At 32.2% G+C, this 72089-nt stretch overlaps 2 protein-coding genes across 2 annotated transcripts; one reads left to right on the top strand and one right to left on the bottom strand.

Moving 5' to 3' along the window:
• The first annotated feature begins 17296 nt into the window (after positions 1-17296).
• On the top strand, positions 17297-47349 carry LOC129232359 (charged multivesicular body protein 4c-like). Its single transcript, XM_054866505.1, has 6 exons — positions 17297-17708; positions 19812-19986; positions 24109-24223; positions 35594-35714; positions 40146-40220; positions 46741-47349. Exons 1-5 carry the CDS (start codon positions 17525-17527, stop codon positions 40211-40213), a joined length of 663 nt encoding a protein of 220 aa, XP_054722480.1. The 5' UTR covers positions 17297-17524; the 3' UTR covers positions 40214-40220; positions 46741-47349.
• Positions 47350-62414: 15065 nt separating this feature from the next.
• On the bottom strand, positions 62415-65938 carry LOC129232453 (MOG interacting and ectopic P-granules protein 1-like). Its single transcript, XM_054866597.1, has one exon. The coding sequence runs from the start codon at positions 65936-65938 to the stop codon at positions 62717-62719; it is 3222 nt and encodes a 1073-aa protein (XP_054722572.1). The 3' UTR covers positions 62415-62716.
• Positions 65939-72089: the final 6151 nt, after the last annotated feature.

Genomic DNA, 72089 nt, shown 5'->3' with positions numbered 1-72089 from the left:
ACATACTAGTTTTTTTCATACTGCCAGCAGAAGATAATCAAAGATTTTAGTTGTATTTATGGAGGGTTATGTTTAATTTATTCGGGAATTTTTGATTTGCCGTTTTCTTTCTTTTAAGAATGATTATTTTGACGCGAAATTTCACAGTATTTTTTAAAAATCTAATTGAAGCCTGATTGTTGAACATGCATCACTTAACATACCCTTTTTTTAGAGATAGACCATGCAAAGCCAGGCAACGCAGCTAGTTCTTAATAAAAATCGAGAGTAAAAAGTTTCTAACCCCACCCCCTGAAAAAGCATGGGTTATTCATCAAAAACCCAGGTGTGTTGGGCTTTTTCAAATCCTGAAAGAATTGTATTATGGGTTTCTTTGTTGCAAAAAACTTGCAAAGAAAACTGTTCCATATTTGTTCAGAAAAGTATTTTACGTAAATTTAATTGTTTTAGACTGCATAAAACTATACATTCTTTACTATCATAAAGATTTTCCTTGAACTTGGATACAGCAATCACATTTAATTTGTTAATGTATGAAACCAGAAAAAAAAAAGATAATAAAACAACAATACCTTGTAAATAAATCAGGAATTTAACATTCAGGTTTGTCCATGTATGCTCCAATCACACATTTCCATTTTCGGCAGCACAGAAATCGACAAAAACAGGTGTCTCAACACAATTCCTGAAGAAGAGGAATAATTTTAAGAACTAAAATTAAATACCATATAAAATAGTTTTTTTTTTAAAGAATAAGTGATTTTTTATTTGAAAGCTATCATACTAAAGAGGGTTTTTCCATTAAAAATACATCTTAAAAGAATGCATGCTCGTAACATGCTTTTTATTATTGTACTAGCTGCATTGCCCGGCTTTGCACTGTCTACCTCGAAAATAAAAGTTATGTCAAGTGACGCATGTTTAACAAACCCGGCTTCAATTAGAGGAAAAAAAAATGTAAAATTTCCCGTCCAAACAATCATTCTTAAAGAAAGAAAACGTGAAATCAAAAATTCCCGAACAAATTAAAATTTTCCTGATTATCTTCTGCAGGAAGTACAAAAACAGAAAAAAAAAAGAAAGATAAATCACCAAATAATAATCACTGAGAAATTTTTACCTCAAAAAAAAAAAAAAAAAAAAAAAAAAAAAATTTATTTCCTTGCAGACGAGAAAAAAAAGTGGCAACCTTCTGAAACTTTATTCACGATAATTTAAAATGAGATCGCGCCAACGATAACTTTCCGATTTAAAATTTCTGTTCCATTAGGCTTAGCAGTGCTTTTTAGTTTTTTTCCAGGTGATTTTACAGCCTTTTTTTTTTCCTCTTGGAATTCGAAGTAAATGAGTGAACTCTATGGGTGTTTTTTGCACGCTTTCGAATGGGGCGCCAAAATCAAACTGATGGGATAATTATTTTGGGTAGAAAGAGCCATTTAGCGCCCTTTTCGGGTTCTAAAATTAAAATTCGAACGGCTCGGTTCTTTTTTGACGTTCGAAAACCCCCTTACGTTCTTTCTCGGGTGCCAAAGAACATCCCTGCCAAATTTGATCCAGATACGACGTAAACTGGATTAGCATAGGGAACATACACACATACATATATATTCTGTTTTATTTATATGGATTTTAATTTCTCAATTAAATGGCTAGTTGAGCCAAACTAAAGTTGCAAATTAGTACAATTTAACAATTTATACATTGTACAGGACTTAAAAAAATAGCATCAAAAAGGCATTGCAAATAGCGTCAACTTAAAATCTATTCCCTCCTTCTTTATAACCATGACAAGTCTCTCTCTCTCTATATATATATTGAAAAAGAGACTAAGATTTTAAATTCAAATTTTTGGGTCTGGATGGGGTATGGCCTTCCTGTTTTATCATTATTATTTTGTAACAATTATTAACATATTACTCAGTGGAAACAATCAATACTCAAAAAAAAAAAAAAAAAAGAGTGACAATGCCAGAAATTTCTTAATTTTTTTAAAGAAATAAAAACCAATAAGTGCGTTTTTTCTCTTCTTAATCCTTTTCTGCAAGCAAAGCAATTACTTTTCTTTCTAGTTTGCTACAAAAAATAGGGAATCAATACACAAGTTGGCTTAGATACATACGGTAATTTATCAAACACACATTAAACGAATGCTTAAAAATCTTACCTAAGGTCTAGCTTGAAATTATATTGAAAAGCATCGAATCACTTCCATCTCTTCAACTATGTAGAGGCATTTCATTTGCAATGCTCTAAAATAAAAATAAAAATAAATGAACATTAAATGAAGTATTTTATGCATAACAAAGTTTCTCTCTCACCTTGCAGGTTCGGCATTTAACTATTCAGGAGCTTTATTACCCAACACAGCACTCAAGTACACTGTACAGTAAAAAGCAACACATGTTCAGTGGGTTGATAAAAGACTAGATGACAAGACTGAAGGGAATCTGGACTTTAAGACCGGTGTTAGAAATAAGAGGTGGTTAGTTGCCTCTTGCGATCAAAATTTTTGATTGGATCCCTAGAAGCTAAATATGACTAAACTTTTTGATCTCATTGGAGCATTTCTTTCTTGATTCATAATAATTGAGAAGGATAAATTTGTAGCAGTAATTTTGAAATGCAATCAATTTTATTTTTAAAACATAATTTTACTTACAAACAAACATGCTATCAGCAGTATGCTCAGTAGCAAACGTTCTAGCCAGTCTGCGACACTATTTTGGGCAGTTGAAAATAATCTGCATCATTACTATTAGTTTTAATTAGTTAGCCAGTTTTCCAACTGGCCAGTGGCCACTAGACCCGAAAAACTTAGTGGCCACCACTGTCCCAGAGTTTTAAAGTATTAAAGGGAGCACAGCAGCTTTCACTACTTTCATAAAAATAAATCGAACTCTACACACTATGAAAAACAATTATTCAATACATATTAATTTGAATATGGAAAATTTGAGTTGAAATAGGTTTTTAAATTATTTAAATTAGTAAATGAGAAGTTGTCAGGAAACTGCATTTTAGATGAAATATTTAGCTTATAGCAAAGCCTTCAAATCAATGAGGATCAAATACAACTGTGCAGATAATAAATTGCATTTTTCAAGGAAATAATTTAAAAAAAAAACATGGTTTATTGAACACTTTATTTTATCTTCAATAGTTTCTGTTGAGTTAAACATCCAATTCTGTTTTTGGAAGCTTAGGCAAGTAATATTCTCGTTTAGTTCCATCTTGCGAATGACCAAACATAGCGTCTATGCGAAAAATGATTATAAATAGATTTTTGAATTTGTTACATTCAAAGTTCTTAAAAAAATTGCAATTTAGATGAAATAGTCAGTTTTTAGCACATTAGTCTCTAAAGCAATGAAGATAAGATAATATCCTAAAGATAAAATTTTGCATTTTTAAAGACAATTAAGAATTATCCGAAAAAATGGCACATTTTGCATTATTTACAACAGTTTGCATTGGAATAAACATCCAATTCCGTTTTTGAAAACATTAGTCTTGCATACATTAGATCTTGGGAATGACCTAACATGGCGACACAGAAAATAAACAGTGTTTTGAGGATGCATTTACTATTTTGAAGACTTTAGTTTGTGCTAATTGAAAATATCCGATACATATCAAAACATCCGACATATATCAAAATATCAGATATTTTTGAAAATATTATGTTATTTTCGAACCGATGCAAACTGAATAGCACTTGCATTTAGATGTTTGAATGATGTATGACTATTCTAAGTAATGATTAAAAAAAAAAAAAACACTAAAGCAATGTATTGTTACTGCCAAAGTTAAACTTGGTAAAAGTAAAAATAGTTGCATTGCTCCGAAAATAAATAATTTCTTTTTTTTTACCGCTTTGGCAAAAAGTGGCAAAAAGGTATTTTTGCCGCGACATTTTTTTTCACCTATGGTAAAAACCTTCTGACCCTATTCTAAAATCAGCAATATGTTTCTTTTTGCAGTGATATCAGCAAGCTCAAAGAAAAATATAGGATTTTTCAAAGAAAAATATAAGACAAGTTAAAAAATAATTTTTTAATTTTTGATCTTCTCAAAATTTACACGTTGGTTTCTAATCCTTGACATTAATTTATTCAAGTCTTTTTCTGAAGAGAACTACAGGGTTCATACTCTATTTGGATGAAAAAATTCCACAACTTTTCCAAGACTTTTTCATGACTTCAATGAAAATTTTCATGACCTCATTACACGAAGAGAATAGCACTGTGCTAATTTTTGGAACTTGCTAATTTTTGGAAATGAGCTTTAGCTAAACATCACTTACCCGCAATAGAAAAAATATAAGTGTACACTTAAAAAACAGAACTATTCTTATTTTTCTTCATCATTTAAATTTAAGTAAAATAAAAATGCTGTGAAACAAAAATTATGATGCTTAAATGTCTAATATTTTTTTTTATAAACAGGCAGAATGATAATGAATAGGACAAAGGTTGAATGAGTCATCACTAAATTTCAATAAATGTGCTTTAAAAGTTGCTTTTCAGTGTCAAAAACCCAAGTTGTAGTTTTCAATCATCCACATAACTTGACAGTATTTTGCAGGGTTGGCCAAATTGGACCCAATGGGTTTTTTTTGAAAAAAACCATTTAAAAAAACCCATTATTTAGGCCACTTTTGGGTTTTTTAAAATTTTCCGAGAAGTTTTTTAAAAAATTAATTAATTTAAATACTTTTACAATTTCAACTTCTTTTTTATTTGTTCTTCACCACAGACAATGAACATGAAAAATGGATTTTGAGCTTTAATAGTATTTCTTAACTCTTAACGGCATTAAAAATATACTTCAAAGATTTTAAATAAATGTATTTAACTTTTTCTTTAACTGGTCAATAAATAACTCAAATTATCTTGACCAAGTCCTGTCACGTCTGATTTTCTCAATATTTGTAGATTGTACAGAAGAAACTAATCTAGTTAAAAGGCTTTCATGTAAATTATTTTCTGCTAACCAACACGTCACAAATCTCGAATAAACACAAAGTATATTTTTTAGAAATAAACAGATTTTTCAAACGGTCGACAGAAAACAGAACAGGTACAGTATTTTCATTATCTTATGAAAAAGTTTAATATCTCTTACTCTGTACACAGAAATAGAACAACGGGCAACATAAAATTCAAAGAAATGTCTTGATTAAGCTGGAATTCAGTAAAAAGGGATTTAAACTACTTGAGGTTCTACAGTAGTTTTGCATAACAAAATGAAATACAATAAAGTAAAATGCAAAAAAAAAAAAAAAATTTAGTAATTAAAAACGAAGAATAGATTTTAACACTCGAGAAGTAACTTTGCCTTAACTGTTGGTAATAATGAAAATTAAAAAAATCTAAAACTTCACCATTCTTGGGTTTTTTTGTCTTTTATACTTTTCTTCAGAAAACGCTGAATTTTAACTAGTTTTCCAGCTTTTTTTTTTTTACCCGAAGACAATTTTTGCACTTTGTCCATATACTTATGCTACAATATGCTACAAGTACCCCACATTTTCAATAAAAAAAGACAAAAAAACCCACATTTCTTTTAAAAAACCCAACTTTAGTTGGGTTTTTTTGGGTTTTATTTAAAAAAACCCTGGGTCCATGGGCTTTTTTAAAAAAACCCGGGGTTTTGCCAACCCTGGTATTTTGGTTCTTTAAAGTAAAGCCATAGTTTAGTTCTTTATGTTTCTAAACTAGAATTTTTTTGAAAAAACCATTCACTAATGAATCAATCTTCTGGTTCAAAAGTACTTCGTTTTGTTTACTTATTTGCACATTTTCAAATGCATATAAAGTAATAGATTCGGAAATTCCAGAACATGTTTGATTCCTGACATTGAATGTAGCAGTGGGTCGCATGGATAAGTTTTGTAGGCCGTATGTTGAGCACTACTGTTTCAGAGTATTAGAATTCCCCTTTTTTATGCATTCTATTGCCTGACTAAAGATCTTTACTTTCTAAAACCTTCTCAACAAATTAAGATAAACTCTGATAAATTTAAAATAATAAAATTCCTACGAGTGATGGAATGGAACTCGGATGCAATTGAATTGCTTTTTTTGAGTGGGCGGGGCATAACTAAGAATTTAAATTCGCTACGACAGAATATGAAACATAAGTGTTGAAAATAACAATAAATTCAAAATAAGTGATGCCCAAGCAGTAAAATCACATTGCAAAAAAAGGCAAGCAACCAAGGGCCCCATACAGGGGGGCAAGGGGGGGTTCGAGCCCCCCTAGAAATTAGAGCTTTCTTGCTTTTAGTACTTTTTTCTTTGCAAAAATGTAAAAATATTTCTTCTCCAGCCATTAATGAATAAGTTATTAAAAATGTCCAATTTTAACGACTCTAATCTGTCCTGAAATTGGTTTTCATGGGGAAAATATCCTTCTAAACCATGGTTGAAATATCTGAGCCTCCCCTTACAATTTTACATATGGGCGCCCATGCAAGCGACTGCAACAGAAGTGGATGCAATGAGATTTCAAAATTCAGATTTGATTTTGGGATCGTTCAATTTTCCACTTTTAATAGCTTTTATGTGCTATACTGTTAAATCACTCAAAATTTCTAATGCTCCCTCAGTTACTGTTACTTTCTCTTTGTCCAGGACATTTTTCCATAACTTGAAATAAATTTCCATGACTTTCAATGAAAATTTCAATTTTCCATGACTTTTCCAGGTTTGAAAAATTCCCTTATTTTTTCCCCATGACTTTCCAGGATTTCCATGACTCCTACGAACGCTGGAACTAATTTCTCGAGAATTTTGCATCAAAAATTTATTTAAAAAAAAGATTTAGAACAAATTTAATTTTTTTAAATTTGTTTGACTGGAAAAAAGAAAATATAGGACAAATATCACTTTAAAATATTATAGGACAAATATGACTTTTTCAATTTTTCAAAAATATAGGAATTATAGACGGCTGCGACCACTGCTTTTGTGCTTTTTTTGAAGCTAATCCTTGAAAGTTGAAAGTTAATCTAGGAAAACAGAAATGCTACTGCTCCATCTGTAGCCACCCTTTGAACTTTTCATCCCCAATGAAGATGAACAAGAAGCGCAAGCACAGCCCGCCCCTTCCTTTAATATTACCGTAAAATCCCGAAAGTAACCCCCCCTATTTTCAAAACAAAACTTGTTAATTTCAGAAGGGGGGGTTATAATCGAGATTTTTTTGAAAAATGAGCCAAAATAATTGTTTTTAGTAGAATTAATTTTAGAGTCAGAAAAGAAATAAGTAAATAAGAGTTAATATTAATGAAGAGTGAGAAATTAATTAATAAAAACCTGTCCTAATTTTCAAGTAGTAAAAAATTGCATGTGGGCGCCATCTTTTTCAAAAGAAAGGATTTTGTACCTTAGTTGGCGAAATCCCTATAATTTATCGCTTGAAAATTCATCATGTACTGAATGTAATAAGGTTACAGTAAAAGAAGCAAAATCTTAACGTTCTTGTTTCAGAATAAAAGCAAAAATCGCAATCACGGTCGCCAATTCGTTACGAAGATCGTAATTTCGAAAACTGAGCTTTGCAAAGTTCGCGAACGCAAACAGAGACAAATCTCTTATTTGATTTTGTGAAATATACATTTCTGATGATCATTAACTCGTTCAATTATTTTATTCTGCCTTTAAAAAAGGTTATTTTTAAGTTTCGCGCTACTTTTTAAGCAACGCATTTCCAAAATGGCGCCACGTTTTCAAAATGGCGTCGTGTTGAAGATTGTTCATTTTCACAAGTCAGAACAAAAACGCTCCTTCTAAAATAAATAAAAAGCAGTACAGTCAAATAAATTTCTGCTGTAATACTGTCAACAAAAAAAAAAAAAAAAAAAAAACAGGCGCCCTTGCATCAAAAGGAGTCTAAACATTTTGGAAGGAATAAACCGTGGAGACCATTTTTTTCTTTTTTGTTCAAATCATTCTGTTTTCTTTCTTTCTTTTTTTTTAGAAAAGAAAACCTGCACATGGGGGCGAAGGGGGGGGGGGGGAGAACTAAACCTCTGTAATTGCTTTTCAAGTAAAGCAGAAAATGTTATCCTTTTTTTAGAGGGAGTGGAAAATGAAGATGATCAGATTTTTTTTCAGGTGAAAAAGGGGGGGGGGGTATATTCAGGATTTTAAAATAATTTCACTTTCCACAAAAAAAGGGGGGGGGGGCTATAATCGATAGGGGGGTTACTTTCGGGATTTTACGGTATATGAAAGAGCTTACAAATAGTGAAAGACTATTCCTTTCTCATAAAGGTCAGGAAAAATTGGAAGATGCTGCAAACTCAATGATTAAAATACAATCCCCTATTACGGACTATTTTCAACCTAAACACCTGGATTCGCAACTAAATGTGTTAAAATGATCTAAAATGGTATGTATAATTGGTATTCTTTTCATAAAATATAGTTATTATACCTTTTAAAAGAGCCATCAAAACGATTTTTAGTTCCTTTTTATTTGATTTTTGATTTCTACGTCTTTCCTGCATTTTAAATTGTTTTTAACTCAGTCCTTTGCAGGGTTGTTTGGTTTAAACCACGTTGATTTAAACCAAATGGTTTTTTAAAAAAAAGTTTTTTTTTTGAAAATGTTTTTTTTTTTAATGAAAAACTAAATCATTATCCCCAAATTTAAAGATGAATTACATATTAATAAATTTGAAAATTCTTTTTTAGTTTTTCTTTTCTTTCTTAAACTAATGTAACTTTTCTTATTAGGTACATAAATATAAAGCGGACCTACTATGTGTTTCTAAAATTAGATACAGAAAAAATCCAAGTAGTTATAGTCTTTATCTATTCATTTATTTTTCTTTCATTTTCCTTGCATTTCAAAATAGCTCAAAAAGCATATATTAGCCATTACTTCATTTTACTACCTAATTTGCTTCATTACTAAGGATTTATAGAGATAAATCATGCATCATTTATGCAATCTGTTGTGTTATATAAATTTAAACTCTGTAGAATATTTAAATGACAAGAAAAAAAATCACACTTTTTGACATCCACTATAGACGATGCACACAGTCAGAACAAGAAATAAATAAATGTATAAAATTTTGAAAACAGAAAATATACGTCTAACTCTGTGCACTAATAACAAATTTCGCCTCAAATTTTTAACATTTTAAAGAACTTTTTTAATCCTAGCAATATAATAAAAGGATGATGTAAGAATGTTAGAAGAAGGAATTAACATTCTTTTGTAATAGTAAAATGTCTTTATTATTGAGGAGTGTCAAAAGAATATGTGGAACTGATGTGATATACCCCACCCTTGGCGACTTTTTCCTGTTGGCGCCAAGAAAGCGTCGCCAAGAAAACGATGTATGACGACATATGTCATACATCGTTCTTAGCGATGCTTTTTTAGCGCCAACAGGAAAAAATCAGATAAAAAAACATGATCAAAGCACTTCAGAACACAATATATATAAAAACAACATAAAAGCACAACAAAAAACATCATGAATATATGCTTCAAAAATGTACAGGTTTTTTGTAAACATATTAAAATACAATGGAATAAATTATTGTATTAATTACAAGTGGATATGAATGCATTAATTTTTTTTTCATCATTTCTCCGGAATACGAGCCCTCGGTCTCATAGTACTTTCGTAATGAGACCGAGGTCTCATTACGAAAGTACTATGAGACCTCTGGCTCGCCAGTTATCCCTCCGACTGTTAATATACATTACAGTCGGAGTATGGTCACAGTTTATTTTAGAGTATTCAACTTAAAAATACTTCAAATTAAAATCCCCCTAAGAGCGGAACATATGTGCACCTACCTCCACGGACACACGTGCGAAAAGAATTAGTTCACATCTGTACTTCCCAGGTATATTCTGCAGGGTTACTAGGGCTACCGGAAAAAGTTTTATCGCCAACGTTGGCGATTTTCGAAATGAGCTAAAAATTCTATCCTCGCCAAGGGGGGGGGGGGGGGTATATCACATCTGTACCGAATATGTTTATTAATTGGTAGAGACGTACCGAGTATCACTTTGGCAGAGTAGCCGAGTACCAAGTACTCGGCCGAATACCGAGTATTCGGTCTTTCACTACTCGGCCGAGTTACCGACACACATGTGATGAATTTTGAACTTAATGGAATAGTAGTATAGACCTCCTTCTCTATATAATAGTTTTTAAAACTAAATTCCTGGTGAAATTTAATTACGCATTATGTAAAAAATTTTGTTTATGTCAAAAATTTTACAAAAAAATTATTTGTAAAACTAAAAATAAATAAATCAAAGGTATGATTAATCAAGTTGGAATTAAAACAAATCATACCAATCTATTGTAGTTCTAGTCCGCCAAACATAAATAATTTTAAAAGCAAATAAAACAAATGTGCAGGAACACTGCAGACACGTGTTTCTGCATTACAAGGAACGTCTTTTTCAAATGTGAGCTAAAGAATGTAAAGACATTGGACAAAAAAAATCCGACTTTTGTTGGATGCCTTTAAATCCACGAGCTCACATTTTGTGCACTGAAAAAGGAATTCCTTGTAACGCCAAAACATGTGTCTGCAGTGTTCCTACACTGTGCTTTTAATGTTGTTTTATTTCCTTTTATTTTTTAAGCAAAGGTATTTTTATATTTCTTATAACTAATTTTTGTTTGTAGCAAAAATCCATTTTTAATATAAAAATTCCATATTTTTTATGCCTACCTTTTTGGTACAATTTTTAATAAATAAGTTTTATAAACTTTGGGGACATTAAAATAAAGATTTATGCCATTGAACCATTACAAACTTCATTATTCTCAAATTTTAAATCTGACTTGTAAATTTGAATTGTAAATGATATCAGAATATTATATATGCTTGCGCTTTTTTTATAAATTTTAATTGTTGTCTTCAACAATATTCAATTTTTTGCAACTACTTGGTATTAGACGAGTACCTAGTGATGTGGATCGGGTAAATACCCAGCGGGTAGGTAAATATTTTTTGGGTACTTACCCAAGGCCTGGGTAAATACCCAAAAACTGGGTATTTTAGAAAAAAATGCAAAAAGTGAATGAGAAATTTTTTTTAAAAATCTAAATATGAAATAATTGGTAAAACTGATACTTACATATCTATTACACAGTTTATAATATTTTTTATTGAAAGACTTTATGAAATTATGAAAGAAACATATCGTGAACCAAAGAATCTTTCTTTTCAATGCCATAATTGGAGAAGATATTTGCTTTTTTTTTTTTTTGTAACCAGTTAAGCTTTTTACTTTTTGCAGAAAAGCTTTTTATATGTGAAATTTGGCTATCAACATTGATTAGGCATATCCAACACATTTAATGTGAATATCATATTAGCTTCCTGAGTTGTTTCACACAATAATTCTTTACATATGTGATCAAAATACAAATTTTAGGGGAAAATTTATTGTTTTGTATATGGTTGTTTATACAGGGTGTTCTGTTTTAACCTGCAAGACCTTTATTTTTGAAACCGTTAGTCCTAGATGCATACTTCTGATTGCAAAAATATTTCAAATCAGATGCAGAATAAAGATTTTGAAAGTTTGAAGCAAAAATAAAAATGAGTCAAAAACTACAAAATTTAACTTTTTATACGACCCTAGGTCTTGAAGGTTAAAACAAAACACCCTGTATATATACATAGTGGAATACATGCAGAAAAGTATTTTAGTTGAATATAAATTTTTGAAATAAATACCCGGGTAAATACCCATTTTGGGTATTTACCCGGGTATATACCCTGGGTATTTACCCCTAAAAATAAATACCCAGGTATTTTACATCACTACGAGTACCTGATCAAAATTTGGCCGAGTACCGAGTAGTTACCGAGTACTCGGTACGTCTTTAATTAGGACTGCTGTTTTTGATATTTTTGGTAGAAAACAGTACTATAACCTTGATGGACAGTGGCAGGCGAAAGAACTTAATAGAGGTTGCCCTAGTATTAGGGCAAAGGAGCTCTTAAGCAGGGGTCTGGCCAGAGGATATTTCGGTCTGTTAACGGTCCCATCACAAAAATCCGATCAATTAAAACGAACCTTTCACAAAATCCCGATCAACCAAAACGGACCTTTCACAAAATTCTGATAAACAAAAACAGAACGGATCTTTCACAAATTGTTTATTGAAAGAGCAAATCTGAAAGCAAAATAACGCATATTTCCGTGTATAAAACCTACAATTTTCGGAACCTTTTTGAAAGTCAAATTAGAGGGATCAGCTTATACAAAATTTGCTAATTTTGCAAAGAAAAAAAAAATTGGCACTCTTGTGATGCTCCTGCAAGCGATCAATAAAATTGCTACTGCCAAATAAATATAATGCTTGTTTGTTTCTAGAAAAGAAATAAGTTTGGCTTTAAATAATTTTGTTTGTTTTATCACAGCTAATTAGCAGCGGTGTTGTTGTAAACTTTTCTGAAAAGGTGTTGGTAAGCACTTTTCTCCCCACTCATGATTTAATTAACAATAATAATAATAATAATATATATCAGCGAAATGAACTTAGAACTGCAAAGGGATAGTAAGGGTGGGGGAAAAATATGATCGCTTCAGATAGGGTTACCAATTTCAAAATTATCTCCACTTTGTGTCTTGTGTTAACCCTTTATAATAACTAGATTAGAAAATATTCTGATCATTTTACCAGCTTGTCAATATTTGCGTTTTTACGGTGTGGTGCAATATTTAACTGTAATTTTGAGAGAACATTATATGGGTTTGATTTTTCGATGCTAACAAGGATGATTAACTTTGAATAAACTCTTTTACTTACCTCTTTTTTTTTTTTTAAATGTCTACATTTTGAAAAATGCAATCTTTTAACTTCTGATATGAGAATGAAATTTTGTTCTTTTTTCAAGCTACCTTCGCTTTATTAGGATGCATATAAATGAAAAGTCTCTTTGTTTTTGTTAGAACTCTCATTTCAAGTTTTTAAAGCAAAATTCCATTTTCTTTTATGAGTCAAAATTAAAATGCTGAATCGATGGTTTAATTTTTTTTTTTTTTTTGCTTCAACTGTGTCCACACATATTAATGATATGTTTATCATAGGACTCTAAAATGCAATTTTCAAATAATTTAATCAAAAATATTTCTTTTACAAGTCGTTTTTATACTTTTGATGCCTTCACTTTGAGAATTGCGATCTCTTTGCATCCGCTATGGGAATCCTATTTTTCGAATTTTTGATGTTTAGTACTCTTTGTTAAGAGATAAACAAATAAAATCTCTTTTTATTTTTGTTAAAATCACGGAATTTGTAAGTTTTAAAAGAAATTCTGTGCTTTTTAAGAGTGTCTTGGAACAAAAAGTTAAATGCTAAACACTTGTCTGAATTTTTTTTTTGTTACAATTATTTTAAATACTGTACAGAAATATTTCTAGAGTATAATTTACCATAATGTAGAATGGTAGATAATTATCGATACTTGAGAGAGCGATGCCGCCCCCCCCCCCCCCCGCCAAATAGTAGAAAAACACCCCAGAATGATATTCTCAACATAGAAGAGGAAAACACTTAACTTTAAGTTTGAATGATGCAGTTTGTGCCATCTCTAAATTCTAAAATTTCGTTTTAACAAAAGAATTTTTTTTTTTTTGCGAAATTATTTGATTTTTCACAAAATTAATTCATTTTTCACAAAATTATTTGATTTTTCACGAAAAACGGACCCTGTGAAAAATCGTGGACAGACCCCTGTTAAGTCTGAACCGTAACAGCGTCAGAAGGGCTATCGGCCACCTTACTGGTCATTGTACCATGAAGCGGCATCTTACTATAATGGGCATTAGAGACGTACCGAGTAGCACTTTGGCCGAGTAGCCGAGTACCGAGTACTCGGCCGAGTACCGAGTTACCGAGTACTCGGCCTTTCACTACTCGGCCGAGTTACCAAGTACTAGTTATGTCTTAAGAAGAACCACCGACACACATGTGATGAATTTTGAACTTATTGGAATAGTAGTATAGACCTCCTTGTCCATGTAATAGTTTTTAAAACTAAATTCCTCCTGAAATTTAAGTACGCATTACATAAACAATTTTGTTTGTGTCAAAAATTTTACAAATTTTTTTTTTTTTAAATAAATAAATAAAAGGTATGATAATCAAGTTGGAATTAAAACAAATTTAAGTAAAACCCCTCTAATGCAGACACTAACAGGACAATTTTTTTTTTGTATACCTTTTTTGCATAATTTTTAATAAATAAGTTTTATTTACTTTGGGGACATTAAAAAAAAGATTTATTCCATTGAAGCATTACAAACTTCATTATTCTCAAAATTTAAATTTGACTTATAAGTTTTAATTGTAAATGATTGCAGAATATAATGCTTGCTCTTTTTTTTAAATAAATTTTAGTATCTGTCTTGGACAATATTCAATTTTTTAAAACTACTCGGTATTGGCCGAGTATCTGATCAGAATTTGGCCGAGTACCGAGTACTCGGCAAATTGGCCGAGTATGCCGAGTACCGAGTACTCGGTACGTCTCTAATGGGCATCACTGATGACCCAATTTGTAGAGGCTGTCGCTTTCATGAGGAAACTGCTGCACATATTCTGTGTGATTGTGATACCTCTTCTGCCTACAGGTTTGAACACCTTGGCCGCCACTTGCTTGATCCTTGGGAGATCTATGATATTCCTATTAAATGCCTGCTAATCTTTGCTTCGGCTACTGGTCTTTTTTAGGACTTGAGGTTTAGTACAATAGACCTCTGGTCGCAGTGCTTGGCTCTACTGAGCCCCCCTCTCCTTCATTTCATTTCAAACACCGGTGCAGAATATATCCAATCCGGCGATCTACGATCGTTGGAAATTTTGCAGATTCAGTATTTTTTATTTTTAAATAAAAATTTCGATTTTTTTTCTGCAAGTGTCATTTAAATGCATTTTCTTTTGCATCACGACTCTTTATACTTTCATCAAATATTTGTTGGACAGAAATTCACATTTAATAATAAATATCACATGTATTTACTTAATTTACTTTTTAGATACCGAGTTCTACAAGCTACTAGTTTATTCTATTAGATTTAAAGATGCAATTGCTTCCCCCCCCCCTAAATTATCTTTATCTGTAGTAATAGGAATGAATTTTTATCTGAAACATAAAGCATATTGTAAAATTTGAGGGAAATTTTCATACAGATTGGGGGAAATGTTGGTATGAAAAACATTTTCTGCACCCCTGGATTTAAATTCTTACTTCTCTGTCCTACCAGGCAGGACATAAGACACCCTGGTTCACTTTATGTTTCTCTTTCAAAATACAGTTGGCTCTCTATTTAACGACTTTGAAAGGACCACAAAAAACGTCCTTAAGTAGAATGCTTTTAAAATTAAGAGCATCCGGGATCGTGAAAAGTCGTCTTCAAAAAGAGAAAATTTTTAAATAGAGCGTCGTTAAACAGAGAGCAAACTGTATAAAAAAAGAACTAAATATTTTTTTAAAAAATTGACGATGAGAAATATAAAGCTAACGCAATAAAAGGGATAAAGTTGTTCATTTTTTGATGAGATAAAAAATTAAAACTAGAAAAACAAACAAACATGCCCCAAGTCTAAACCCTTATAGGACCAAAAATGTAATAACAAATAAAAATAAACAAAGCTCTGTGCAGCAAATTTCAACTTTAAATGCCTGCATATTACCAATCCAGATCAAACAATAAATATTTGGTAAAACAAAGAAGAAACGAATTTATGTACTGTTTTTACATAACATTTATCGGATAGACCGATACCGAAGTGTATATCCTATAAATGAGTCATGATCTGATAAATGCTTGTGTGCAACCTTTTAGTTTTATTTCTCTGATGAAAAATGTATGAAAATAGTTTGCTTAACTGTAAATTTCGTTCGAAAGAAAAAAGAAAAGAATGCTACTGAAAATGCTTCACATAAATTACCTACTTGATAATTTTTTGAACAAGCAAGAAAATAGTTTCAACAGACAGAGTCAAAACAAGGAAATAAAGGGCAAATAACTATTTAAATAAATCAAAACTCAACTTAATCGGCAATAAATAGTAAAACATAACACTGCAAAAATCTCATAAATTACATGGTGGCAAGAAAGTAAACAAGGCATAATACGCTCTTCGACACCGTGCACAAGGGAAAAGAAAATGTTCTCTTCCCTTTAAGAATTCGTCCAATAGTAAAAGAACCCTTAAACAAAATATCTTTACATTGCTCGGACAGAGAACATGGATATTACGAGGAATTTATACTCATAACAGAAGATAACGGAAAATGAAATTGACTAGTTTACATACGAAATACTTACGACTCAAACTTTTGGAAGAGATCTTTTTGCGAATAAATTTTCTTGTTTTAAATGCAAGATTTGAATAATTTCTTGATCACGAAGTAAATAAGTGTCTTTTGAACCGTAAAAAAAACATTTCGAATTTCCGAAATACAAATACTAAACTCACAGAAGGTGAAGCCTGATATTCATGTTGCCAACCTAAAGATTAAAGAAGAAAGATTCATAGTACGAATCCTAATAAATTACATTTTTGGATTAATGCCAGATATTTTCGTATTAATACAATTTTATGCGTGTTGTTTGCGTAAATTTTTGATTATAGGCCCGAGGTGCAATAAATAGCATGGTCCGATTGCATTAAAAAGGGGATTCCCCATAACCTGAAAATACTTCGTAGTTTCGGTTACATTACGTTGGTTTACTTTCAAACTGCTTCAGCAAATTAAATTACTTCTTGAGCAAAAATTAAGGCTTCATGTCCTATTTGCTTAAAGATATAAAAATTAATTCGTTTCTGTCCTCAGACTTCTGTCATTGCTTAAGATGAATTTGTCCCTTTTTACATGCCAGAGCTGAAACAAAACACTTGAACGATTTAAATAAATTAATAGTAGTTAAGATTGCTGAGAAAGAACTAAGTGCTTTTATTGAAAGTTTTAGCTACAATTTTATTCTAGTTTAAAAGTTATTTCTTTTATTTTATTAAAGATATTTATTATTTGAAGAAACTCCTTCCTCCATCCTCACTGGTTGCGTTCGATGAGTATGACCGAGAGCGACCGGTTAGTTAATCACGTGACAACTAATGATCACGTGCTCCAATCAACCAATCAACTGCTTAGAATGGTAACCGGTGAGGTAACCGGTTGATCATAGATCGCTGCGGTTTGTAACCGGTTACTTACTGGTCGACCGGTGAGGTTTGTCAAACGCCACAATTATTAATAAAATGATGAGTTGAGATGTATAAATTGCTGCTTGTCTGCCAGTTCTTGTGATAATTGTGTCCAGTGTTTTTACGTCGTTTTGCAATACCCTAGCTGACTAATAATTACAAATGATATAAATTCATCTCTGTTTTTCTTACTGTTATCGACAGTTAGAACCTCTCAGGAGTGAAAAGTTATTTGCATTGGTATTCTCTTTGGCGTACCTCTTTACGTTACTTTTTATTTCGCCTCGACAGACATTCAATTGCAAAATGAGCTTCTTCAATAAACTTTTCGGTGGAGGTAAGAGTGATTCTAAAGCTCCCACACCAGCCGAAGCCATCCAAAGGCTGCGAGGAGTTGAAGAAATGTTATTGAAGAAACAAGAATTTTTAGAACGGAAGGTTGAACAAGAACTTCAAACTGCGAAAAAGAATGGCACGAAAAACAAGAGAGGTATGTTTATTGTAGTTGAAAGGACTGGGATGCTGAAGTATAATTTTTTGTCGGTGAAATTGATTAAGTGTTCTGTCTGACTGCCATTTTCAAACATCAACTTCATGTGAAACTGTTATTTACTATTTCAAATCTACAGAGATTTTTCCCACAAATTTAGTAATTTTTGGCATTAAATTTTATGAGCCTTCACTTGATTGTTTACAAAGTAAATTTTTTTTCTCTGTGGGTTTGAAAACATTGAAAAATAAAATTTTTTTTTTCTTCCTCAAAATGACAGTTCCACTCTTGTCTGATTTTTATTCAAATTTTTCAAAAGAAAAATGTAAATTTTTAACATAAAAGGTTGGTAGAAATGATTTTCACATAAAAAACCTGTTGCTTTTGCCAGATCGTGCCACAAAGCTTCTTCCATGTTTGACCATAAGTCAGGGTTGGCAAAAACCCGGGTTTTTTTAAAAAAGCCCATGGACCCAGGGTTTTTTGGGTTTTTTTAAATAAAACCCAACTAAAGCTGGGTTTTTTAAAAGAAATGTGGGTTTTTTTGTCTTTTTTTACGGGAAAGGTGGGGTACTCGTAGCATATTGTAGCATAAGTATATGGACAAAGCACAAAAATTGTCTTGATAAAAAAAGCTGGAAAATTCAGCGTTTTCTGAAGAAGGGTATAAAAGACGACAAAATTCAAGAATGGTAAAGTTTCAGATTTTTTTAGTTTCCATGATTACCAACAGTTAAGGCAAAGTTACTTCTTCAGTGATAAAATCTATTGTTTATTTATTCGTTTTTTATTGCGACATTTTTTTTTGTATTTTACTTTATTGTACTTCATTTTGTTATATGCAAAACTACTGTAGAACCTCAAGTAGTTTAAATCCCTTTTTACTGAATTCCAGCTAAATTAAGACATTTCTTTGAATTTTATGTTGCCTGTTTTTCTATTTCTGTGTACAGAGTAAGAAATATTAAACTTTTTCGTAAGATGATGAAAATACTGTACATAATATTCCGTTTTCTGTCCGACCATTTGTAAAACCTGTTAATTTCTAAAAAATATACCTTGTTTATTCGAGTTTTGTGACGTGTTGGTTTGCAGAAAATAACTCACATGAGAGCCTTTTAGCTAAAGTAGTAACCTTTGTACAATCTGCAAATACCGAGAAAATCTGACGTGACAGGACTTAGTCAAGATAATTTGAGTTCCTTATTGACCAGTTGAAGGAAAAAGTTGAATATATTTATTTAAAATCTTTGAAGCATTTTTTAATGCCCTTAAGAGTTAAGAAAAACTATTAAAGTTCAAAATTCATTTTTTATGTCCATTGCCTATTGTGAAGAAGAAATAAAAAAGAAGTTTAAATTGTAAAAAAATTAAATTAATTATTTTTTAAAAAAAAGTTCTCAGAAAATTTTAAAAAACCCAAAAGTGGGCTAAATAATGGGGTTTTTTTAAATGGGTTTTTTCAAAAAAACCCATTGGGTCCAATCCGGCCAACCCTGCCATAAGAATACAAAAATAAGTTTTAATCATGTTTTATTTCTATTGCGTATCTATTGCGTTTATTTCATCGATTGTTGAATGACACACTTATGATCATCACAAGTGTGTCGTTCATCTTTGATGAAACATTTTGGTTCAAAAATTAAAACATTAAAAATAAATAATTAAAAATTAAATGTTGGAAAAATAAAAGTATTTTCTGTGTCCTTTTATTTTATTTTATTTTATTGCTTATTCTACCAATTTCTGTAAAAAAGGAGTACTTTTGACTGAAGGAAACGTCGCCATCAGATCATTTGAAGTAAGTACACCCAAGCATCTTTTTGTGGGGTCTTTTTTTTTTGTGCTTGGGACTCGATTGACGATAGCATTTATAAAACAGACGAAGTTATTTATAAAATGAACAACCTTTTTTTATTCGGTCCCTATCCACCGCACAAAAAGAGGTTTGGGTGTATATGTTTTGTTGGTTTCATAATCTGTTTTTACTTCTTTGGGCAAAACAAACGAAGTATGTACAAATGATCTCTTTATAATATCGTAATGATAATATTTTCTATGTGTGTAGCTTCTTCAATTTTCAATGTTTTTCATATATTTTAGTTGCCCTCCAAGCATTGAAGAGGAAAAAGAGATATGAAAAACAGTTGCAGCAGATTGATGGCACGCTAACAACTATAGAATATCAACGTGAAGCCTTAGAAAATGCCAATACAAATACAGAAGTTTTAAAAATAATGGGATATGCTGCTAAAGCATTGAAAAATGCTCATGAAATGTAAGCTTTTTTTTTTTTTGTTTACTTTTATCATAACTTAATAGGGTCACACGAAAATGGGTATAAAAGACAGCTTTTTCAAATTCAGTGACCCATAGCCGAAATTATCATGAAATATAATCTTATTTTTGTTCAATATACTATACATTGTGTATCTTAGGTCGAATTTGGACATAGGTTGTGTTGACTTTTTGCTTTAAATTTAGTTTAAAGGGTTATACCTATTTTACTCCTATGTATATCCATTTTATCCCTATGTATATCCATTTTACCCCTTGCTTTGGGGTAAAATGGGTGTATGCTGTTTAAGGTTGAACTATACTATAACTAATGGAGAAAAAAAAAGTTAAATTGCATTTGAGGATAAAAACTTTAATCCAAAACAACCACAAAAAATGTTTACTGAACCAAATTTTTGTACAAAAGGTATATTGGCAAAGACTTGCGGTTTGGTTGACAGGGGCCAATCCAGGATATTTTTCTCGCTATCTATTTTTGTGAAAGTATTGCATCATTCTATTTTTGTTAAAGTTTTTTTCTATCAGCATTGTTTTTGTGAACTTTTAGAGGCATCCTAATTTTTGTAAAAGAGAAGTAGAACAAGTGAAATTTTAGTTCCAAAAGTATAAATGTCATCTAGTATTATTTTTATGACAGGTTTTGTTTTTTGGGGAGGGGGGGGAGCTAAAAACCTAAGAAGTACCAAAAATACCATCGTAATTGCAGCTTAATAGCCTATGTACTGTGTAAAATATAGGAAGTTATGAGAAAATTGGTTTCCCAAAACAGATGTTGAAAGATTGCGATAATATTGCATAAATACACTTTGGCGAGAAACAGCTAAAAATTAGTTAAAATACCACAAAAAGGTTGCTATTTAAGCGATTGTTCATATAAACCTGCTTAGAATTTTATGTTATAAGTAAATTTTGTTTTAAACAGAGAAACAAATTTTATATTTTAAAATGCGAATTTTTGTGAAATTTTCGATGTTTTTGTGAAGCTACCTGATTTTATTACTTGATTTTTGTGAAAGTACCTATTCCAAAACAAGATTTTTGTGAAGGTACCGAAAAACGGTAGCAAAATCAGCCTATATTGGGCCCTGGTTGAGGTAGTATTTTCACAACTTGTGATGGCTTGCACAACATCAATGTCTTCTCTCTTGGGGAGCACTTAGGGTAATCTGGCAGATTATTGTGTACCGAACTTCTCAGTATGTTCACCTTCAGCTGAGATTTCAGTGATGAAATGTATGAATTTGTGAATAGACTTCTTCCACAAATTTAACGACGGCCCAGTTGCCAATGGCCGGGTTTAACAACTAGGAGAGCCACTAGTGTTCACTTCTACTTCATTAGTTATTTTGGGCAGTTCTCAAAAGGTGGGAGCAAACACAGACCTCAACTTTGAAGCTTCAACACCAAATAACTTTCATTTTTATTATCTCAAAAATTTTTGAGTTAAATTATAATACTGTATAGAGACAAGAATTGACATAAATTATGGAAAAAATGCTCTTCAAATGCCCTTAGAAAAATATTTTCTTTGCTAAAAGGCACAATTTTGGACATACCAAAACATTAACTGAGCAAATGTACCATTAAATTTTTTTTTAAATTATTTACTACTAATAAATATAACTTGTAATTTGCATATGGGCAGTTCTCAAAAGGTGGGAGCAAACACAGACTTCAACTTTGAAGCTTCAACACCAAATAACTTTCATTTTAATTAACTCTAAAATTTTTGAGGTAAATTATAATGCTGTATAGAGACAAGAATTGACATAAATTCTGAAAAAAAAAAGCTCTTTAAATACCCTTAAAAAATATTTTCTTTGCTAAATGGCACAATTTTGGACATATCAAAACGTTAACTGGGCAAATGTACCATTAAAAAAATTTTTTTTTTAATTATTTCCATATGTTTCAAAAAAAAATTAAAGGCATGAATCTTACACTGAATAATTTTTTGTTAATATTTTACACAAATAACAAAAGTAAAGACAGATTATTTACTTTGTAAACGATTTTAGCAAAAAGTGAGTTTGCAATTTGATGCATGTCCAAAAGTTACGATCTTTACAATGCTATTATTTGAGAACTAAGTATATGATGTTTTCGTTTTAAAGGTATTTATCGATCCTCAGAATCAGTTTTTAATTGTTTAAAGGTGTTTTCATAAGCTTTTATGCAGTATCTAAGAAGAAAAATAATTTTTCTTAAACATACATGTGAGATGTCCAAATGGCATTACGATCTTGACGCCGATAATTCTGTCCGTTTATTTATACTTTTTTTATAATCCACTGTCTTCTAACATCAATAAAAAAGATTATTATGATGTTATCTTCTTTAATCCATTGGTATTTTGCATAATTAATACGTTACACATTGAACAAGACATAAATTACAGTAGAAACATGGCTGGTTATGATCGAACGAAAGCCATTTTGCGCTAAAATCGCCAAACAAACCTCCGTTGGCGACAACACAGTATACGATGAGCTAAAGTTTACCAGGGGGGATTCCAGTTTGACAAATGTAGTTAATCTTCAGCTGCACCGGTTTTGGCGACTTTATCACCTGCACTAGCAATTTTTTTTTTCCCGCCGCTTTTATTATTTAAGAATTTTTTTTCTCTTCTTTCTTTTGGAAACATAATTTAACGATCTCCAAATAGAAATACGAATTTCTTTTTTCAATAATTTTTTTTAGACATCGTTTTAATTCTTATGACATTAGAAAAAATATTCATTATTAAAATTGATGTCACTTTTTACATTCTTTCTTAAAGCATATTTTGTTTATTTTTCCTTTAAAAATATATATGTCGTATTTATTTGTTTCTATTTGTATTCCTTATTTGTCCCAATAAATCAAACTGCAAGTTTGTATAATTATTTCCATGAAGCTTTTTTCTACCTTTCATCAACTTCTTCAAAATCATTCCAAAACTTTATTATATGTAAAGAGCAGTATGTATAGCCATTCAAGTACTTCATTAATATCCTCTTTATCATTAAATTGCAAAATTCAAAAAGTAGTAAATGAAATTTTCATTGGAAAAGTTAAAAATCAGATTAACAGTTGTCAAAAATAGTGTTGTTGTTGTGGTCGTGTCCAAAGAAGTGCAGAGTGCGAAAGGTTTAAATGGCTCCAAAAGTCTTAAAAACAAGAGTCAAAAATGGTAACTTATATTATGATGATGTCCAAAATCCGTTACCTACAGGACAACAATGTCCAAAATCTGTTACCTACAGACTGTTAATTTAATTTGCTAATTAACAATTTTTACAAATACCTGCTGTCTTTTCATGTTCATATATTGTGTTCTAGTTATGCATACTATAGAATAAAAGCAAAATTGATATCAAATTCGAAAATTTTTGAAATTGCTCAAAGTTAAGTTTTTTGTTCCCACCTTTTGAGAACTGCCCATATATATATATATATATATATATATATGAGGCAGTGAGAAACAAAGGGATGTGTAAGTGGACTCATTCAAGTTTTGAGTAAAACACGTATAAAAGTTACGTCCTACGTGGGCTTTCATTGATTTTTTTTCTTCTAAAACATGCTGTACAGCAGCAACTACCAGGGCTACTAGTACCATCTCTTGCCCCAAGACAGAGGAGAGGTTCACCTACCATGTGTACTGGTTATCTCCACATTTTTGATTTTGCCAGTTACATCCTTTTGCTTCTCAATACCTCATATATATTTGCCATAAATTTGAATTGAACTAGAGCATTAGTTGCTATAATGTTATCATGAAATAATTAAAAATTAATCTAAAATATTCTATCGATTTTTAAGCATGTGACAGGTGTTAACATTTCAAAATTTTGTGAAATTGTATGCTTTTGATCTCTTGTTCTGAAAGTTCTTTCGTTACCTCAAAAGGGAAAGGAGAATCATTGCAAACATTTGCCTGCTCCCTCAATTTAATGATTCCTTCTCCAAGGTTTCTATATCAATTACCTTTTGAGTAGACTTTAATATCTACCAATTAGCATTAGAAATGTTTTGCTCAATTTTTTAAGTTTTGTGGGTATCTATAGTTTTTAGCGTTTTAAAAGAGAAGAAATTGATTGTTTTTGTTTTTTACTTCTAGGGATGTAGATCAAGTACATGATTTAATGGATGAAGTACAAGAACAGCAAGAAATCGCCAATGAAATTTCTGACGCTATTTCTAACCCTGTTGGCTTTAATAATGAGTTTGATGAGGTAAGAAAATACACAAAACGTTTTGTTGCTTTATTGAGTCGATTGTTTCAGAAAGGGCGTAAGTCCAATGGATTCCCGTAGGACTCAAGTCCTTTCTGAAATAAATCAATTCAATTACTCTTGCTGTCTTAATACAGCTAATAATTAGATGCACGGAATATTCAATTGGTATTAGGTATGCTGCCTTTTTGGCAGACAAACTGACTGGCCTCACATGACTTCCTTTTTACTCCAATTTAATGTCATTTTCCCGTTATTGGAAATTTTAATGTGATTCAATAGTTTACTCTCTAAATCTCACCAACAGTAGCCAAATTGAAAATAGATTTTAAAAAAAATTTCGCCAAGTTGGCGACAAAAACTTGGCGACCAAAAGACTGGCAATATATTGCCAAGTGTCCGCCAAATTGTAACACCACTTGAGTTTACATCGAAATTAAAAATGATTTCTCCCCAAAAAGGGGCAAAAGACCCCTTTAGAAGCACCCGAATGCAACCAAAAGGGGAGTTGCACAACTAGACCCCACTAGGAGCCTACGTACCAAATTTCAACTTTCTAGGACATACCGTTCTTGAGTTATGCGACATACATAAGCACATACATACAGACAGACGTCACGAGAAAACTCGTTGTAACTAACTCGGGAATCGTCAAAATGGATATTTCGGGTGTCTGTACGTTCCTAGGCACATATCCACGTGTAGTCGAGTTGAAAAAAAAAACTTAACATTCATTCGGGGTTTGAGCAAAATGGAAATTAAGGTCTATTTTTGAGTGAAAATTTTTTCACGAATACAATACTTCCTTTTTTGTAAAAGGAAGTAAAAAACTTATAATAGGTGTACGTTAATATGTATTAGACTCTGCAGGGACGAATTTCAATAAGGTATAATTAAAGAGAAACATATAAACGACACTACATTGTAGTTAGATATTCAACAAATGCATATTTTTTTGGACTATAAGTGAAAGTTGTAGTATATTACAGTAGAGTTTCGAAAATCCAAGTCTCAAAAGTCCGAGGTTCCACTTGATCTGAGGTGCTTTGTTGATACTTTTAAGATATACATTTTATAGACAAAAAATGTTTTAATCTGAAAATTTAAATATTTTGTTATGTAGAACTTCCCTAGCAATATATGATAAGGTAATGAAAAGAAATGGAAAGGTTTATGTCAATAACACTTGCCAAGTGACATGAAATATTTTTTTGACTGTTAGAGATGGATTAAGAAATGCCTTGGAGAAAGTAGGAAGTAGGTTGATACAAAAAAATAACTTGAAATTAAAACATTGTTTTGCCCCAAAGGACGAACAGACAGCTCTTTCGGAATATCAGATTGTAATTTAAAAGGAAAGTGCAAAACTTGACGCTGTACGAAGCGTATATATGAAATTTTATCCTTCTATGACTAACCTTCTTGTATTGTGTGAGGTACATGCGTACGCTCACACATAACTGCAAAAGTCACGTCAAAACTTATTCGAGGATGATCAAAGAACAGTTTTTGGGTTGCCTGCAAGTTTGTACACAAGTACATGGAGACATCAAGAAAAAAACTAATCAAAACTTGTTTAGGGTTAATTAAAACATAAATTTATGTTGATATTTCAGTGATAAATTTTTAGAGGAGACAATATTTCCTTTTCATAGCGTAAGGAAGTAAACAGTGCATGTCCTTGTGTACTCCAAAAAAATATTGCGGATAATCTGAGTTTTCAGTAATCTGAGGTGGGGCAAGTCCCAATTACCTCAGATTTTCGACTCTTCTGTACTATAGTACAACTAATATTATCATACTCAAAGTAATTTTGATGTAAGAGAAAGCACTTAAATATTAAATTAAATTTTTAAAATCTCTTATGTTATCTGAGGCAATCATAAGCAAAGGGATGTAAGTGGACTTTTTAAAGTTTCTTATAAAATGCGTTTAAAGCAGGGTTGGCAAAAACCCGGGTTTTTCTAAAAAAGCCCATGGACCCAGGGTTTTTTAAAATAAAACCCCCCCAAAAAAATCCAACTAAAGCTGTTTTTTTTTAAAGAAATGTGGGTTTTTTGTCTTTTTTTAAGTAAAATGTGGGGTACTTGTAGTGTATTGTAGCGTTAGTATATGGACAAAGCACAAAAATTGCCTTGGGGTAAAAAAAAGCCGGAAAATTCACCGTTTTCTGTAGAAAAGTATAAAAGACAACCAAACCCAAGAATACTGAAGTTTCAGATTTTTTAGTTTCCATGATTACCAACAGTTAAGGCAAAGTTACTTCTCGAGTGATAAAGTCTATTGTTTGTTTTTAATCAAGACTTTTTTTTTTGCATTTTACTTTCCTGTATTTTATTTTGTTATGCAAAACTACTGTAGAACCTCAAGTAGTTTAAATCTCTTTTTACTGAATTCCTGTTTAATCAAGACATTTCTTTGAATTTTATGTTGCCTGTTTTTTTATTTCTGTGTACAGAGTAAGAAATATTAAACTTTTTTTGTAAGATAATGAAAATACTGTACATCCTATTCTGTTTTCTGTCCGACCATTTGTAAAACCTGTTAGTTTCTAAAAACTTTGTTTATTTGAGATTTGTGACGTGTTGGTGTGCGAAAATAATTCACATGAAAGCCTTTCAGCTAGAGTAGTTTCCTCTGTACAATCGACAATTATTGAGAAAATCAGACGTGACAGGACATAGTTAAAATAGTTCGAGTTATTTATTGACCAGTTAAAGAAAAAAAGTTAAATATATTTATTAAAAATCTGTGAAGTATTTTTTTAATGCCGTTAAGAGATAAGAAATACTATTAAAGTTTAAAATTCATTTTTTATGTCCATCGTCTGTGGTGAAGAACAAATAAAAAAAAGTTTAAATTGTGAAAGTATTTAAATTATTTTTTTTAAAAACTTCTCAGAAAATTAAAAAAAAAAAACCCCCAAAAAAAGGCTAAATAATGGTTTTTTTTAAATGGGTTTTTTCAAAAAAAAAAAAAAAAACATTGGGTCCAATCCGGCAAACCCTCGTTTAAAGTTCAGATCCTAGTTAGGCTTTTCCTAAATCATGCTGTATAACTGCACTAAGCTGGGCTATTAGTTACCATCTCTTGCACCAAGACAGAGGAGAAGTTCACCTACCATTTGTACTGGTTATCTCCTATGAGATATCAAACCTTACTATAAGAAGCTCATTTGAATACAGTACCAGAAAATAACTTAAAAAATGAAGTGTTTATAAATATTTTTAAAAACTGTTGATTTTTAAAAAATTATCCAGATGAAAAAATATTATCATTTCACAGGTAGTTAAAAAGGAGATTTAATTATAAAATATATAAAGGAGTATGTATATTAAGTTTTACAGCGTTTCTGATTTTGAAGTTTTACACCATGTGTAATATTAAATATTATTTGAAAGCAATGACATTAAATTAATCATTGTAATCAAAGTATAATAATGGTAAATCACGGTGCAGAAATGTTCTCCAATGTTCTTTATTCATAACGTGTTAACATGATTATCAGTTATCAAATTATGTATTGATATCAGGGAAAGGAACTAATTATACATTTATATGCACAGAATTTCAGATAAACATAAACCAAATTAGCCATTTACGTTATTTGCCTTTGTGATATTTTAATTTTTTAAAATTTATTTAGAATTCATAATACTTTTAAAGTAGTTAAATTTAGGATATTAAATTAAAATGCTTTTATATTTCATAAACAACACACACATTTTCTACTTTAAATTGGCATAATTGTCTAAAAAGTCTTAGATTTGTCTTATAACATATTTGTCTAAAAAGTTAGGTAAGGATGTTAATTGAACATGAAAATCACATGTTGCAATGATGGATTTTTCATTGTATTTCATAAACGTTGCACACACATTTTCTATTTTAAATTGGCATTTTGTCTAAAGAGTCTTAGATTAGTCTTAGAACATATTTGTCTACAAAATTAGGTAAGGATAGTTAAGCTGTAAATTGAACATGAAAATCACATGTTGCAATGATTGATTTTTTGTTGTAGCATAAGCTCGGACTACATTTCTTGTGGAAAATGTAGGTTTTTTTCTAAAATTATTGCATTCCTTTGAGTCGAGGGAGATGCACACAAAAGTCATGGATTCAAAACTTCTAAATATTCCTAAATTCTCCAAAGTTTGAGGCGTACTCCTAGAACCTTCATAAATTTGTCTAAGATTTGAATCAGTCAAGCATATCATTTTTAAATGATCACATTTTGCCTTTCATGTCACTTTTACTACCACCAACAGAATGTTACAATACTAGTCTTTTGTCAAAAGCAATATTTAATTTGCAAAAATAATGCTCAATCAGATAAAAGATCTAAATTCTTAAAGATAACGTTCTCTTTCACTCTCCCCTTGTTCTTTTCTTGCTTGAATCACTTATACAAATACAATACAAATACAAATGTGACGACCAGCAACAGGCTCTGGGCCCAGCTAGACTGGTCCTGGTCAATTAACTCGCGAGAGCTCGCACGGGGTCGTAAACGACCCCAGCCATTTTTTGTTTCCATTTCTTGGAATTTCATGGACAGCTAAAGAAATCATTTTATGAGTAGCTGGGATTGTGTCCTTGATTGATGTGTGGGTGTGCTTGGAATTTTCTTACCTCCTTTCAGTTCTTGTAAACAAGGGGGGTTTTGAGAGTGGGGTCTTTTTCGACCCCGCGCGAGTACTGACGTCAGTAAAATTCTCGAAACGGAAGAGGTGTTTGGAATTATTTCCAATGCAATGCATTCAATGAATTTAGAAAAAAGGTTGGGAAACGGAAGTAGTTTTCAGCAATCCTTCTTTTAGTCATGATTTTGAGTGCACACGCGTGCGGTTGACAATGATAATTTAGATTTGTCCTTTCTAATCCATATTTTTCAATTGTGTTTGTAATAATTATTACAAAGAAAGCATGCTGACTCCATATGAGCAAGAGATGGAGCGTCTCCGCAAATTATTAGCCGATGTGGAAAGTGATGAAGAGGTCATTCCAGACGATGAATGTTTTAGTGATCAAGAAAACTTCGGTGACCACGACAGTGAGTGCGAATTTTCAGGAATTGAAAGTTCTGCCGATCCCGATAGAGATGACACCTTTGTTGGAAGAGATGCAAAAACTATTTGGCAAAAAACAAAATTTCGAGCTAATTTCCGTGCTCCAGCTCGAAATACAATTATGCATCTTCCTGGGCCAAAAGGAAACTCCAAAAATGTCAGTGATGTCTTTGAGAGCTGGAGCGTTTTTATCAATGATAAAATGATTAATCAAATAGTAGAATGCACGAATATTTTTATACATGACATTTCAAAAAATTACTCAAGACTCAGGGATGCAAAATGCACATATTCGGTGGAAATTAAGGTTTTATTTGGCCTATTATATTTAGGAGGGCTTCACAAGTCTTCTCATCTAAATGTAAGGGACTTATGGGCTACTGACGGAACAGGAATCGAAATATTTCGTTGTGTAATGTCATACAACCTTTTTCTTTTTTTTGATGAGATGTTTACGCTTTGATGATGTACATACCACAGATTCAAAGAAACAAAACAATAAACTGGCTGCAATAAATGAAATATTTGAAGCTTTCGATGCAAACTGCAAAGAAAATTATACTTTAGGGGAATATGTGACCATTGACGAAAAACTGGAACCGTTTCGGGGTCGCTGTGCCTTTAGACAGTATATGCCAAACAAGCCCGCGAAATATGGAATAAAAATATTTGCAATAGTCGATGCAAGAACTTTTTATACTTCATCTATGGAAATCTACTGTGGTAAAAATAGCAACAAATCGAACAAGCCGATTGACGTTGTAAAAAGACTTGTAGAGCCACTGTACAATACAGGTAGAAACGTTACCACAGATAACTGGTACACTAGTTATCCTTTGGGCCAAAGATTTGATTTCTAAAAATCTTACAATAGTAGGAACATTGCAAAAAAAAAAAAAAAAAGAAATCCCTGTTGAATTCGTAAATAAGAAGAAACGTGAAATGCGTTCTTCATTATTTGGATTCCAAAAAGATTGCACAATCCTCTCATATGTTCCAAAGAAAGGAAAATGTGTTTTACTATTGTCAGCGATGCATAACGATGACACTATTGATGAGGATACAGCTGTGAAAAATAAACCAAAGATAATTACATTTTATAATATGACGAAGCAGTGGATGTTGTTGATCAAATGGCGGCATTCTACAGCACGGAAAGGATAACAAATCGATGGCCCATGGTAGTATTTTTTTGCATTCTGAATGTTGCTGCTATAAACGCACGGATTCATAAAAATCTTTCTTTATGCATTTCAAATAAAAAAAATAATTATTGTAGAAGTCTCTGTTGGTGGAGAAACATAAACAAATAAAATAAAATAAAGAATTCGTGCAAAAATTAAAAGGAAGAAAAAAAAGAAATACTGGGGTCGTTTTCGACCCCGCGCGAGTACTTGTGTGACGAATAACGGCGCGAGTTCTCGCGAGTTAATTAGTCCCCAACATAGACTAATAATAAGAGTAGACCGAGCTTTCTCATTCTTGCTGATGAAGAAAATTGGTTCATAGATGTATCATGTGACTAGTGGAAGGGCTTGGCGAAGACTTTGGCAGCATGGTTGCTAGATGGCAGCATTATCTATAGTTTGGCACTCGACATGTATTTTAAGACAATGTGTTTTCATTAAAAAAAAATTCCAGGTGCTGAAATTGAACTGTTTTTCTTTTAATTATGCATTATTTTGAAATTAGTAAGTTTTTGATCAGTTTTCGGTAACTTTTATTTCATTTGGAGCTGTCAGCGTTGGCGTGAACGAAATGGCGTAAACGCTTCGCGTTAACGCAAAAATGTACTAATCGGTATCTTTAATTGAAACTGTAGGTAAAAATCTTACCGTTTGCTGATTCTTCTTGGTCGCTTGCATCTTTTATTGCTAAGAGAGTTATTGAAATTGACTAAAGAAAATGTACAATACTATCTAAACGAAAAACTCACTATATTAACAAAATATTTACAACTTAGAATAACAAATTTACAAATCGGACTCAATAAAAGATCATTCTTCCGTGTTCCATAAATTCTATTTATTTTACTTCGCGTTGGCGTTGATCGTCTGCTATGATTAACGCACGCTGTTGCTAGGATATCCACCAGTCACATGGTTTGGTTTATGAGCAGCAAAAGGGTTGCCATAGCTCGGTCTACTCTTATTATTAGTCTATGGTCCCCAATGAAGATCAATGGCCCTCTTAAAGCTATCCACTCCCTTGCTCATTACCGCCTCTTCCGGTAAGCTATTCCAAGTGCCCACGAGACCCTGCTAAAGTAGTAGTTTTTCCTGATTTCCAAGTTAGCCTGAGATTTAAATAGCTTAAAACAATGACCCCTTTCCCCGCAAAAATTTAACCCATTTACATCTTTCATTTTGATAAATTTAAATAACTGAATCATGTCCCCTCTGACTCTCCTTTGCTCCAGGCTATACATGTTAAGCCTATTAAGTCTAGTATCATAATCTAAATCTGAGAGTCCCCTTACTAATTTAGTTACCCTTCTTTGAACCCTTTCCAATACAAAAATATCTTTCTTCAGATAAGGCGACCAAAACTGAACAGCATACTCCAAATGAGGTCTTACTAAACTCCTATATAAAGGCAGAAGAACTTTCTTAGATTTGTTTGAAATAGACCTATTGATGAACCCAAGCATATTGTTGGCTTTGTTACTAGCAATACTGCACTGTTGACTAAACTTGAAGTCCTGATTTATAAAGACACCCAGATCCATAACATTTTCTGCCTGATTTATGACTGAACCCTGTAAACGATATCTCATACGCTTATTTCCATGACCTAAGTGTAGCACTTGACATTTCCCTACATTAACTGCCATACCCCATTTATCTGCCCACTTAGTAATATGATCTAAATCCTCTTGCAGCTGTTTTACTTGTTCTTCATTTTCGACAATCCCCATAACTTTTACATCGTCAGCAAAACAATTCATGCTTCCAGAAATATTTTCATTGATGTCATTCATAAATATAATAAACAAAAGAGGCCCTAAAACTGATCCCTGAGGAACCCCACTTAAAACATCACTCCAATTAGAATGATTTCCTCTCACAACTACTCTTTGCTTCCTACCAGTAAGCCAATTTCTTACCCAAAGTAAAGTTTTTCCTCCTATTCCAATGTCAGCTAACTTGCTGAGAAGAGCAACATGCGGTACCTTGTCAAAAGCTTTTTGAAAATCAATATAAACAACATCCACACATTTTTTGTTATCTAAAGCTGAGGTAACCTTGTCGTAGAAATGCAATAGATTAGTAGTACAGGATTTACCTTTCCTGAAACCATACTGCAAACTAGTCAACAGACTATTAGTCTCTAAGAACATCATGATCTTAATTTTGATCAAAGTTTCAAAAATCTTACAAATCACCGAAGTCAAACTTACAGGTCTATAATTCCCAGCAATACCTTTAGACCCCTTCTTGAAGAGTGGCGTTATGTTAGCCAGCTTCCAGTCCTCTGGCACCGTCCCCGAGTTATAAGAAGCATTGAAAATAATCAAAATAACATCCACTAATTCCTCTGCACATTCAACTAAAATTTTTGGATAAATATTATCTGGTCCCGGAGCTTTAGTTGCTTTAATCTTTTTCAAATGAAATAAAACCTCCTCCCTGGAAAATACAAAATCCTCAAGCTGTATAATAGCTTGTGTCTTGTTAGTGTCAACTGTTGAGATGCAGTTATCGTTAAACACACTGGAAAAAAAGTTATTTAGAACATTTGCAATATCCCTATCGTTTTGGATTAAATTTCCATACTCATCAACCAAAGGCCCAATTTGACTGTTTCGAGCTTTCCCAGAATTAGCGTAAGCAAAAAACCTCTTAGGATTCCCATCAATGTCATCTGCCAGCCTTTGCTCCAATTCCCTTTTCTGAATCCGTACCAAATACTTAAAATTTCGCCTTGCCTTACTATACTGGAGTCTCTCTGCACTCTGACCAGTTTCTTTAAACTTACGAAAAGTGGCTTGCTTATAATTAAGAGCTTCTTTAGTCTCCCTGGAGAACCACATGGGCCAAATTTTGGTACTAACACCTTTTCTCCTAAATGGAACATAGTCCCCAACGGTTTTAGCAAGTTTATCCTTAAATTCCGTCCATTGCTGATCTACGTCGCTATTTTCCAACCCTGACGAAAAAACCTCTTTCAAGCTCTGCCTAAGTGCAACAAAATCGGTGTTTCTGAAATTGGGCACAAACCTAAAATTATCATCTTTGCACACTTCAAATTTAACCCGGAACCTAATGCTGTTATGATCACTATCTCCAATATGCTCCCCTACACTCAACCCCTGAACAAAACTACCTATGTCACAAAAAACTAGATCCAAAATTGCCTCCTCTCGAGTTCCCTGAGTTACAACTTGATCTAAGAAACAGTCACCAATTACTTTTAAAAATTCCTCTTCTTTGCCATTACCAGAATAAAAATTATTCCAATCAATACCCGGAAAATTGAAATCCCCCATTATGATAACGGATCCCTTACTGGACATGTCACTAATAATACGGTACATCTGTTCATCTTGTCCCTGGTTTGAATTAGGTGGCCTATAAATGTTTCCAAACCGTAGCTTTTTGCCCTTACTGCTCATCAACTCCAGCCAAACCATATCAATATCAGTAGGCTTATCATTTATGACCAATTCATTGCAAATAAAATTGTCTCTAACATAAAATAAAACCCCACCACCTCTTTTACCTACTCTATCCTGTCTGAACAAATTATACCCAGCAATATGTAATAACTCTGCATCAGATTCGGTAGCCCATGTCTCTGTAATTCCGATAACATCCAACTTCTCATCCATAACTATGCTTTTCAATTCATCCATCTTGTTCCTAATACTGCGAGCATTGGTATAGAAAACTTTAAGCATGCCTAAGTTGCTTTTATTTAACGCCCTGAAATTTCCTAAATTACAATTGTTAACATTACTACTCTTGTTCGTCATTTTATTTCCATTTCTAGCAATACCCAAAAAAATTTCATTCTCTCGATACCTGATGCTTGAACCATGCCCCCCATTCCAACTTAGTTTTTTGACTCCGAAGCCCTTAAAATTAATCCACTAACCATTTTGACCCCTGTAGAGCTCAGATGCAGGCCATCCCTAGCAATCCAATCCCGTTTACAATGACTCCATACATCAATGAACCTGATACTGCGCTTTTCGCAAATTGACTTCAGTAGCAAGTTCATACACCTCGCACGTTGATTTAGCCAGCTCCTATGCACTCCATACCTGGGAAGCAAACCAACCACTTGGACATTCGTCGAAAAGCTGGTTGCTTTATCCAACAGGGATTCCCATTCCCTAGAAAACTCCTCATTTTTACTGTGGCCTACATCATTTGTTCCCACCCACAAAGTAACCATGTCCTCCTTATTCAATACTCCCTTCTTTTCAGCAACCATATTAACGTCTTTTACCCGAGCCCCTGGTAAACAACACCTAGCCACCTTACGCTTTACTCTCCCAACTGTGTTACCCACCTCCCTTACCATAGAGTCCCCCAAAATTACACCCTTAGTTTCCCAATCTAACTCCTCATTTGAAACTTCCCCCTGAATCTCTGGAACATTTATACCCTCTACAACTGGCTTACACCCTAATGCTAACTGGGCTTCCAAAACTAGCATCTTAAGTCTTAAGTCTGAGAGTTCAGCACATTTAGTGCAAATATAATCCTCCTCAAAAACAGACCCATTTTCCCCCTTATACAGGCAGAACATATGACATAAATCACAAGAGATCCACCTGTCCCCCTTCCCACTCTTTACCTCTTTCATAATGCATATAACACCCATTTCTACTCAGTGAATATGTTCCAAAAGGCAAAACAGAAAGATAAAAATGCAAAAAAACACAGAATAAATACTAAAAACAGCAGTAAATAAACAGAGTTGCTACACCCAATAAAGCACACAAGATCAAAAACCAGGAGATCACCACATGTTAGGCTTAGCTCCAAAAAATGCAAAAACACTTCAAGAATACAATAACAGCAAAAATGAGCCCCCAAAACACAATAAAACTAAATTACATGATAAAGTGAAGTAAAAAAACCTAAAACTAGACAGTAATAATGAAAAATTATAGTAAGAAAACACCTATCAAATCAGCAGCAATAACACTCCCTGCATCACAGGCGCCCTCTAGTGGCCAAAAAAACCTTATTTTTGCTCAGCAATTGTTTGAAATGCCTTTTGTCCTCTAAAAACTCTTTTGCTATGTATTTCTATTGTTCACTCAAATTGATGTTTTTTTGCTTTTCAGGATGAACTTGCTAGAGAACTCGAAGAGTTGGAACAGGAAGAATTGAATGAGCAACTCATCGCAGTGGAACCTGTTCCCGCCGATTTGCCCACTCCCCCCTCTGCCGAGCCAGGTCGACCCTGTAAGTCCCCTTTTTATCTTTCCAACAAGGCTGTTGCTCGACTTAATTACAATTTTTTTTACAGGCAATTTGTTGCTCATGAAGTTACGTGTCTAGTATTTTCTCATTTAGCGTGATTTTTTTTTCTCCAATAAGCATTTATTAAGTAAGAATAAAAGAGAAAAACACGGCAGAGTAATTCAGAATTAATATCCGATGCATATAATAAGGTAACGGCACCAGTAACAAACATGCTTAAGACATGGCTTTCAGATTAACTCCATTTTCTGAGCCTTTCAAGGGTGCCCAAATGCAAAATTTTAAAGGGGGGGGGCTTAGACATTTTCCCCATGGTAACCGATTTCAGTACAGATTAGAGTTATTAAAATTTGACATTTTTAATAACTTATTCATTAATGGTTGGAAAAGAAAAGTTTTTGCATTTTTGCAAAGAAAAAAAGTACTAAAAGCTAGGAAATTCTAATTTCTAGGGAGGGGGCTTGAGCCCCCACTTGCCCCCGCCCCCCATATGGGCACCTATGGAGCTTTTTAAGGTATTTAGACTTTTTAAACTTTTTCTCTCGTGCAGCTGCATCTCATCTAACGTTTGGCTGCTTCTGGATCCTCTGAATGAGATAATTCTATTTTTATTTGCTCAATTTCGAATAAAGGCCCGACCCCCAGTAACATGCACCAAAAAATCTGATGATACCCAGTAACAGATAGTTTAAGGAAAAGATGAGTAATGGACAGAATGCCCCTTTTATCTTCAAAATGTGCAAAAGTTCTTTATTTTTAGAACTAAAGCCTTAATAAATTCAAATGAAAATGAAGCACCAGCTGACCTCGTGGTGGCTGTTCATAACCTTCCACCACTGCCCTGTAAATACCAATTGGCTCATAAAGTTCACTCTGATAACACTGACTAGATGGTTGCACCATATACATGGGTCGCAGCAACATCAGTTTTACCCGACTAAAATTCTTATTATTTAAATCCAAATCTGTCTGTTACTGGTGTCGTTACTCTAATTTTTGAGATAAATTTTGATATTACAGTTATCTTCCATTACTATAAGCTTCAAGGGACCGAAAATTTAGTTCGTAGTTATGGCCTTTAACCAACTACAACAGGTCTGAACAATTATATTGGTAAAACGGATATTTTGTTGCGTTAATTTAAAAATATTGGTTAATTTAGAATCTTATTTTCAAAACCTGTATTTTCAACTGTGTTTTCTTGCAGTGGGAAATATAAATAGTATTAGCTGCAAAATAATGTGGTGCACATTTATTTTTAAATAAAGCTTTATGAACTTTGTATTTATTTATGTAAAATCCATTCTCATATTTTTGCCACTTTTTCTCAAACTACCCCTTGGAGACATTCAGCAATATTTCTTTTTGTATAGCAAATCCGTCGTCAACTTTTTCAACCATTCATTTCAGGAAATGTCATAATTTTATTTTGCTATATTCAGTACAACATTAGTTTTCTCCCTGTGATGCTGATGTAATTATTGTACCGTGTAAAGTTTGCTTTTTGATACTATAAGTACATATATGAGAGCTTCTGTTTAGTGAATTGTTTGTAATGTTATGCAGCTTTTGTGGTACAATACAATAGAGAATCTATACAGAATAAGTTTTGCAGCAGTCTCAAATTATGCCAAACCACTATAGTATTTGTATATTGATAAAAGTTAGAGACATACCGAGTACTCGGTAACTACTCTGTACTCGGCCAAATTCTGATCAGATACTCAACCAATACCGAGTAGTTGCAAAAAATTGAATATTGTCCAATACAAATGCTAAAATTTATATTAAAAAAAAGAGAGCAAGCATTATATTCTGCAATCATTTACAATTAAAATTTATAAGTCAAATTTAAATTTTGAGAATAATGAAGTTTGTAATGCTTCAATGGAATAAATCTTTATTTTAATGTCCCCAAAGTTAATAAAACTTGTTTATTAAAAATTATGCAAAAAATGTAAGTATAGAAAATATGGAATTTTTATTTAAAAAAATTGATTTTTGCTACAAACAAAAATGAGTTATAAATAATATAAAAATACCTTTGCTTAAAAAATTAAAAGAAATAAAACAACGTTAAAAGCACAGTGCAGGAACACTGCAGACATGTGTTTTGGCGTTACAAAGAATTCCTTTTTCAATGCACAAAATGAGAGCTCGTGGATTTAAAGGCTTCCGACAAAAGTCGGATTTTTTTGTTGAATGTCTTTACATTCTTTAGCTCACATGTTATGCACTGAAAAAGATGTTCCTTGTAACGGGGAGGAGGGGGGGGCAGAAACACCATTCTGCAGTGCTCCTGCACAATTGTTGTATCTGATTTTAAAAAATATTTATGTTTGGCGAACTAGAACTATAATTGATTGGTATACAGTGAAGCCCCTCCTAACGGACACCCCTCTTATGCGGACAATTTTTAATTCCCCAGTTCCAATGCAAATAACATTATTAAACCCCTGTCCTGCGGACACCTCTCTATTGCAGGCAAAAAAAAATTGTCCTGGTAGCGTCCGCATTAGAGGGATTTTACTGTAATTTGTTTTAATTCCAACTTGATTAATCATACCTTTTTTTATTTATTTTTAATTTTAAGAATAATTTTTTGGTAAAATTTTTGACACAAACAAAATTGTTTATATAATGCGTAATTAAACTTCAGCAGGAATTTAGTTTTAAAAACTATTACATGGACAAGGAGGTCTATACTACTATTCCAATAAGTTCAAAATTCATCACATGTGTGTCGGTGGTTCTTCTTAAAACATAATTGGTACTTGGTAACTCGGCCGAGTAGTGAAAGGCCGAGTACTCGGTAACTCGGTACTTGGCTACTCGGTACGTCTCTAATAAAAGCTATATTTGAGTGTATTTTTGTAGAGTAATTTGTTTTATACCAGAAAGATTTTCGGTAAACATTAACCTTTGCAGACTCCGAACGAACTGTTAAGTTAATTATTCAACTTTTCTTTTTTTTTCTGTCAAGTTTTGTATTTATTTTTGTAATGTATATTTTTCCAGAGAGTTTTATAATATTTTCTGTCAATCTTTGCAACCAATTTGAATGTACTTGATTTTGTCGTTACTATACAGCGTCATTATCTTGTCTTGAAAAAATTAATTTTCTCATAACCTTAAAAAATCCAAAATTCAACATGTTTTTTCTGAAAAAAGAAAAAAATCTGCTGAGCTTGGAACTGTATTCAAAATTACTGTTTCATTCAGACTCTGCATTGCATCGTAAGAAAATGAAAATACAGTAAAAATATTTTTAGAAAGAGCATATTCTGATTGTTGCTAATGTTAAAACCATAGCTATAATTCAAAGAAATTTCAGAATGTAAATATTTCAATCTTTTCTAACCATCTAAATCAATTGGTTGATTCTGCTTTTTTTTTTAAATGAGCTATGTTTAAAAAAAAATTTAAACTCAGACTGCTTTTTCCAACTCTAGGAAAAAGTACCCAAAGCAAATATTTGCAGCTAAATTATTGTATTAAAAAATTGGAAGAAAAGGATTAATGCGCTAGTTAACATGTACTATTTTTTAAAGCCGACCGAGGATTTGAATTATGATCATACTTGATCAGTTAAATTGTCAATGGGGAAAATCTTATTTATGAATATAATTGTGTTTCAAGTGTGTGATTAAGAATTTTAAAGCCCTTTAGCAACACTTATTATGTGAAGAGTCATTGTATTAATCAGTACTGACATATTAATGCCACCACAGCAAAGTTGCGCTAATCTTTACTAATAATAAAGCTGAAAGTCTGTCTCTCTGGATGTCTGTGACGCACATAGTGCCTAGACTGTTTGACCGATTTTCATAACATTTGGCACAAAATTTGTTTGTAGCATAGAGGTGAGCATCTCAAAGCGATTTTTCGAAAATTCAATTTTGTTTTTCTATTTCAATTTTAAGAAAGTGTTACCAAGCAACTTATCATAACATGGACTAACAAATTACTATAACATAGGCAAGTAAATTACCATAACATGGGTGAGCAAAAGCACATAGCAACTTGGCGAGAAATTCATCATCCAGTATTTGTAAATATACAGGTGAAGCAAATGACCTTTTAATTTTCTACTATGGGCAAAGCTATGCGGATACCGCTAGTGATCCAATAAAGGGCAATATTTTGGCACATTTGTTATTCACATGCACACTCGGTTAACTTTTAGATTCCTTGTTTTGGCAACAAGGGAAAACCGCCAACTCTTTAGCTTCGAGTGGCATTACTACATGCATATTAAATTTATTCCTATTATGTGGCAAAGAAGAAACTCCTGTTATAACTATTGAAGAACGTTTCTAGATTTATTATTTCATGATTTTTTTCCATAAATTGCTTCCAAAATTTTAATTAACCTTTGAGTGAGTATTTATTTTGATTTAAAATTATTTTCAGCGAAAGTTGCAGCCGCTGCCGAGGAAGATGACGAAGACTTGAAGGAATTGGCTTCGTGGGCATCATAATTCTTTTGTAAATATACTTTTTCAAATTATATTTTTATTTGTGACTGATATTCCAAATAAAGTTGGTTGTAAAAATACATATACTTTATGCATTTACATATTAGGAGTTTAAGGGTTCACAGTACCTTTCAAACATTTTTTTTTTTTAAGTTAAGTAAATTTGATATTTTTTTGAAACCATAACATGCATACTTGTTTTGTAATCAATAATTTATTTTCAAAATTGAAAAAATATTGCCTACTTTTTTTAACAATTCGAAAAATTGAGAAAAATTTCAATTTTTTAAAATCCCTAAGGCTTTTTTTATTTTTGCACTAATTTAAAAAAAGGTTTCTGCTAAACGATCACTATAATCATCTCTAAAAATCTGTGCATTCATTTGTTTATGAGTTTATTAGAAAATTTTCTGTGATTAATTACGTAAAAAATCAAAGTTTTTTTTTTTAAATTTGGTTTTTAAAGATTTAACATGCTCTAAACATTTGAGTAATTTATAAAATGCTAATCCAATGCACAGTTTTGTCAAATAGGTTATCCCAATTGCAAAAAGTATTACTTTAAAGCTGTATCTTTAAGAGAAAAAAATCCTTAGGGATTCTAATGACATGAAAACACAAAGAGACCATCATCGAGAAAAAGCAATTTAAAGTTTTTTGTTTGCATAAGAACACATAGCGAGCATGGCCTAAAACCACTCATAACTTTTTAAACATTTGAACTAAAGCATTGAAACTTTTCCCCTGTGTTCAGAATAGTTTTTAGTTTTGAAATAGGCAATAAAATTTTTTTTGATCGTTTCATCATTTTTGAGGTACCCCTTAAGTAGATTATTAGGTAATAACAAACTTGGCTGTTCTTAGACAAAATGGCATAACCAAAGAGTTTATTTTATTTTGTCCCCCATTAAATCAAATACCCTGAGATTGAAAAGTAGCATGCAAATAAATGTAGTCCCTGACCATTAGGGTGGTTCAAAAATAAAAATTTCAAAAATTGTATTCTCCACAAGCTTGTTCTTGTTCTATATGGTATTCTAGAATTAATGGAGGGAAATTAGGATGAATTAGTCGGTATTTAGGGGTTGGGAAGAATTAACACTTGGATAGCCTGATTTAGTATGGATAGAGTGGAGTTTTTGTTAAAAACTCGGACATTTTGGTGAAGACATTTTACTAGTGATATTATTAACCCGAGATTGCTCGCGCAGGGTATGACATACCCACCTCTTCACTTTCAATCAAATTTATCCCCACCTTTTTTTTTTTTGGAAGTGGACGATTCCTTGAGTAGCTGACCCATAGGGCATAACCTTGAAGGGGTAGAAACGGTGGGGACATTCTAAAATTAGTTTCTTTGGAATTGACTTCTACGGGTGTATCATACCCTGTGCGAGTATTTCTGCTACAGTTCTGAACTGAAGCATACGCAATGCTTTCAAGAGACTTAAAATTAAAACTAGGATCTAGTGAAGACATTGCATCCCCTGCTAAAAAAGCAAAGTCAACGTACAAAAGCTGTACTGAAAACCCCAAAATAAAAGACAAAAATCAAATTTGTGTGTGAAAAATGACAAAAATATTTCCATGGACCATATGACATGCATTTGCAAAAAAATGTAGAAATTGAATGCAAGTCTTTTAAGAAAGTATTTTATAATTATACTCTTTTATCTTATTTGCATTTTCAACCTTTTTGAAGGGGAAAAAAAACTTGAAAATACTAAAGAACCTCCTCAAGTATGAGATTCCCTGCGTGAGCAATCTCGGGTTAAGTACAGAAATATTGTGTAAAAGATTATTTTACATTTTCAAACATCTTAACACGAGTTCCTGAAATGCTCATTTACATAATCCTCCTTGTTCACTAAGATTTAATGGCGTCATTGGCCATTGGTGTCACCTCCTTACACGTTGAAAGTTTTTCTCAATAGTTTAGAAAATTGTAATAATTAATAGATTTGTTTTGAATTGACCTGTAAACAGTGAAATTTTACCAGGAGTGATTGTTATCTGAAATAAATTGCTTTACATTCTTAACAGAAGTAAAGCCCAAATATCATAAACAATTACTGTTTTTTTAAGGTACTACAGTTCCTTGCTACAGTCCCATTGCTCACATCCACAATATTTTAAAATGTGTTGTGTGTATGATAAATGCACACAAGAACACATTATATACTAAACTTTGTGTATATAAACTAGTACAGTCGGACCTCAATATAAGGTCATTCCACGGGACTTCACAAAACTGACATTATAAGCGGGGTGACCTTATAACCGATTCATATACATATATTTATTGATAAATAAGGATGTATACATTAATTCTTTTCAAAATTTATTACGTCCGAACACATCAGTTAATTTAATTATAACAGTTCAATGGATTTGAACCACTTTTGGAATTAATAAGAAACTTCGAAATGCCTTTTTAAAACTTCCATTTAGAATAAAACTGCATTCAAATATGCCCAAGCAAAGAACTGATGTGCAACTTACCTTACTTAAAATTACATTAATACAGGACTGATGCGTTTTTTCTTTAGTTTAAACACAATGGTTTCTAAGTATTTTCTGAAAATTTTCTTCGGCTTCTAATGACTGGTAAAAAATTGCGATATGTACATACTTAGTGCCGACGTTACTGCTTCATATTTTAGTATCACTGTCATAACACTCACTTTCTACTGTTAATTACTACGTCAATGGGAAAAACATCTTTTCACTTTTTAAGGATCGTATATCGATCGAAAATTCTTGAGAGTGAATCTATTAGGCAATGAAATCATTTAAGGAAATCAGACAAAAGTGACCTTATAAGCGATTAATGTTTTATGACCTGACCATATATCCGATAATACAGAATTTCTATTCAGCGAGCCAGGACTTTAGAAAAGTGACTTTATATGCGGGGTGACCTTCTAAGCGGGTGACCATATATCGAGGTCTGACTGTATTTTCCAATTTATTTGCACTTTTACTAGACTATATGATCAGTTTTCACTGCATAAGAACATTGCCTGGATGTTTTATCTTTAAATTTATACATTGAATTGTTTATTTCAAAAACCAGTCAAGCAACAAAATTTGTAATATTAGGAAAACATCTATATCAACATATTAAATTATTCAATAATGATTACAACATTGTTTTTGGAAAGAAATATACAGGCATCCCTCATGTAACATGGATAATTCATTCCGTGTAGTATCGAAACCGTGGTATACGAGACTTTTTTTATAAATGTTTTTTTAACTCATTTTTTAACCTAATTAATCATGTACATGCCATAAATCATGTCACTGTGTACTGTGTTATATTGAAACCGTGTCATACGAGACCTTGAAATAATGTAAATCACGGAATATGTACCGTGTCATATCGAAACCAATTCATAAGGTGCAAATTTTATAATAACTGAAATTTCGGCTCAATAGAACATACAAATGAAAACTGAGACCCACTGATTTAAAAATATATAAAAGATAAAACTTAATTATTTTACATACCTTAAAGCTGTTATGAAAGAAGAAAAAATTTCATCCGCTTTTCTTTCTGTACTAAGAACGAAACACATTCCATAAGAAAAGAAATCTGAGCTTTTCTGTAGCAATAAAGTTTGTCTGAGCAACAGCAACAAAACAAAATTCAAAATAAAATAAATAGAATTATTCATTTTATTTCAACTACATTTTTTATTTATCGTTTGCTAAATTTAGCTTACGTTTAATCCTAATTTAATTTTCTTACAATGCATGTGAAACAAAATAATATTCACCTTTTTGCCTTTCGAACACTGATGAGAAAAATCAAGTATGTATGTATTTAAAAGTTAAAAACTGGTGTTATGCGAGGAAACCAAACTTTTGAGCCCTTGACATACAATGCTTCGTAAAAGTGTCATAAAAACAAAGTAAAAACTTATTACCGTGTAGTTATGAATTCAAGTTTCATACCGTGTAATATCGAAACCGTGTTATAATAATGTCAAATTTTTGGTACCATGTAATATTGAAACTGTGTTGTAGAAGTACCATGTTATATGATCGATGCCTGTACCTTAATATGTATCCCTTTTAGTTTAAAACATTGTAATCGTTATAGAAAATTTTAATGAAAAGGTAAAAATGCTTTTTCAAATTTTTAGAGTTTGTCACTTGACGTGTTTTTGAAATAAACTGTTTAGTTATGCTTTACATTGTTATAATGCTCTGCATTTTGTCATCATCGAAAAAAATATACTCTAATAAAAACGTTCCTGTTTTTGTCCAAAGTGTTAGTAAGATGATGATATTATCAGAACAATAAGGTTTACATGACAAATTAAATTTGTGCTAGGAATTTCGAATTGAGAAAAAATGTGTTAGGTTTAAATTGTTATCTTTATTTACTGTCTTTAACATTCATCAAAACTTCTTGCAGTAAAGTGAACTTAAGTTTCTCTACATTCAAAAATATTTGCTGATTAGTTAGTAATTAAGACAATCTTCTGTAAGTGTTCTGGTTTTTACTAAAATTAATTTTAAACTAAAAGCTAACAGGGTTAAATGTACAATTTAAAGATTTTTTTCACTTTATATTTCTTGATATCAGAATTTTTCTTAAAGTTGTGTTTTCCAGTGAGTTTTCAAAGAAAAATATTGTGAATGAAACACTGCTCTTAATCATTTAATAATATTTTGATCAGTTGCAAGATCTTTTTATCTATTTTCCTAATTTCACAAAAGTTTTATTCATTATTCAGTAAATATATGAATTAAACTCTAACCTTTCAGACAAAATTTGTACCAAATAAGCTTTAAATTATGTTGCTGCATATTACAAAAAAAGCTAACATCTATTTCACTAAGTATAATACTCTTTTTTGTTATGCCAAATTTTATTAATATTTTAAATTTTAGTTAGTATTTGGCAGTATTTTATAAATTTTAGTCAGTAAAATCAGTATTTTTGTCCCTCCAAACAGTTTTACCCCTTGAAGGTAAAAGTTCACTTAAATCTCCCCTTAAAACGTAAGACCCTCGTTTTTACCTTCTTCTTCTAGTTAATTAGAATATAAATCTAAATTTTTTAATGTTCCCAGCAAATTTTTTCAACTAAGCAGTAAAATGCTTTTTTTTTTATTATTATTTACAAAATAAATGCTATCAAAAAATGCTTGGATTTTGTATGCAAAGTACTTTTTCTATTTCAAAATTTCTATCAAAAAGTGCCTTTTTTAATTGAACTAAAGTGCCCTTTTATCTGGAAACACCCCTGCACCTTTTTTGGTCTGAGGGAAACACGACAGTCTAAGTCAATGATGTCAGTTTAAAAAGTTCTTCCAAATTATAAAATTTTTAAGTTCTTTTACAATCGTCTTATACACCATCATGCACCAGTTATGTTAACTAACTTCATGTAATTTTTTTGGAAAAAGACAAAAAATTAGATTTTGAATCAATAAATAATTAGTGTGAAATAAATTCAGATTTTTTAGTTGTATCACCTCTGTTGTCGGAGTGAATCATGTTTTTCTGAAGCTTGAACTGAGAAAGTTTGAAGACCTCTGCACTAATAATGAACATACAGTGGGACCTCCATATATCAAAGTAGTAAATTGCCGGGGGAAAATTCGATGCATAGAAACAATCTTAGTTTATCATAAATTCTCCCAAAACGTTAAAAGTAAGGCTGATTTTTGTGTGAAACCCAATTTCTTATTTATACGAGCATCGGGTTAAGTGAAAGTTAATAATTAAAAATAAATGTGAAACATTTAACTTTTTACTGAGCACTGCATAGTTTCTAAAAAACCAACTGCAATGCCCTTTCATGTTTTTGAGTAAGAATTCTGTAAGTTTCAGTATTTTTATTATATCATTCTGATTTCTCATAATAGCAAGCACACTACTTGCGGGCATACTAAATTTACCAGAAATGACATTTTTGGGCATCCATGCATCTTCATTCTTTGGCAATTCAACTTGATCCGCAACATTAGGGGATTTTCATTTTGACAATGTGATCGAGAGAAAAGTAAAAAATCAATCTACTTTTAGCTTCAGTGAATGCTTTTCACTGAAGCTAAAGAGACTAGGAATGATCATCAACGGACAATAAGGATAACTTGAAACTGAATTTACTGTATTACTGGTTGCAACTAAGAACTAAATTAACTTTAAGGAATTTAAGATCTCCAGAACGGAGCAACGACCCTGTTTACAGGCTCCTCAATCCCAGATTCTTTGTAAGTTTCGTAGCAACCTTTAGTAAACATAATTGTCTCCCCTAACCTTCATTTTTCATGAGACAAACAGTCTAAAGTGGAAAAAAAAATCTACGAATGTCTCGAAAAAAATTTCCGATGTATAGAGTTTTTTTTTCGATATATAGAAACAATTTTTCAATGTAATGGACATGGAAATTTGCTGGGATTTCGATAGATAAAAAATTTCAATATTTGGAAATTCGGTATATGTAGGTTTGACTGTGTATATATGTATTTAATGCTGTAAAATTTAACATTAATTCTGCTTTATTTCAGATGCTAAAAAGGTTTCCAAGATTAGCTGAATCTGTTTTATACTTTTCCCTGTGGAGGCAAGAGCAACTAGTGCATATTCTTTCAACTAAGGACTGGGTACTTTTGAATTGCTGTAGCTGTTGCCTTCCAGTTAATCACCTCGCAAGGGATGAAATCATGTATATTTCGAAAATTAAATAGCCTTTTTATGCTGTCAATCTGCCCTGTAAATTGATTGTTATGTACTTGTTTTAGGGAATTCACAAAGTAGAAATTGTATGTATCTGGCATTCTCTTGCTAAATAACTTTCTGATGGAATTAACAATCACGAAATCTTATTTTCTCAAAGCTTAAGTAAATGCTATGTAAGTTATATTGAAGTATTTTGGAGAAAAAAAAATAAGGCAATGAAAAACTTAACGTATAAAAATTGATTTTGTTAGTGATTTTATAACAAAATGTCATTTATATTATGTAAACATGAAACAGTTTGAAATCAATTCTTTATATTGTACAAATGACATTTTGTGATATTGAACTTTTGTTTTGATGTATAATAGAGTTATTTTTTTGTTAACTTGATTTTTTTGTCCGAGGATACAAATTGTTTTTAAGTTCAAAATTGTATGTAAAGCATTAAATAAAATATATATTTCTATGCTTATGTAAGTTCTTGTATTAAATTCAAAATCATACTCGAATATTTTGTAAAAGTTTGAAGAAATCTAAGAATGCAAATTGTAGTTGCTAAATATATGCAGACGAACATCCATATATCAAACTTCCACATATCGAAATTTTCTATATATCAAAGTCCCAGTAAATTTCCATGTCCATTACATAAGAATAATTGTTTCTATACATCGAAAAAACTATGTATAGAAAAATTTCGAGATGTTCGTAGATATTTTTTTCTACTTGAGACTGTGTTAAGAAAAATGAAGGTTGGGGGAGAAAATTATGTTCATTAAAAGTTGCTACGAAACTCATAAGGAATCTAGGGTTGAGGGGTGTGTAGATAGGTCGTTGTAACGTTCTGGAGTCCCTCAAGTTTATTTCAAGTCTTAGTTGTAACCAGTAATACTGTAAAATTAGTTTTAAGTTATCCCTTTTGTCATTCCTAGTCTTTTTAGCTTCAATGGAAATCAGTCAACTTAAGTAGATTGATTTTTTACTTTTCTCCCTATTACATTGTCAAAACGAAAATCCCCTAATATTACGGATCAACTTGAATTGTAGAAGAATGAAGATATATGAAGGCGCAAAATTGTCATGTCCAGTAAATTTAGTATTTCCGCTAGCAGAGTTCCAACTATTATGAAAAATCAGAAAGTTGTGATAAAAGTATTGAAACTTACAGACAACTCACTCAAAAACATGAAACACAGCATTACAGTTGGTAAATTTAGCTTTAATTTTAATGTTTTTGGAGATTTTTATGATAAATTTTGATCATTTCTATGTATCAAAATTTCTATCAAATTTTTTTCCGGCAATTTGCTACTTCGATAAATGGAGGTTCGACTTAATAGAAAAGAAAATACTCATCTAGTTTCTGATCAAGTGCAAGATTTAAAGTTGATTTTGCCGTTTCGGTATTAGAATTTGATGCAACACTTGTTCAGGATGGGAAAAAATAATTCAATTCGAGATAGTCCAGTAGTTTTCTGAAAAAAATCAATTCTGAATATAGAATGCAGTGAAAGAAGTAAGCTAACTTATACCCAATTTATTTACATTCATCTCTAAAGCATTTTATTCCCGATATAGGATGAAAATCTTGGTCTAAATAAAATATGTGATGATCCTGAGATTTTGTGACTGAGTGGTTTTAAAAAGAAAAGTCAAATTTTTGACAAGTGTGTGACACCTATTTTGGTGTTTGCACAGCCTTAAAAAACCCTGTTTCTTCTTACAAGCAATTCGACTTTAGTTTGACCCAAAAGTAGCCATTTGTTCCATGAAAGAAAACCCATTCTGCAATTTATTTTAGTAGATTCGCCTCCCGATTTTTCAATTTCTTTTTTCTTAAATATTTTGTCCAACTGTGAAATACAGATCAAGAAATAGTGAAAACACACATGATAATATAATTCAAAATATATACAGTTGGACCCCGATTTAACGAATTTCTTTTTCCTCGAGAAAAATGAAGGCCAAAACCCCTATTTACCGAATAATAAACCCGGAATTAACAAATTAGTTTTATAGCTGAAAAAAAAATTGTTTTGTTAATTTGAGTTAGGATAGATTAAATTGTTTCCCAAATGTTATATCCATATTGTCGGAAGTAGAAAATGACTTTTCTTGGAATCGGCCATTTTTGACGGGCGAGAGGGAAACCAACGAATATTGATTCTGATACAGAAAGCTATAATGAAACTCCCATTAAAACTGTTACTTTTTCAAATGCTTTACATGGCCTGAAAACTTAAAACATTTCTCATGCAGCAGGCTGCAAATGACAGTATTTTTTTTAATCTCCTTAAAGTCGAAAGATAACTATTTTGAGTCAAATATCAAGGAATTTGTCAAACATCTATTACTCAGTAGTTTAAAATTTCACATTGTGTGTAAAATAGAGATGAGACGGGCTAAGCCCGAGCTCTAGAACTTAAAATAGGTTTCAGGCTCAGGCTCATGATAAGATTTTAATCTTCAATTTCCATACAAATATACTTTTTCTATTGAAAATGGATTCTTTTTTTAAATTTTACTTTGCTTTAGTGTAAAAATGCATGAAACTTAAACCCAATGGGATGAAGTATTCAATTTTAATTTTAAAATTTCTTTTTTGGGCAATAAATGTATACTATTAGTTTTTTCAAAAAAAAAAGGATTTTTAAATTAATATTTGCCTCACATGAAAATTTAAAAAAAATAAGACAAAAAATTAGTTAACAGTTATTTATAACATGTTTGTTTGTGATTACTATTACAATAAATAATATACTAATTCATCTGAAATAGAGCATTTTGAGAAAAGTTTTAATAAAATGATCTTTATTAATAGACAGATTTATAAAAAATGTTTTGAACCAATTGCTGTTGAAATATAAGAACCCATTTTTGGTTGACTTAAAATGAAACTACAGCAGAACCATGTCTGACTCTAGTGGGTTTGGTTTTGAGAGTTTTTGACTCGGGCTCGAATTTTGACACGAGACAATATCCCTGGGCTCGGGCGGGCTTAGTTTTCAAATTTTTGGGCTCGAGCTTCCAAAAATGAGCCTGAACTCATTTCTGGTGTAAAAGTCATGGAACGCTGAATAAAAAGTGTACACTTTCTAACCATGGATATTTTTGCGCAGTTGCTTATAAGGGGTTTTAGATAAGGTAAATGTAGTTTTTTAAACTTTTTTTCACACCTGGATATTACGAATGACCCCAATTTAACATATAAAAGTTTCAGTCCCATTGAATTCGTAAAATTGGGGTCCGACTGTATTTATGATTCAATTTTTACAAAATGTGCTCAAAAGTATTTAACAGGATATCAAATCTTGAGAATACTTGGTTCCAATTACATGACTTTTTCTTGATAATAATTAAATATAGTTAAAAAAGGACATCAGTAATGAATTGTGAAGAGTTTGTTAAAAGATAAGTTAAGAGAAAAAATCCACTACAACTTGTATTCTTCAAAATAATTTCAAAATATTCCCAATGGGGTTGTTTCCTTCAGTCAAAAGTAATACTTTTAGTTGGTGAAATTGATAGAATAAGCGAAAAAAATAACATTGACCCAGGAAACACTTTAATTTTCCCAACAGTTATTTTTTAATTCATTTTTTAAAATGTACGATTTTTCAAACAAGGCGTGGTCTTGATGACGTCACAAATGATGCTCTTTGGCGCATCTTCCCACCTTGTTTCCAAGTTATGATAATCAAGAAACGAATTAAATTAAAATTGTGCTCTGCGCTTGCCATCAACCCTATCGTTGTCAATATGTGTGAATAAAGAGATGAATTAAATATTTTGCTCTATGAATGGCAACACGAAATGGCATTTCATCACCTGTGATGTCATCGGCAGAAGCTTAAACAATGAAAGAGCACTGATTTAAGTAATCTTTAAAAATATTAAACTTAAACAAATTATTTAAAAAACAGTCAGATCCTATGTTTTTAAGCATGCTCTTTCGGAAAAAAATACATTTAAAAATTTTGGAAACACCCCATTATGCAGTTAAGATTATTTTAGCGCCACATGTATCAAAATGAACTAATTGAATATCTTACCCCAATATTATAGTATGCTCATATGCCTAAAAATCTAGTGAAAACGACAATTTCCTTAAATTCAAAATATTTTTAATTATCCAATTTTATTATTATTTAATATGTAATTTTAATTATCCAACTTCGAGAAACTTTGTCTTTAAAAACCATTCATTTAATGTTAATAAATTGTGTATGATTATTGGGAAAGAGAAAAGGATGCAGAAAGGCTAGTCTCTTAAATAAATTTAGCAACTGAAAATACTTTCTGCTTTTCATATGCTAAAAATAATTATCTCTATTCCTGCGTTTTTCCTTACTGGAGGAATTATTACATCTATTTCAATAGGTTTTATTTCCAATATCCAAGTTAAAAATAAAGCAATAAAAATCTCCATACATCGCTACTGATAATCGATATTAATTGCATCTTAATTATCCATTTATTTATTCTAATGGATATCTATGCAATTTTTTTTCTAGAAATAATGCAAGTTTAAATGATGGTGCGTAACACAGTTATGTCAAGAAATAGCGCATGAAAGAAAACATTAACATTTATAATGCACACATATAAATTCAATTTAATTCACATGTTTTATTATATAAAAGCATGCCATCTAAAAGTTTTCATCTTTTTTACCGAAAAAGATGTTGCTAGTAATCTTGAAACACACTTTTAATGCATGTTGACCTTAATCTGTTGAAATTGGATTTAAATATGCATATGAAGGTCAATTGGACAAAGATCGAGCCAAAGCTTAAACAAAAAGAAAATGTCAATAACCGTGAAAAGTAATAAAGGAAAAGCTGAATGGAAGAAAAAACACCAAGGAATGAAATAAACAAAAACAAAATTTTCGGAGAAGGAAAAATAAAGATAAATAGAAGAAAATGGGGGGGGGGATGTCAACCATGACAAAAAAATTTAAAATAAACAAAGCCAGATAGATAAAAACGAATGGAAAAAAAATGAGTGGGGAAAGGACAGTGTTAAAGATATGGGAGCCAGACATTGGTATTTGGCTAATCCGCTATTTTTGTCTTTTAAGCTGCATGCTTATCTGCTCTTGGCTTTTGTCGGATGTCTTTTCATCCCGAAGCTCATTACTTTTTGCATTGAAAAAGGCGTTCCGTGTAAGGCCAAAACACCTGTCTGCAGTAATCGTCGAATTTGTGCTTTTCTGACGTTGTTATTTCTTACTTTACTGTTCTGCACAAAAGTATTTATTTATCTTATTTATTAAATAGTTTGAGAACTTTTTTTTTTTTTTGTAAGTTGAGTGGATTCATCTATTGTATGAAATATATTATGTTTATACATGTAAAGTAAATGTCTACAAATTTTTGAACATTGAAAAAAAAACCTGATTTAAATTAAAAATATCTAATTTAAATCAAAAAAATCACAAACCCTGCCAAAAATAAGTAAAAATTTTCATCAAAATTTACATACTTTGAACATTCACTTTAATAGGAAGTTCAAAACATTATTACTAAAGAATGTTTCCGTGCCTAAATTTCTGTTTTTAGATCCAACAAGTATCAACAACAAAAATCAAAAGCTGTACGAAATCGACTTTCAGTTTACGGGAGCCAAGCAGTTATTGTCGGAGGTGAAAACAATTGCAACCACAGATATTATTTCTCCTCCACCCAAAAATTATCTTCTAACTTAATTTTAATATTGAGATTTCATAGATTCGAGAAGGAATGTAGGGGAAGGGACTTTCAAGACTTTTCAATGAAATTGCTCCAAGTACGTTAACTTACTTAAAATGTCCTTTACGTGACATTTGGAGGAGGAGAATTCATAACTGATGTAGAAAAAGTTATCATAACGTTCACTGATCTTGCATCCTTAGGAGTCATAACATGATGGTAAGGGTGTGGGCATGCAGTTGTTGCATTTTTTTGGAGAAGGGGGGGGGGATCAAATTGGTATCAGAGAAAAATAATGGCAATTCAGGTTTGAGCACTTGTAGAAAGAACAGAGATCTATTTTCAATTACACCGTGGCTTCAGAAAATTAGCACTCAAAAACAAGGAAATGTACGAAGGTGGTTGTTTCCTTTAGTCAAAAGAACTACTTTTAGTCACCGATATTGATAGAATAAGCAAAAAAAAACATGGAGCCAGAAAAAACTTTTTTTTCCCAACAGTTATTATTTTTTGAAATATGCGATTTTGGAAATAAGACGTGGTCTTGATGACGTCACAAGTGATGTACTTGGCGTGCTAAATGTTTACGCTAGGCTGCCAAGCGTTGCCAGAACATGATAATTTGCGCTGTGCGCTAATAGCATCAGTGAATGGCATTTCATCACTTGTGATATCATGTGCAGAAGGGTAAAAAATGAATTTCAACTTGCACACTGATTAAAACAATAGTTTAAAAATATTGAACTCAGTCAAATTATTTAAAAAATTGTGAAATCCTATGTTTTTAAGCATGTTCTTTCAGAAAAAAAATGCTTTTAAAGTTTCAGAAACAACCCAGTTATGGGAACATTTAATAAAACAAAAACAATGCTCCTTCTAAAGGATACCCATTCTTCGTTGCTTCCTAATCAACACTTAATAATAATAATGCAATTGAAATCTATAATGATTTCATAACTTCATTCTACAGTGAGTAAAAACATTTTTTTGTTTAAATTTTATTCAAAGTCAACTAAGACTTTTACATAAGCTTGAAATAAAATTTTCTAGAAGCGTAAGATGAGGATTTTTGTGTAGTTTTAAAATGAAATAATGACTGCTAAGCACTTATGAGTTTTTAAGAACCACATGAACAGCAATGTATAGTTTCATCAATCGTCTTATTGTATAAAATCAAGATATACAAATGAAATAAACAACAAAAATCAGACATTACAGTTGACAAACAGAATTAATTTAGTGATTTTGAAGAATTACATTAAGTACATCTCAGCAAATGGAAAGCTTTTGCAATACACAGTGAAATACCTAAGCAGAAATAAAAGTTGAAAACCCGAGCAACTCTAATGCAAATACACACCTTTCATAATAAACAGTTTGAAGCAAAATTTGCACATCTGCAATCACCAAGAGAAAGGAAAAAAATTATTATCACAGTTATATTTTTCCTCTAAGAACTTATGCATTATTTCTTACTTTTATAAGGAAACAGTCTCCAGGAAGGGGGAAGGGATTTTTTAATTGTTTTATTTATTTATTTGAGCTTATTTATTGATTTATTTGTAATTTAAATTATTTTATTTCAGTTTATTCTGTTTATATTTCATTTCCTTTATTAGTTTGTGTGTGTGTGTATGTCATTGGCGTAACACAGAACTTTTCCAATAAAATATCAATAATAACAATAACTAAAAATAAATAAAAAGTATTTAAAAAATATGTAAAAAAATAAAGTAAAAAAAAGAGAGCTGAAAATAAAAAGGGGAGGGGGGGGGAGATGGGCACCCCTGATAGTCTTGCATTCTTGACTGGCATTTTTTTTCAATTCACCAGTTGAATAACAGATAGTCTATCGGGGCAGTGGTTTCAAGAAAAAGGGTCAACTATTTTGAGAACTGCTTGAGCATCTTATACACTGGCAAAAAAAAAAAAAAAAAATGAAAAAGTGAGACAAACCTGTAAATTGTGAAATTAAGTTTTTAAGACAAATAAGAAGCAGAAAATCGTAGAAACCTCATTTTAATGGATAATTTTTAGGAACAAAGGATGTAACCGGAAAATTAATATGCAGTCAACTCTCGATAACTTAGAAGTTTCAATGGATCTGCATAAACCTACCAGATTTGGGAATTTCCCACAGTCTTGATTTTTTGGATGCAATAAAAGAGTTTGGGATGCAATGAAAACTTCCAGATAAAGTGAAATTTCAGTTCTAAGGCTTCGAGTTATAGCAAGTTAACTGTAATATATATATTTTTTTTGAAGCGATTGTTTTTTTACATTATTTAAAACTATCTTTTCAAAAAATCCCAACTTTTATATGATAAATCAAGTACATTAGCATTTTGTATATTCATTTTTAAATTCCGACACACAAAGGAAGGGGGTTATAAGTTTGACGTGTCTGTGTATCTGTCTGTGGCACTCTAACGCCTAAACAGATGGGCTGATTTTGAAAAAAAAAAAAAAAAATTCGAAAGGAGAGTTAATAGTGTTCTTAGCTAAGTTGCATCTTTGGATGACGTTAATTAACGAAGTTATTAATTAAAAACCTCTGAAATGTTTTTAGCAATTTTTGCAGTGAAAACATAGTTATTTAAAAAAGACAACCTTGTTAGAGATTCAGTCAAACCTTGATATCTTGAACCTCCTTATCTCGAAACCCTTGATGTCTCGAAATTTTCCCCAGCATTTTCTATAAAAAACCCCTATGTATTTTCCATAGTTATCTGGAAATTTATTTTTTCGAAACCCTTGGCATGTCGAAAGTTTTGCACAGAAGCAAGTTTCAATTGTCGTTTTGCTTTGGCAATTTTTGTAGTAAAACCAGAGACAATTGCTTAACGTTTTTCATCCCTTTTCTTGGAAATTTTGTCAATAGGGGATTGTGGCAAGATAATAGGGGAGTGTTGGTAAGAGGGGTGCTGTGTTTTCCCCAGAGTTTAGAATTTTTGTGCATTTCTCTCGAACATGTTGTCCTTTTTGAGGAAAAGTGTTCAAAAGCAAACAGGAAAATGTGTTCCGCACTTTCATCATTCAGCTTTTTTAACTCATAAAAAATGGCTGCTGAGAACTTTTTGAATGTGAGGTTACTGGTTAAAGATAAAATTATATTTTTTAAATTTTTAGGTGAAAAAAACAAGTTGAAATTATTGTTCATTTCAAAATCTCATCCTGTGCATTTTCGACAATTAGAAAATTTCAAATCTAGTGAAATATTGAAGACTACTTTATTGATCGTAATTCAAAGTGGTCCCATAGTACATATATAAATGCATATAGCGTACGTGTGTGTAAATGTGAAAGTTACTGGTGTAATTTTTTAAAAACCTTGACAACTCAAAGACTCGATATCTCAAAATTTTTTCCCGTCCCGAGAGATTCGAGATATCGAGGTTGTACTGTACTTCTCAAAAAAAAAAAAGAATAAAATGAAGATTTTAATTTTGGTGTATGTGTGTGGAGGGAAAGGGGGGCAAAACATTGTAAGTCTAAAATCAAGTAATCAATAGTATTTAAAATACCTCACGAATCATCCCTTAGAGTAGGAAAGCATTCATATGTATTTTTTTCTTAGAAACAAATTAAACAGAAATCTGGAAAGAAATATCGAAGATAACTCTTCCCCCCCCCCAATAGATATACATACATATCTAACAGTAATTTAATTCGTTATAAATTTTAGCACTTTTGTATGTCCATGTAAGATTTGTATTGGACACTAAAAGGTTGATAAAAACATAAGAAAATGTCTTCAACATGAAATTGAAACGAAAAAATATTTATTTCCAAACTAACCAATTGTAAAAAGAGCTTGCTTATGACATGGGAATTCACTACACATATTTATAAGCTGTAAGTGACTCAAAATTAATGAGTTATATAATTTTACTACAGTAAATTAAAATTATTTGTCTGTTTTGTTAACTTGTAACAGGAGAGGTGAAAAAGTATGACGTAACAGGGGACGTGAAGCCTCACAGATCGCCCGATTAACGATTTTTTTAAAATCATGTAATTAAGATAAATTTCTGTAATTTCCCTTAGTTGTTCTTTGAGCTTTTATAAGTACGGGGAAAAAATATTATTGAATTTTGAATCGAAATATACCTCTCCCAAGGAAATTTTGCTAGAGTCTTTTAAGATTTATCGAGAAGATCATATGCTGCAGTAAATAACTACTCGTAATAAAAATGAATCTATTATTTATTAATGATTTCATTTTGGTTCTTTAATACATATAAAATACTTTAGTACCAGAAAATTGATTATATCACTTTACGGGAAAATTTTGACAGCCCTTTAACTATTAGTATTGCTGTGTCTTATTTCGAGGAATAATTCAGCCTTCATTGTCCCTAGAACATCATTGCGTAACGTTTGTGAACATTTCAAACAAATCTCAACCTCATCTAGAATATTTTGCATCTCTTCCGCACAACGCGGATAAGATAAATGAACCTATATCCGTGGCTCTAACGTTAAGAGCCTAATGTCTACTACTGCCGAAAATAGTAACATTGAAGGGGAGGGGAGGTCTCACAGACCGCTTTTAAAGAATGAAATGAAATTTAAACCTGATGCATTTGCCTAAAGATACTGATAAGCAAGGGGGTTATTCAAGATCACAAAACAAAAAGCCATTGAAAAACCATTCAATCAGACTGAAAATGAAATAGGAGTGATCGGTTGAACTTTTGAGTGGTCTATGAGACTGCACGTCCCCTGTTAAGGGTTTAAAAAAAAAATCATCCAGCTTTCGATTGTGAGCAGTAAAAATCTTTTTTTTTTAATTTTAAAATTCATTCAAGTGTGTTTCTTAATAAATATTAAGAAAAATAAATAAATAAAAATTTAAGACATTGTTATATGCCATTTCAGAGTATTTTTCAACAATAGCAAAATTGAAGAGTTCCTTTTTAACTATCACGTCTTGTTTATCTCCTTTTGTGCATAAAAACCAATTTAGGCAAAAAAACATTTTATGATACATTTTTAATCTGAGGAATCATAGGAAGAAATATTTCTTGAAAATTATTCTTAAAATAATTTAAACATGCCTTATAAATGCTTTTCAAAAATGTATTGTTGCCAAAATTTCTTTAGTAACATTTAAATAAATAATGTCAATAATTCAATATTGTTAATTGGTCCTTTATTGCATTTCAATTTTCTTTACAGATAATAAGTAAGTTTAGCAAGAATTTAACATCATTTCCCCCTCTCATTTACAATGGATATAAATTAGATTTAGACAATAAATTTTTGATTAACATTTTCCCAAGAATTTGAAATGTACTTGCTTATACAGTAGAACATTAAAAATCCAAACCTATGTATGCATTACATAAAATAATCCCCCTCCTCCCCCCCCCCAAAGCAAAGATATAAATGAAAAAATAAAATTTCTTTTCTCTTTCTTCCCCTGAAAAATCACACTATACGTGAACATATATTGTTCTATAATGCTGACTTTGTTTCGCTGTTTTTATTTTTATTTCTGAGAAAAGTTAGTACATTCATTCTTGTGCTCTCTTGTACTTTAATTAAGTATTTGTTATTAATAAATTTGTTTCATCTGCAAATGCTAAGTAATTATTCAATAATTTTTTTTAAATGTTTTTTATTTCTGACATTCAATGAAATCAAAGGACAGGTTTGGATGTGTGTTGGAGTATGTTACGCTACCAGAATAGTGGATCCTGTGTGTGCCACTGGTTCATAGATATTACAGTCAAACCTGCTTATATTAGAATCGCAATTCAAGAATATTCTGCTTAATGTAATAATTTTCAAAACACCAAATCGTTGTTGTCTATTATTTTAATCCTGTTTAATAGAGTACAGTAAACCCCCGATTATCCGCGGAATTGGGTGGCACAAATGCCGGGAATAATAAAAATCACGTATAAACAGCAAAAAGGTTCAAATGAGGGACAAATAAGGTAAAAATTGTCCTTCCTCGAAGACTTAGCTGTATTGATGCATAATACTTTCTTCTAACAGTGAAAAAATATACAGTACAGTAAAACTGTTTTGTATTTTTGCACAACAGAACTTATCAATAAAGAACAAGTGTATTTACGATCAAAAAAGTACAAAAAATAAACAAGTAAAACGACTGTTTAAATTTAATTTTTTGACAAAAAAAAAAAAAAAAACAGCCATTGGTATGCTTTTTACTGTGAAAATATAGATTCTTGATTGTTAATTGACTCGCGGATAACTGGGAAAATTAACTGTTATCTCACTTATTAGCATAATTTTTTTATGGAAAATTAGCTATTTCATTTAGTGGGCTTAACTGTATATGACCACTTAATTTCATCCCATGACATACTACTTTCTTAGACAGTAGTTTCTCAGTTATTTCCTAAAATACGAATTTAGTTTTGATTTTTGACGTTCTACTGCATTTATCAAAGACAAATTTAAGAGGTACAAATTTATTCATCTACATAAAAAAAAAAAACAATTGAGACTTAGATCAATAACACAGTTGATTAAATAATCAGTTATATATATGAACTTAATGTCACATCTGTACATAGTTGAGTTGATATACTAATAGAATAGGAATGCTCATTCCATTATATTTACACCAACAAGTAGACTGATAGATGCAGGTCAGATGAAAAATGTGTTCCACCATTTAAGAATTGCAGCCTAACTACAAAATTTTCATTTGAAATTGAAAAATATTTGATACATTTTAAAAAGGTAACTCAATTTTGTTGGGAGAGCAAAAATCTGATAAAATACTTTTACATTAGGACACATTGAGATCTTTTGGTTTGCATTAGTAAAGGCTTTCTTTCAGTAAGGTCAGGCTATTTACTAGTTAAATGCCACTGGTAAATAAGTGAAGTCAAAATTTAGATATCTGACATTAACTCTTAAGAAACAGCTAGACCGAACTACAAATTGCTGAGAATATATTTTAACACAACGCTCGACATTTTACAATCCCCCCCACCTCTTGCCGGAAAAACAAACAAACAAAAAAGATTGTTTCTCGACAATTTTTTAGAACAAGTTGAGAAAAGTTTAACCCAGCGGTTCTCAACTTAGGGGCAACAGCCCGCAAAGGGACAATTTGGCTTTTTAGAAAGACGATAAGTTCTTGAGAGGTGATAAATATTTTAAACAGACTAAAAAATGTAATAGATGCCAACAAATATTGAAATCAATAACTTATATGAAATGGATTGTCTGTTAGACATGAGACGGGCTCAGCCCGAGTCCGACAAACAAAGCCCAGGCCTAAAGCGGGCTCGGGCTCTAGAACCGAAAATAGGTTTCAGGCTCAGACTCAAGCAAAGATATTCAATTGTCAATCTCCAAACAAATTCACAGAAAATAAACATTTTTCTACTGTGAGAAAATAATTGGAACATTTAAATCAGTTCAATTGTAATATTTAACCCCCCCCCCCAAAAAAAAAAAAATTTAACACTTATTTATAGTGCTTTTTTGCAATTTCTATTGCAGAATGTCATAGAGTAATGCAGTTAAGTGGAGCATTTTGATAAAATTTAGAAACTTCTGCTAATGAAGACTATTTGGGGCTCGAAATTTTTTTCGAGACAATATCACAAAGGCTCGGTTACACATTTTTGGGCTAGGGCGGGCCCCGGGCTCTCAAAAATGAGCCCGAACTCATCTCTATTGTCTATGGGTCAGATAAAGAATCATAAGTTCAAAAAGAAACATATTGAAGTTTAACAGCTTCCTCTTCACACCTCAGCTGAACCTCAAGGAAGTATTTTACCATTCAACAAGTTAGTGAATTTTCAATTTTTCTTTTTACGTTAAGGGGGGAAACCAGTTTAGGCGGGTCGAAAAATCCATTTTTTTTTTAAATATCATAAAATGTTAGTAGAACTATTCAAGAATATGTTGCCAAAATTTCAATTCAAAATTCTGTTTAGTTTCAATGCTATGAGCACTTAAAAAACTGATGATTGGAAAATGTTCACAGCAGTTTTTTGCAATAGTGTTTTTTTTTCTCTCAAAACGACTTTTTATCAACTGTTGTGCATTCTAAAGCAAAATGTTATAGGCCAATTGTTCTGAAATTTTGCATGAATATTCTTTATTCAAATTACTCTATATGAACCTAATACTGGGATAATATTATTAAAAAAAAAAAATGCAAAAAGGTGAAAAAAAAGTGGTAGAAGAATATGATTTTTATGATCAAGCACCTCAAAAGCATGAAATGTTTTTTTTTTAAAACCAGAATTAGGTTTATATTCTGAGGAAATATGTTAAACGATAAAATAAAAATTGTAGTGATTACAGATAAAGATTGTGACTTCAGGAATGCACACCAGCAACAAGCTCTGATGGCGACCATCCATGAACATCAGCTTCTAACTTTTCTATTTCTGGCAGAAATGACTTGAAAAAATTAAAAAGTGCATTTCAAAATATGAATAAAATACTCTTCGAGTTTGAACAAATTCTGATTATTCCTTCCCTGTTGAAAAAACTCACAAAAAACACTAATATTTCTGCCTCCTAAACTGGTTTCCCCCTTTAAGTGTTAGTGAATTTCATTCCTACAGATTCAAATAATTTCATGAAATATGCACTTTTGTTTAAAAGGTGTGTTAATGATTTTGGTTAAGCATTCCCCTTCAAATGCCTATCAGTTCATTTTGTAAAAGAAAAGGAAAAAAAAAGGGTACTTTAATTAACTTATTTAATTTAAAAGTGATTGGATAAAATTGCTTTATTTTAAATGATTTATTTCAAATTAAAATTAGGTATTTATACTTTCAATAACAATTGCAATGTTCACTACTTATGGTTTAGGCCTACTATGGCCTATAGAGCACCTACTTATGGTTTTTTTCAAGGCAGAAAGGTAGAGGGCGATAGGTGTCGGTCAGTCTCTATAGAGGGAGATGGGATCAAAAAAATTGGGAATCACTGGTTTATCCAAATTCACTATTTCATAGGCAACTTTAGTTGGCTTTCTATTGGGTGCTAGAATATGTTTATAAGTATCTGGAATAATATATGTTTTAAAATCTTTTTAGAGACGTACCGAGTACTCGGTACTCGGCCAATACCGGGTAGTTGTAAAAAATGAAATATTGTTAAGACAGATTTTACAATTAATAAAAAAAGTGCAACCATACAATATACTACAATCATTTACAATTCAAATTTATAAGTCAAATATAAATTTTGAGAATAATGAACTTTGTTATGCTTCAATGGAGTAAATCTTTATTTTAATGTCCCCCCAAGTTAATAAAACTTATTTATTTAAAACGGTGCAGTGTAAAAAATATGAAATTTTTATATTATTATGTTTGGCAGACCAGAATTATTATAGATTGATATAATTTGTTCCAACTTGATTAATCATCGCAGTTTATTTATTTATTTTTAATTTAAAAAATAACCTTAAAAACTATTATATGGACATGGAGGTCTACACTATAATTCCAATGAGAAATTCTAAATTAATATTCCTAAATTTTCTCATGACACATAAACAGGCATTAATAGAAGACTAGATAAATCAGGGAGGCAAGAGCTGCCAGATTATAATAATTTATTGTATGCATAAGCATAACTTTTCACCTTTATTTTAAAATCTTCCACTAACAAAAAGTCTTGCAACACATTTAAAAATCCCATAAAAAATCAAAAACAATCTATTTTTGACATTACTTTTTAAATAATTTTAACAAATCTAAATGAAAATAACACCATATGAAGGAGCATCCACATTTTCTGAAGTATTCTATGCTTCATTAGAAGTTTTATATTAGGTAAGAATTTTTAGATATTTAATGTAATTGCAATTTTTCATCATAGATTAGTTTCATAGAAAGTATTACGCACTGTGCTGCATGAAAAAATTAAGACAGCATAAACTTTTTTATGAGGATAAGCAGAATAGCATTTTTATACATAGTATATAGGAACCTTGATCATACCCATAAAATTGACATTTCATACTTAATGGTTTTTCAGCACTTTGCAAACCAAGGATTTTTTAATTCTTACCTCAGAATTTAAAAAAAAAAAAAAAAGATTAGTGGTCTCCCAAAAAAATTTAGTAGTGAGAGCTTAGGATACAGTTAAATACCTAACAGGTAGCTTCTTCACAACGTTTATCATTTTTTCTAAGCTCGTCTCTAAATGCTTGACTAAAAGTGCCTTGCATTTGCACCTTTTCAGCAGTTTTTAGGCACTTTTCACATTTGTCATTGTTATGTGCATGACTAACGTCACAACCACACCCTACACATTTCCTAACGTTTTCCTGACACAAATCGCCAGATGTCCTACGCTCTTTGTGATTCGCGGTTTCGCTCTCTGCGTAGGAATCCAACTTGAGTTTTTTGGCGGCATTGGCATCGGCCGTTGCCGCTGCCCTTTTCGCGGCACCACTATGAACCAGGTACACGTGGTTCTCGAACAGCCGATACAGGTTGAAGGTGGCCGAACACACGGTACACTTGTACGAAAGATGAGCGGGCTTCAAAGTCACCTTGTGGGTCTGATTCATGTGGGTCACTAATTTGCTGGCGTAAACACGCCCACAAATGGTGCAGCAGCCAGCGTCCTTGCCTTTGTTCGCCAACTCTTGCATGTTGGAAGTGACCAGACCATGCGTACCCAACAGATGACGTTCTAGGCCCTGATCGGTGAAAAAACGCCACTGGCATTTCTGGCAGTTCAGAGGGGGCCTGCTGGCGAGCATTTTCGGATGAATCTTGACTTTGTGAATGAGCTGCATATGTGTGCGCAACTGTTCGAGGTCTTTGATGTAGCCGTCACAAATTTCACACACGACCATGCTGTTGTTGGAGGATGGCGAGATGCCCGGAGCAGAATTCGGTTTCACCGAAGGAACGGGATAGGGGCCTTGCAATTTAGGAAGAGGGGTGATGGTGACTTCTGGGATGCTTTTGGGAGTGCTCTGCTGCCTGATGCCACTTCCGAACAGATTGTTGAAGAGGGGGGCTGTCGGAGCGTGGACTTTCTTCGTCCCGCTGTTGACTAAACTCGGAGAAAACGGGAACTGTGACGACGAAGTGACTAAATGACTATTTCCCAGCATCGGCATCATAGCGTTCATCGAGTTCACTGGGAAGAATCGAGTGCTGGGTGATGCCAGGTGCATGGGTGGCATGCTGGGCGGAAGTGAATTCATGGGACTGGTGTGAGATCTAATGCTCATATTCGGCATTGGAATAGGAGGGATAATTTGGTTCTGTAAACTCAGACTCTCCGATAAGGGAGAGCCGGAATTTGGCCTGTAAGGAGGTATGTGATTCGGCAACATGGCCGTCGGAGTCAAATTGGGCGTGAATTGACCGATTGAAAGTGAATCCGTAAAAGAATCCGTCTTCTTGGGTCGACCCCTCCCCCTCTGCATCGAAGTCAACGATTTCTCGTAAGCCTTGACGACCGCCACTGTTATCGGCTTGGGGGTGAGGGCAGGGAACTCGAAATCCCTGGGAGGAGCTTGATTGGTCGCGGCGTCGAAAAAACGGAAACACTTCGCCAGGTGAATGTTCAATTTCGTTTTGGAATTGCTCTCAAATGTCGTGCAGTAAGGACATTCGAAAAAAAGAACGGGTGGCTGAATACGTCCGACTTTACCGTGACTTTTCAGCATGTGCTCCAGCATTGCTTTGGGATCTCTGTTTATTGTTTTACAGAAGTTACACTCATACTCTCTACGTGCTGTAACGTGAGGAACCAAACGATGCCCTTCCATGACGGTGGCAGATTCCGTTGTAAACCCGCAATTGTCACATGACCTATGAGGGAAGGAATACACACTATTTGCTTTCTTTGCCTCAAGGTAACAATCCCTGTGCAAAGCCAATTCTTCTTCCAGGTTTGGAAGCTTTCCCTCTTTTTTTATCTGCCACTTTTTTATGCGAGTCATATCTCTATGGAACCATTCGTTGACTCTGCTGATTCCGATTCCGATCAGAAGCTGCCCGGCAGTGGACTGGAAAAACTCTTTTTGTTCGTACTTAGATTCTCTAGAAGGAAAAGAATCTGGCTCTTTCAAAAGGTAAGGTGCAATCACAGACGGACTTTCGATCAGGGCTTCAGAACTCCTGAGCGTAAAATCCCCTTTGACCGAGATATATTTCCCTATAGTCACATGACCGGTGAAGACATCGGGAAAACCAGTCTCTTCATTAGAAAGCTCCGTGAAAATCAAACTATCCGACGGTTCGTTCTGTGGTCTTGCCGGCAAACAAGACATACTGGGATTTTTATTTTCTTTATAACAACTTTTAGAGATCTCTGTATTTAACATGTTAGGAAAATCCCTCCTTTCGATTTGATCGAAGGAGTGACTCAGCTTATCTTGGAAGCCAATGGAATTCAAATGCTCATTTAATTTTGAAAGTGGGTCAGGCTCTCGTTGCGAATCTGATTCCAAATCCTTACACTTAGAAACTTTAGAGATACAATTTTGATCCCCCGAAGATAATGCATTCTTTTCGGTATCAGTCGAGTGGTTTTGATCGCTATCTGATGGTGGAGATTGAATTCCGGAACTTGATTCATTTGATGAGGTATATGTTTTTGCAGTGAGGTCATACTTATGTCCTACTAAGGATGATATTGAGGTAAAATGTGAGGCTTCTTTCACACTACGGGAATCTTTCAATACTTCAGTCAATTTTTCAGCTTTATCTGCATTTAAAGATAGCTTCTTAGGATTTTTGCATACCGTAGATTCTACATGATCTTCTAGCATTTCAACATCGTCTGGATGAGTGCTTTTAACCTCATCATGCTCTGTGCTCTTATCCTTATCACTTTCTTGAGTTTTTGATGGAGATACAGCAAGACTTGTCTTATCCTGAGAATTTAGATCAACGGAGCTTTCTTTATTTGAGAGACTAAGTTCACTACCGTTTCCTAAGTTGTTCTTCACTAGAGGTAAAGCATTATGATTCTTTTCCAATATATCATCTGACTGATGTTTTGAAGAAGAATTTTGTAACTTATCAGTGATAGATGATTCATTAGCTGTTAATTTATTGGTCTCACTATTTTTACTGACTGAATCTAATTTTCCAGTACTTTCAACAAGCGAATTCGACAAAAGCCGGTCAGACGACAACTTTTCCTGTTTTGCCCGATCAGAATCTAACACCAAATCAGAATTGCTCGATTTTAATGGCATCGCTTCCGAGTTCAAATCTTTGAGCCGTGAAGACAATGTATCGTCACTGGTGAGTTGAGACTTGGCATCATTAAAAGGAACAAGAACATCTTTTCCCTTAAGTGGAGTTTCAACTAGCACTTCACCATTAACTTCAGAATCCATCTTGCAAAGGAAATTGTATTAACTGAGGCAAAAATGCAGAGCTTCAAAACAAGCGAGTGTTGTGAATATTTTCTGGAACTATGAACCACAGGTAGGTATTGATAATAAGAAGGTTTTGATGATGCATGTGCTTCATGTTTCTAATAAATAAATTTGTTCACCTGAAAATAAAGATAAAACCAGATTTAGCACAAGAGAAATGATGCAAAATGTTTAAACAAAATAACCTTTACAGTCAATACAGTTAAACCCTATTTTAACAAAGTCTGTTGCAGCAGAAATCTTGTTCTAATGAAGACTTTTGTAATCAAATTATACAATTTAAAAAACGAAAAAAACATGCTTTAGTAGAAAAATGAACTAAAAAGTTAAAAATAATCTTTGGATAACAAGTATATAAAGTAATTGACCAAACACTTAATTTTACTGTAATAAAAAAAAGTGTGGGGGGGGGGGGGCTTCTTATCAGTTGCCTTGAATTTCTTCCACTTGTTATCAATGCAAAAATGTAAATAGGCAGCCCCCCACACGTTTTTTTATATTACAGTCTTTGGTCAATTACTTTATATACTTGTCATCCAAAGATTATTTTTAACTTTTTAGTTCATTTTGCTACAAAAGCGTGTTTTTTTAGTTTTTTAAACTCTTATTTTTTTATAATGGAATGTATCTTAGTATTCTATTGCATTATTTGCATCAGACATTTTGAATACTTTCTCGCAAATTCATGTACAAACATTGTTACACTCCACAGCTCTGATTTGTACATTGTAAGTAATAATTCTAATAAGTCACTGGCTATTCGTCCAGAGGGAAGTTGGACTCACAAACATACAAGTTAAGCTAATAAAAGCATGTTAATTAGAATAAACTGATAACTTATCGTTAATAAATTAATTTGATTATAGAATAATGCATTGTCATTGGGTCTGAGGTTGCATTCAAAATTTTGAAAGAATGCGATCCCAAAAAGTAGGCGAAAATTGAGTTGTAAGATTATAAATTTAATTTCGGTATAGACGGGATTAGAACGCACGCCCAATGATCCCCGGAGGTGGACCTCAGCGAAGACCCGCGCCTTAGACCGCTCGTAAAGTGGTGGAATGTACTAACAGTAATAAGCCACTAATAAGTTACTACACTTTGGACTAAGCTAGCTCTTAGTCCAAAGGAGAGTAACTCACAAATATACAAGTGAAGCTAATAAAAGCGTGTTAAAAACCATGTACTTGTGTTACAGGCACAACGAAATTTTCAGGGTTCATACTCTATTTGGATGGAAAAATTCCATGACTTTCCAAGACTTTTTCATGACTTCAATGAAAATTTTCATGACCTCGTTACTCGAAGAGAATAGCACTATTTAATCTCAAACTTGATAATTTTTGGAAATGAGCATTAATTAGCAAAACGTCTACATGAATGCCACAGCCGCAAGCTATTCTTATTTGTCTTCATCATATAAATTTAAGTAAAGTAAAAATGCAGTGAAACGAATATGATGATGCTTAAATGTCTGATAGTTTATTTATAAATAGGCAGAATGGTATTGAATGGGACAAAGGTTGAATGAGTCATCACTAAGTTTCAATAAATTTGCTTCAAAAGTTGCCTTTTAATGTCAACAGTGCATTTAATCATCCACGTTACTTGACAGCATGGATTAGTTTTGCCAGCCGTATGTTGGGCACTACTGTTTTAAAGTATTGGAATTTCTCTTTTTCTGTATTCTATTGCCTGGCTAAAGATCTTTATTTTCTAAAACCTTCAACAAATTAAGATAAACTCTGATAAGTTTAATGATAAAGTTCTTACAAGTGATGGAATCGAACTGTAATGCAATTGAATTGCTTTTTCTTTTTTTTTTTTTTTGAGTGGGCGTGGTAAAACTAAGAACGTGAAAATTCGCTACTACAGAATATGAAACATTAGAAGCGTCGAAAATAACAGTAAATTCAAAATAAGTGATGTCCAAGCAGTAAAATCACATCGAAAAAAAGGCAAGCGGCTGCGACAGAAGTGGATGCAATGAGATTTCAAAATACTGATTTGATTTTGGGATCGTTCAATTTTCAACTTTAAATAGCTTTTATATGCTATACTGTTAAATCACTCAAGATTTCTAATGCTCCTTCAGTTACTGTTACTTTCTCTTTGTCCAGGACATTTTTCCATACTTGAAATAAATTTCCATGACTTTCAATGAAAATTTCAATTTTCCATGACTTTTCCAAGTCTGAAATTCGCTTATTTTTTTCCCATGACTTTCCAGGATTTCTATAACCCATACAAACCCTGTTAATAGTAATTTAAACATCTTAGCTATGATTTAAAAAAGATTAAGTTGATAAATTGCCATGCGTGCTCCTCTCTAGCATCGAACATTCCTTTTTTTTAAATTAATTTTTTACTTGAGCAAAAAAACGAAAATACTTTGCTTTATTTTGCAATTGAGATACTGTTTTCGCATTTTACAAAAAATGCGACCGTAGCAATACCCGGTTATTTATTTATCTCTATTGAAATCTAAACAGTTCATACTATGTAACATTCAATTTCTAAATTCTAGGGTTGTCACCAGGTACATGAACTAGGGTACTTGTAAATATTGCGAATCGCTTTAAGAAATTTTTTATTATTGCCAAGGCAGAAAGTAAACAAGTTGCTCAACCAAATGACGTACGTACCGTAAACGGAAAAGCATCAAATTCCTCGAGGATTGTAGAGTGCTCACCAAGGGCACAGGTTGCATCATTGAAATTTTTAGTGGAAGGCTTAGGTGATTTTTTTTTGGGGGGGGGGGGGGAGAAGGACCTAATTTAGGGGACACCCCTGTATAAAGATTGGAGTTTTGATAATATTAGTCGAAATGAAAAAAAATCCTTTCTTCTTAGCATATGGCATCAGGCTGAAATTGAAATTTGTTCAGTATATATAGGCTTGCTAGACGTCCCAATTTTAAAACAAAATCCTGGTGTCCTGGTTGGTTTACTTCATGTCCCGGAAAGAAAGACAAATTTGATAAAAATGCCAAAACAGTCTAAAAATAATTAACTGTGAAGGATTATTTAAGGTAATTACTTTATCATTTGCAACATTTGACTTGAGAAATTAATACCGAATTAGCTTGTGACGATTTTTACAACAAGATTATAACCAAAAAGACACTGCATAAAAGAAGTCCTATAAAATAAAAGAACAGTAAAACCTGTAAAGTTCACCACCCTTGTAAGTTGACCACTATTTTCAGGCACAGAATTAGATCTTACCATATAATTCAACCTCTATAAGTTGAACACTAAAGTGCACTGCAAGTGGTCAACTTACACAGGTTTCACTGTATAGTGTTCTATTTTTTATTCCTCATAAAAAAAAATTTCTAACTAAAAATAAATTGTATATATTTTTGTTTTGATAGTGAAATGATCCAAGTCCTGCTTATGTCATTTATTATTACCCCTGTTTTAGATTCATAATTAGTGACCATTTATTCATAGCATTGAGCATAAACTGCCGTATAAAAAGGCTCCAAAATTTAGCCAGGGGTGTGTACTTATTTGAATACTAGCGACACTGGGGGGAGGGGGGGGGGAATTCCAGTGTCTCCGTTGAACATTTCAGAAATCTACAAGACTAAGTACAGTAAAACCCCTCTAATGTTGACACTGATGAGACAAATATTTTTGTCCACAACAGAGGGGTGTCCCCAGTACAGGGGTTAAATAATACTATTTGCCTTGGAATAGGGGAATTAAAAATTGTCCTCATTAGACGGGTGTCCGCAGGGACTGATTTACGGCAGGGCATTCGGGGCCCGGGGCACCAAATTTTTTTTTTCAGGGACCTGTGTCGGGGGCCTTCAACTCAAGGAAACAAAAAAATTTTGTCATTTGGCAATTTTTTTTAATTAAATGAAAGCACATTAGCCAAATGTTGCGGAGAACGATCATTTTCGCTATTGAAGAGAATTAAGTGTCCTTTGCGTACTCTCATTTCTGATGGTAAATTATCTTTATTAACTCTATTATTAATAGAAAGAAGTTTGACCTAAAACTTGATTATTCATTATAGATGAATTTACTACAAGAAAACAAAGGAGAAAATATATAAGGAATCATTGATACCATAAAATTATTTTAGATTTATATTAAATGATTTCTTTGAAAAACATCTTAATTATTAACTTTTTCATATGAAATTGGTATTTTAAAGTTTCCTTTCTATCAAAATAATATCCAACACTTACTATCATATTTTTTTGTGTGCCCGGGGCACCCAAGTGGTGTAAATCGGTCCTGGGTGTCTGTTAGGAGGGGTTTTACTGTATACATATAGAATAGATAACTGCAAGTATTCATCATAGATCAAAAATAAGATAGGCAGACTTCCAGGACATTTCAAATCAATTAAAATTACTTTATTCAAAGAAATTAGTTGTGGGATAGGTGCTTTTAGGTTTTAAGGACAAACTTAAATAAATTTTTACCTTTCGAATCGTAGAGTTGAACAAGTGAGTGGAGGATTTATCATGTTGCAACTGTCGCTGACATAGGGGTCTTAAAAGAGTATTGAAAAAGACTCATGAAAAATATTTTACATAGCTCTGTTTGTCTGTGTTGACAATCTTTAATGGGTAAAGACGGGCACTTTGAGAGAAGCAAAAATGAGGGTAAGATGCATCAATTGTTGCCTTAAAAAGGATAGGATACAGCACCCTACTAAAAATGCCTGAGGGAAAACAGTAAAAATAATTGAATACATAATGAATGACAAAATTTCGAAAGCAACGCATGTTAGCAGCATCACACCAAAATCATTTTTGCATCTCTAGTAAAATAAAAAAAAACTTTGGACAAGAACCACACTTGCGTACATCATTGTAATTACCAAGTCATGTATTTATTTATTTTAAACTTTGAGGTGCACTAAATATCCTATCACCTTTACGACGCACCACAACAAGAAAATTTTTCAAAGACTAAAACATTTTTTAAAGCTTTTGCAAAATTAGATGTATTGTTTGAGATTTTAGATAGTAGTATGAAATACAAGCATATCCATTGTAGATGAGCAAGTAAAAAATAATATACACTTGTTTGAAATTGTTATCTTAATTGCTAGGAAATATCTAGTTTAGCATGAAAAATGAGACTTTCATTGACAAGTTTTGACTTGATTTGAAATCTTAGAAAAATATGAGACTTTTTTTTTCATAAAGACAGAGAGAGAGAGAGAGAATTTATATAGATATCAACCCCTTGCTCCCCCCACTAGCTCATTTTCACGATTATTCACAATAAATATGCACACTAAAATACAGAGGTGCTGAAGTGTAAAAGATTAGCATAATGGATTACACCAATAAATAAAGTTTCCATTATCAGATTATATAGAAAAATTCTTACTAAAAGAAGTTATTAAACCTTGTAGTTAGAACTATTGTGTGTTTCTCTTAACTGATAACTGATGATGAACATTTACATTTTTGACAAATATCACCATTAATCATAAAAACTTTTCCAACTACAGGCATGAAATGTGACACGTAAATCCAAACACCGTATTTACATACGAAAAACTGCATTCGAGGCGATGGAAAATGATAGGGAAAATATTTGCAAAAACAAATGCGTGCACTTGTTTATGTACTTCACACTACAACGTGTAAACAAAAGCCAGCATTAGGTTTGAATTGAGGACAATTTTGGGGTATTTTTCGCCGTACTTTCTCAGATAAACACAACTATGGCCGGCATTAAACACGGCGTGTAGTATGGAGCATAGTCAAATTTACCGTTAGCTATAACCCACCTTTAATTTCACACTTGTTTCAAAATAGCGGGGTTTTTGAAACACAAAAGGGAAAACACGGGTCACTGGACGACAACAGGATGCATTGCACGCGGTTATTTCACGACACACATCACCCTTCGACTGCACTTTATTAAAAAATTTTAAAAAATTTTCAATTTCATTTCTCGAGCGACCAGATGATTATTAACAATTTTGCCAATATGGCGTCTGAACGCGTCACGTGACCCTCAAATTTTTACCCCTCTATCCGCGTTAGATAAAAGCGAATAGCTTTTTAGAATTAAAGTCACATGATGCAGCGACAATAGTTACCCAATCAGAAACTGTATTAGAATAT

The sequence above is a fragment of the Uloborus diversus genome, unplaced genomic scaffold (genome assembly GCF_026930045.1).
Source record: "Uloborus diversus isolate 005 unplaced genomic scaffold, Udiv.v.3.1 scaffold_12, whole genome shotgun sequence".
Lineage (NCBI taxonomy): Eukaryota > Metazoa > Arthropoda > Arachnida > Araneae > Uloboridae > Uloborus > Uloborus diversus.
Note: the sequence above shows the minus strand (reverse complement) of the source record. Positions and strands in the feature narration are given on the sequence as shown.

Bases quoted from the DNA above. Each gene is read 5' to 3' on its own strand.
- LOC129232359 (XM_054866505.1), top strand. From the start codon at position 17,525: ATGAGCTTCTTCAATAAACTTTTCGGTGGAGGTAAGAGTGATTCTAAA. The intron at 17,709-19,811 runs GTATGTTTATTG...CATATATTTTAG, and splicing joins TGGCACGAAAAACAAGAGAG to TTGCCCTCCAAGCATTGAAG. The intron at 24,224-35,593 runs GTAAGAAAATAC...TTTGCTTTTCAG, and splicing joins TTAATAATGAGTTTGATGAG to GATGAACTTGCTAGAGAACT.
- LOC129232453 (XM_054866597.1), bottom strand. From the start codon at position 65,938: ATGGATTCTGAAGTTAATGGTGAAGTGCTAGTTGAAACTCCACTTAAG.